At 37.5% G+C, this 72,089-nt stretch overlaps 3 protein-coding genes across 3 annotated transcripts; 1 reads left to right on the top strand and 2 right to left on the bottom strand.

Moving 5' to 3' along the window:
- Positions 1 to 27,036: 27,036 nt before the first annotated feature.
- Positions 27,037 to 31,171, bottom strand: LOC145784037 (proton-coupled folate transporter-like). The gene is made up of 6 exons (XM_082595794.1): positions 31,064 to 31,171; positions 30,048 to 30,148; positions 28,831 to 28,992; positions 28,081 to 28,206; positions 27,366 to 27,691; positions 27,037 to 27,119 (listed from the first exon to the last, which is right to left on the bottom strand). The coding sequence occupies exons 1-6, from the start codon at positions 31,169 to 31,171 to the stop codon at positions 27,037 to 27,039; spliced, it is 906 nt and encodes a 301-aa protein (XP_082451920.1).
- Positions 31,172 to 37,289: 6,118 nt separating this feature from the next.
- On the top strand, positions 37,290 to 49,695 carry LOC145784036 (proton-coupled folate transporter-like). The gene is made up of 11 exons (XM_082595793.1): positions 37,290 to 37,322; positions 38,747 to 38,847; positions 41,456 to 41,617; positions 42,118 to 42,243; positions 42,893 to 43,242; positions 44,460 to 44,591; positions 45,452 to 45,624; positions 46,233 to 46,395; positions 46,961 to 47,044; positions 47,856 to 48,012; positions 48,616 to 49,695. The coding sequence occupies exons 1-11, from the start codon at positions 37,290 to 37,292 to the stop codon at positions 48,683 to 48,685; spliced, it is 1,551 nt and encodes a 516-aa protein (XP_082451919.1). The 3' UTR covers positions 48,686 to 49,695.
- Positions 49,696 to 50,000: 305 nt separating this feature from the next.
- On the bottom strand, positions 50,001 to 59,753 carry LOC145783903 (proton-coupled folate transporter-like). Its single transcript, XM_082595664.1, has 9 exons — positions 59,630 to 59,753; positions 58,321 to 58,446; positions 57,304 to 57,647; positions 55,963 to 56,094; positions 55,210 to 55,382; positions 54,290 to 54,452; positions 53,541 to 53,624; positions 53,133 to 53,289; positions 50,001 to 52,097 (listed from the first exon to the last, which is right to left on the bottom strand). The coding sequence occupies exons 1-9, from the start codon at positions 59,692 to 59,694 to the stop codon at positions 52,028 to 52,030; spliced, it is 1,314 nt and encodes a 437-aa protein (XP_082451790.1). The 5' UTR covers positions 59,695 to 59,753; the 3' UTR covers positions 50,001 to 52,027.
- Positions 59,754 to 72,089: the final 12,336 nt, after the last annotated feature.

The raw sequence follows: 72,089 nt of genomic DNA, 5'->3' as shown, positions 1-72,089 counted from the left end.
ATAAAATAAGTCCACACGTCAGGCCAATAGCTGCCAAAAATAGCTCGGTCCGAATACGGTTAGGTTAAGTCAATGTTGGTGCAAACAATTTTTTTTTTACTGTCAGGTCAGTTAGCAGCTTGCAATGAACGTCGGACTTTTCCGCTCAACCTATGCGGAATGTCCTCTTCTATTCCTCCTGTGAATGTGGTGCTGAGGAACTCACTGCAGACTACTTCGTTAACGTCTGTGGCCTACCATCTTCAAGCCACTTAACGGAGGAAGGTCTGGGCGTCTTCGATGATGAAACCAAAGACTGGCTTCTCTCTAGTAGCCTTCCAGTGTAGTCTGGAATCATCATGAATCTGGGATGAAAAAAGGTTACCCCTAGGCAGTGCCGGTCTTAGGGTATTTCGGGCCCTGTGCGGAATATGATTTGAGGGCCCCAATGACAATGATCCAACTCAGTAACGTAGCTGGGGAGGCCTATTTTGAAAGGGGAGGGGGTGGTTTGACGGTCGGCGGCGAAGCCTGACACCCAGCGGCGGGGGGTCTGGGGGGCCCTCCCCAGAAAATTTTGAAATATTACTTTGAATTTGGGGCATTCTGAGAGCATGTTCAAAATTTGGGTATGAATATTATCCTACTGTAAAATGGTGCTGTCCGGTGGCATAGCAAAAGAATAAGATCATGCATTCTTGGGCGTTTTTTGGAAATAAAGCTATGTTGAGTCTAGATGCAACCTATTTCGTCCCCTGAAAAATTCGTACCCCGATTTCGTACCCTGAAATCGGAGTTAACAAAATCAAATTTCGTCCCCTGAAAAGATCGAGAGAAATTTGAAATGTTTGCGGCAACTCCGATCAGCAACTTCGGCCATGTTGTTTTTTTTTTGATCTTTTCAGGGGACGAAATAGGTTGCACCCATTGAGTCTTTCTTGTTGCTAATTCCTTTGTTGAATTCACTTGTTGAATTTTTCCATTGGAAATGACAAAACTACTGCATTTTCTGAGTAAATTGCGGGCCCCCTAATTTGCGGGCCCTGTGCGATCGCACGGTTTGCACACCCCAAAGACCGGCACTGCCCCTAGGCCACAGAGGCTTACACGACAAAGAAGAAGAGAAAAGCTGCTTCAAAAACCTGATAAAAATAGCCTACTATAAATGAATCAAACAAAAAAGGTTTTGCTTCATTTTCAAATGTTATCACGAATTTTATATAGGCCTATATTAGCTAAGACAGAAGAATTGTAGGCTACTATTTTGCATAGACTGAAGAAGAAGTTTCGCTTGACTTAAAAAATGAGACGAAAGACTATACAACTGCCTGTTCTCCAGCACCATCTTGGTAGATGGTAGGTAGGCCAGGAAAACGTCGCCAATGCATTGTACAGTATGTTGAGGGCAGGCTCTAATGATTACCGAGACAACTTGAGCTGATAGAATGAGACTCTGGTAAAATTTTAATCGTTTACACTTATAGGTTGTTATCAGGTGATCGACAAACCAAACTTAAAAATGAAGCACCTTTATAAATTGGTATTGATTTTTTGTGCATGTTTTCCTCCCTTAAAGAAATGTGACAAGCTTGTGTGCCGGTCCTACCGTTCAGGAATGGACAACAAACTCTTGGAAGATGAGTGTAGCGGACAAACTATTACCACGACGGAAGTCATTCCATGTCAAAAGAGTGAAAATAATGGAGCAGAAGCAAAAAAGATTAAAGCAGTTGTGGAAAACTTGAGTATGTAGTTGATCACTGAGACCACATAAGACGATTTTTGGGATTTGCATAATTATACAAAACAGTATAAGAATACAAAAAAGTAGCCTAAACCGTTTGCTGGGAAGTGAAAAGAAAAAGTTTTTGCTTCGAACTCCCGACGTAGTGCTGCATGATCACTGTATAATTCTTTAATTAAACACCAAGTGCATGACCAAGCAAATATTCTTATTTCTAAGAGCAATTAACTCTTGTCTTTACACGTGATAGCATACAAAATGAAACACTTTTCTTTCCAAAAGAATTCTAATAAAGTTGTATCTTTTTATTCATTAAAGTTTGATTTAATTAAACACCATTTTAACATCGGAAACTATTTTCAGCTAACGAAATCTTTACTCTGAAGCAACAAGTAAAGTTACTGCGAGGTAATAGTTTTTACTGAAGTTTAACGTATGAAATTTCTGAAAGTTTTATATCAATTATTCATAAAATTTAGATTTAATTAGACACCATTTTAATACCATTTAGACACCATTTTAATACGCAAGTTGTTTTCAGAAAACGACACGTTGACTCTGAAGCACCAAGTAAAGTCCATGCGAGGTAAGCTGGTGGTTTTATGAAATGCAATATTACATTCGTCAATTCGAAATAAGATGGAGGTTTTGTTAAAGAATATTTACTTCAACTGCAATTTAAGCTACATGAAATATCAGTTGACATAGTTGATTAATTGTAGTAATCTTTATCCTCGGATTTGGAAAATTATTATGCAAGCTTATTCCTGACAGTTTTGCATATTGTAGCCTTTAGATTTCCATGCAATCCCGGATCGCGAGATTGACAAAATAAAGGCCCCGCTTGTTGAAGTTACTTGTTTACAATATTCTATTCACTATAGATGCCGCTAAATAGAGATGCTGCATTGCAGCTCCTATGCTTGAGCAAAATGTGTTGCTAAAGCCCACGCCCCGAGAGTCGAACCAACGCCACTTGATCTTTCCGTTTCTTTGTTCAAATGGTCTTAACTCTTAACCAACCGACTTATCGAGATCTATTTTTGCAATAGAGGCTACCGGTACACATTTCATTGACATGTTTTCGTTTATCAACCGTTGCATACACTCCTCAAATCGCTTTATATCAGACCTGATGATGTCATCTGAGTGTTTTTATCGTTTTATCGTCTAAATACTTTCAACTCTTATTATGTTATGTTATGTTATGTTATATTATGTTATGTTATGTTATGTTATAGTTATGCTGACGATTCCTAATGGAAGAAAACCGGTTCCATAACATAAATTTATCTTATTGAAATACTATTGTGTGTGTTAGTCTGGTCAAATGTTTTAAGGTTCAGACCAAGGAAAAAAAGCTATTGATTTATTTTCTTAGTGATATTGCTTTCTGTATTAGGTAGATCGCCCATTTGAGGAAGTGTCATAGTACCAGATCACCTTTTTCAGTTGGTTTTTCCCATTTTTGATACTTTCAACTCTTCCAACGCTCATTGTATGTAAATTTGTAACGGTAGATATTTAGTGAACTCTGAAACTGGCGACATCGAAAGTGGCTCTCAGTGACTTTTGTGCATTTGCAGTGTGTGTATTATTTCGTTGTTTTGCTTTGGATATGGACACTGGACAGCTTTGTCTGACGCAAATAACTAATAATTGACATTGGCTATTCTAACTTGTTTCACAATGTAGATATTAACGATCTGTTTTAGCCTGATGCTGCGATCGAGTTTGCAGCATCAGGCTAAGCAGTTCGTTAATATCTACATTGCTTTTTTTTTTCTGAATCTTTATCCTCGGACTGACAAAGCCTTGATAGGTTATTCCTGGTAGTTTCGCATACTTGTAAAGGCGTTTGACGCAGGGCCGGTTACCAAGATTGACAGAGTGAAGTTTAAGTGTTTTTGCCGGGGAATTACTCCATTCACTAGGTGCCGCTGAATGGAGAGCAGTCCTGAAATGCATTGCTCAAGCGCACACCACGAGAGCCGAACCAGCGCCGCGTGATCTTGAGCCATCACACGATGTAAAGTAAGCTGCAATCATACTGCTAAACGCGAAACTCAATCTATTGCATTCTAACTTTTAGGCCTACTTGTGCTTTAGAGCAACTTGCTGCAGAATTGAAAAAGATTACACAACGCTACAGTAAGAACACTAGGCCTACAAATCTTTAGATTAATACTATCATCATTACTTCTGACTTTTTTCAAAGTTGCATGTGTTTTTGCAAAGCTGCAAGTCATGTGGTTTGGTTGGCCCAATGATTATTTTGAAGGAGTTTTTACAATACAAAAATTAAATTGTGAAATTAAAGAAAACCAATGTGAATTTGATCATCATTATTCGTTATGAATGCTCATTATTCGTTATAAATGCATGTAACCTATGTGTGACTGTAGGCTAATCGGTTTTGTTGATGCAATAATCCGTCAATCTAATCTTAGTTTTAAACAAGTTGGTAACATGGGTAAGCTCGATTATTTGTAGCACTATTGGCTCCTCCCAGTAATACGAATCGTAGGCTCCTCCCAGCCTACGACTCTTGCCATTTATATTTCTAGGAACCTGACACATGATTGCTTTTCAGACAAACAAGTGATGGATATAAAAGCACAAATAGAAAAGTTGCGCGAAGGTATTGGTAAATTGTTCCAATGTTTTGTAGAATTTTTACTTTTTAGCAACATTGCATGCTGTGAAATGTGATCAAATCTAAGATTTGAAGATTTCAAAATAGCTGGTAGGCCGTTTTTCTGACTCATGAATAAGTTGTAGACTGTCATCATAGTCGTGGGAGATGAAGGAGCATGGGGGCGGTCGCTTTCCCGCTGAAAAAAAAAAACAAGTCGCGCATTTGGGCAAAAGTGTCCAATTTAGGCAAATCAATCTTACCATGATGTTTCGACATCTCACCAGGTTATAACCTTTACATAATTGTTATGATTTATGAGATACATTGATATTTTCCCACGAATGTAAAATGTATTATTATCGATTCTGAGAACTATTGCATGTAGTATTATTGCATTTGGGCAGAACGATAAGTTTTGATTCACCATTTACAAAAGTAAGTATAAAAGAGCATAAATGGCTAGCAGAGGTAGCCTAAGCTTATTCACTAGCATGTACGGTGTAGGCTACATTTCTTTATGGGTAGGATTCAAAAGCCTGCGGGGTAGGCTACTGGTAACCTTATGAGGTTTTTGTTTTAGCATCGAACCCCTGTTTAGGTTTTTGATTTTTTGTCCATATCCTACTAATGCTGTTATTTGTAAGAATATTTAGGCAAAAATATCAGTTATTAACGTAACGACGGTAGCCTACTGAAAAATATTAACAATGATTTCCTTGTAATATTAAGCATCACATACTAAAAGTAGTTTTGTTCAAAGAAGCAAGAAAGATTCAATTCGAAGGTTTATTTACGATAATTGGGACACAGACAGGCCTATAAAATAGATTAAAATTAAGTCAGCGTTGTTTACCTAAGTTGAACATTTTATTAGGCCTACCTGTGTTTTTGTACACTGCCAAGTTGGTAGCTGTGGAGTTAATAAACCAGGAGTTGGGAACCATGGCTCGTGAGCCATAAATGGCTCTTTGTGATAACATCTGGCTCACAAAAAGTTTTATTTTAAATTTTCATTACGATGTAAAGCTGAAATTACGCTCAGAATGCATCAAATTAAATGTATTTTTTCAAGATTTTCTAGAAGCGATCCCCCAGCTGTTTTTCTGATCCTAAGTAAACACATGGCTTTACTTTTACAACTCATCACCTGCCACTACATGTTATTTGTATTAAGTGTTAAAGCATTATATAATTTTTACAGAAATACATTTCCAAAAGTGTAGCTTTCTTGACTCTTTTCTAAATGAACTCTTACGTAAAAAGATTCATAACCCCTGTATTAGACTATACACAACCTCAAAGATTGTAAGTAATTTTGCGTTTTTGAAAGTTAAAGTAGGCTAATGTTTGCAAAGATAAAATATGGGAAAATATTGTTTGCCCCCTCAAAATGTTTTACTCTCCTACGGCCATGACTATCATGACCAGGGATGTCCAACCTGTGGCCCGCGGGCCGCACTGCTGCCCGCCTGAGATTTTTGTGCAGCCCGCTAATCATTTTCATTCCAAGTAGTATTTTGAACTTTGAATCTTAGCCTAATTAAAATGTAGGCCTACCAGTCAGTTTTTAGGGGCGTGATAATAGTATGGTATGGGAGCAACAGGATTATATATAAAGTCCGATGGCTCAGTAGAGCAGCCACCTTAAAAAGATTTCAATTATTGTTACCCGAAATAAAACAGTTCATGGAGCAAAAGTAACAAAATGTAAACTTGATAGAAAACGAAGAATGGTTAAATGATTTGTCTTTCTTAGTTGACCTCACAGAAATGCTATAGCTGAGCTCAATTTGCATTTACAAGGGAAAGGTCAGTTGTGTAGTTCAATGTTCGAGTGAATAAGTAGCTTTACCAGAAAATTAAAACTTTTCATAGCACAACTGAAAGCTGGCGCAATTATATATTTTCGCAGTTTATCTGAAAGAGCTCAAGACTGTTCTGTAAACTATGAAAAGTAGCCTATGCTAAGTTATGAGAATTACTGGTTTGCTTGTAGAATTGAAGATTTGCTTGAAGAATTTACAGTCAGATTTTCTGACTTCAAAAAGTTTGAAATTGAATTAAAATTATTCAGTGACCCAGTTTCATTTCAGTGTGATAATGCACCACCCGAATTCCAACTTGAACTGATTGAACTGCAAAGTCGAGAAAGTTTGAAAGTTTTCCACAGAAAACATACTCTTCCTTTATTTTATAAAGAATTACATTCATGTAATGAATTTAATTAATTAGTTAGTTTGTCCAGAAAATTATTATACATGTGGGGCAGCACATATTGTTGCGAGCAGTTATTTTCACCCATGAAAAACTGCCAGAAAGAAACAGACTGACCGGCAAACATCCTAAGAATCAGGACAATGCCCTTTAATGCAAATGTTGATAACATCTTAGCTGGAAAACAATGTCAAAAATATTGTAGAAATAAATTTTTGTTTTTTTCTATGTGTGTGTTATTTGTTCCTATTTTCAAAGATGAAATTAATTGTTTTTAATTGTTACTTTATGTACCCATTTTTCTTGAAATTTAATAGATTCTGCGGCCCATTGAATTATTTCAAGTGACTATGCGGCCCACTATAATAAAAGGTTGAACATCCCTAATCATGACCAACAAACGATAAACTTAAGGTATTATAATGCTTTTCTCTGATAGGTATTTATTGCCAACTTTTGCCAAAATTTTCGACAAAATTTTATATAAACGGATGATGAATTTTATTGACAAATATAATATTATAACTCCAGCTCAACATGGTTTTCGTGAAAATGATTCAACAAGCTTTGCATTAACAAAAATATATGATGATTTACTTTCTAACTTGAATGATCACAAATGCACATGCTCGGTTTTTGTTGATTTAAGTAAAGCTTTCGATACAGTTGATCATGGCATACTTTAAAAAAAAAACTTCACCATTATGGCTTTCGTGGCAAGTTTTTAAACGTTTTAACATCTTATCTAACAAATAGAATGCAAAGTACAAAAATTAACGGTAAGAATTCTAATTTCAATGTTGTTAAATGTGGTGTCCCACAGGGGTCAACCCTTGGTCCCTTGCTTTTCTTCTTTGTGTGAATGATCTTCTGAATGCATCTTCTTTTTCAACTACACTTTTTGCTAATGACTCAAACTTTCATATGTCAGATAAATGCCTGTCATCTCTACAAAAAAATGTCAATAGAGAAATAGGAAAAATTGATGTGTGCATGAAATCCAATAAACTTTCATTAAATTATAGTAAAACTACTTATATGATCCTCTGCAACAAAAAAAATGCAGCAGAAAATTTTAGTCTGTCCATCAGTGGCCGATCCATCGAAAGAAAGAAAAGTATAAACTATCTAGGTGTAACTTTGGATGAGCGATTGACGTGGGATAGTCATATTATTAATCTTAGAAAGCAGCTTGCAAAGGTCTGCGGCATAGCAGTTAAGCTGAAATACATTGCCCCTTTAACAATATTACAAACTTTATATTATGCTTTGTTTCAATCCAAGATCCAGTACTCGACTATAAATTGGGGAAGAGCAAACTCTACATTGCTTACTCCACTTCAAGTGTTACAAAACAAGTTCATCCGATCCTGCTTATTTTTGCCGAGGTCAACAAATACAACTGTTCTTTATCACCAATTTAATGTGCTCAGAATTGACGATATTATTAAATTAGAGACTGCAAAATTTATGTACAAATATGTGCACAAAATGCTGCCCCGGGCCTTTGCTGGCTGCTTTATTTTGTAAACGAAATTCACCATCATAAAACCCGTCAGAACCAAAAGAATGATTCATATTTGCCTTCTGCAACGTCAAACTCTGGTAAGATGATGTTATGTTTTAATGGAGTGAAACTATGGAATCAAATACCAAAAGAAATACAAGAAAAGTCTTATAATGCTTTTAAATTTAAATATAAATGTTTATTAAAGAATTTGTACTATGATCACTCCTGAAACATATCATCTGCTTATTTCTTTGCACATTTTTTTTAGTGCTGGTATTGTGCTATATGTGTTAATGTTCTTAATTTTGGGTCTTTTGTTTAAATTTTTGGGTGGCAGCTGACTTGGGTGACAGCCTTTAAGGAACAGCCTTTAAGGAACATGACTTCGGTGACAGCCTTTAAGGAATGTACAGTTTACCGATTTGCATCACATACGCAAAGAACAACCACATTTAAATAATTTTTGAACACTTTTTAATCATTTGAAATTTTCTGTGAAAGTGGTGCATTGGTCCCACACCTGTGGGACCAATACACCACACCAAGGGACCTATGCACCAGTTACTCAAAAGAGAAAAAATCAATCAAAACAAATCTAGTGCACCTCCCCATGACCCACATTTGATTTTCACTTTTTTAAAACACTTTTTTTGTAAATTTACAACAAAAGTTATGTATAAAAAGCAACTATTTTCGCCTCTCTTTTGGGATATTTTCTGGTCACGGGGCACACCTTTAATGCACAATCAACTATCATAAAACGACATATCAATAGAAAAATTTAAGATTCCGGATAGACGTTTGGTCTGTGCCACAGGTGAAGGTGGTAGCAGCACACAAACAAAGTCTTTATAAGCTACAGCCGCTAAGTCTTCTTGTTGGGGATACACAAAACAGTTTTTAACTTTTTCTGACCTTTTCAAAAACTTCACCTCATAGTCATTATCAAAATCAGCCCCAGAAATAACTTTAGCTATAAAGTTGTTTGGCGATGCATATACCCACACAACGGCAAAGGCCTCAATTTCAATTGTGGTAGGAACAGTCCTATTTATTTCTGGCCCCGTATTTTCCTTAGATTCTGAGGGAAAAGCCTCAGAAATAACGCCATCTGACTACAATGGCATTTCAATATCACTCTCAGCGCTCGATAAAGTGTTGGACTTTAAATGTAGGCATTTTCTATGAAACAACATGATAATTTCAATAGTGCGACCTGTGCACCAGTGGTGCATAGGTCCCGGCAAGCACTGGTGCATAGGTACCTTCTCGGCCATTTTTTAAATTTTTGCATGGCACAAGAAAATCTGTGAAGTCCGATTTGAATAACCTAGTCAATTTTGTAAAGTATGTTCAAGGTAAGCATAATCACCTAACTAGCTTGCAACTTTCTTGCAACGTAACCACGATGAGATAAGACACACTGAAGAAGAATGCAAATAGTTACTTTTAGCCTCACATTTTACATTTGCTGCGCCAGCTGCAAAATCTCGAAGCACCTCGTCATGAAACTTCGTATTTCCAGATTTGACTAAAACTCGACTCCAAAAACGTAATCACATCTTAAAAAGAATTTGAAGGGGTGGAAATATATGGCGCTGGTGCATTGGTCCCTCTGGTGCATTGGTCCCACATCTCCCCCAGTAAACTATCAAACAACATCTGGTTTTTGCAAACAGACGTGAATTGTACAGTATGTCATTGGTACAGTGGTGGAAATGGCTTCGATTACAAACTAACACCAAATCCCCAAGTCTGGTGGAAAAGCCAAAGAACCTGCAAGAATTTTGGTGGAAGATTAGCCGTGGTCGGAATTCAAAACAACTTAACAAGGTAAGAAATAAACAAAAGGCAAAAGGCTTCTTTTTTCGTTGTCGTAGGTCACTTGATTCCAAGCATTGACTGCCTCTTGTATGAAAAGTTCTCAATATTCTAGGTCTTTTGCTTTGTGTAGGCTATTAGGCCTACCTTGGTGTTATTTTTGTTGGTTGCAATACGTTAATCGTTGTCTGTCTTGAGCAGGGCCGTTGAAAGGATTTGTTGGGCCCGATACCAATTTAGTTTCGGGCCCCCTTCATTGACAATGTTATGAATATAAAGATTGTGTACAAACTTTTATTGATGTGCTGTTAAAATGAGGATGACACATGCCGTTCAAAAAAAAATTAAGAGGAATATCATTAATATCTTGTAGGCCTACAATCTTAAAATTTCCCAAGCGCAAAACTTACTATCTCTATCTAGTGGGTTGCTTTTTTGAACTTTTATTTGTCAAATGGAGCTAGAGTATTACTTCCCGATTCCATTAATGTTTCACTGGTCATTCTAGGCTCACCAGAAGAGAATTTACAGCAAAGTTAGTGCAGACAGTCAGAAAGTTTTCAATTTGATTTGGGAAAGGCTTTTGGGCCTCGGTCAATCATTCGCTGATTGCTGAAATCTAAAAAGCGGAATTGGTTTAATTTTTAGCGCAGAAATTGGGATAGCAATCTTCTTACCTGTGCCATTTCAGTTTTTGAGTTTAAACAAATATTAGCCTGTTTACTTTGAAATTCGTGTTTCGGGTTATTTCACTAAATATTTGTGGTTAGGAAAATCACTATTATATGGTAGACTAAACAGTAAACACTAGTAATTTATCCTGAAAAGCAGACTATTGTTTAAAAACCACAATTTGCTTCTTCGAAGCGTAGGCCTATACCAGTACTGCATATGAAATTGGTTGCCTGACCATTGATCAACCATTTCTAAGAGGGATCACTGATATTGTGCTAGTTCCTAACACAAGAGAAAGATATTTTGTTATAGTTTCGGGAGAGAGTTTGGTTTTTTGTACCAAAGACAGGCAAGACACTCCAAAGGTACCACCTAGACCCCTCTGTTAACGCCCCTGGTCTTGAGCTACAACTACAGCTTAATCTAGAAACCTTTGAAACTTTGGATTAAGTCCACATTCAGGCTTGCCTTTAAGTGTCTTGCCGCACAGCCGCATGCTGATGAGCGGTGTCGAACCAGCGTCCTTTTGAATGCTGTCCCAAGGCTCACCACTCGGCTATGCAAATGACAATTTGGGAATAGTTATCTTTTTTCCGGTATTTTTGCAGCACATTTTGCCATATAAAAGTAGCCTATAGGCCTACATCTTGTCCAGTAATAACGGTTAGCGGTGCGAAAAAGCATTGCTCTGATAGCCTATTCGTTCACATTTTTTTACATTTAAGTTACAGCTGGTTTATTTTAAAAAGTAAGAATTAGCCGGAATAGATCATAAGAAGCAAAGACATTTTGAGAACATATTCATTTCGCAGCCTTTTGACATAAAAAAACGAACTTTTTTATCATACCTCACATGCAATAGGCTATGAACTATTTTATTATTGCACAAGGCTTAAAATTTAAATTGTCACTTTCCAATGTGCACATCATACTTTTGAAAATTATTTCCATGTTTTCGGAGGATAGAGCAACAATATGTTTATATAAATGTAGGCTACTAAACGTAAGTTATGTTTAGCGATAAAATTTATTCTATTTTTAATCTTTTTCTATTGGTTTCAGGAAAATTTTGCAGGGGTTGAAGGTCTATACCACTCACGTTTGGGTTGGGTTAAATGATAGAGATACAGAAGGTACTTTCCGTTGGATTGATGGAACCACAAACGGTACCAGAGCAACTTCAAAAAACACCTCCTGGGGTAAAGATGAACCCAATAATGACCGCAAAAGTGAAGACTGTGTCGAAGTGTTACCACGAGAGTCGTACAAATTAAACGATCTGAATTGCAATTCTAAATTACTTGGCTTGTGTGAAAGAGCAAGAAATATTTGAAACTTGAAAATATTTCGGAAGTGTCCAACAAGTAGCCTACTCAGTACTCGCTTCACCTTCCTATCTTGGATGGTTCACTGCTAAGAGCAAGTCTCCACGTATAGTATTATTACGTTTGCATTTTTTTACATCACGCTAAATACTTCGTTGCTACTTGGTTATGGCTATGTTCAATGAAGTCTGTCATAATTTGTGCATGGTTTTCTTGTTTCCACATATGATCCTACGACGCCTTGCAACCAGCAACGTCGACAGGGAAGGCAAGAGAGTAGGCTACATTATGACCATCAGGGTCTGGAATGACTTTGGGGGCCCCATCCAAGGGGCTCGGGAAGCTAAGGAAACTACCGCTTATTACTCGGATATCGTGGGTTTGTTTTAAAAGTATCTTGATTTGGGGCCAAGCAATTTCATCTGTAGCAGGTCCAAACTATTCTCTAATCGGCCCTGCAGTGTCCGTGCATTTACATAATCTGTTTTGGAAACCCGTAACGTGCTAGTATATAATGACTCGTGTCTTGCTGTCGAGGATTCTTTGTTCCGCCACGCAAATACAAGTGCTATGACAAGCAGGTTAAATCTAAACTATCAAGTTGTGTAAAGCAGGCTAGGCAGATACAACAGGCCCTACCTGCAACAAAAAAAAGCTGGCTTGAAAAATAATGTTCTACTAATGGCCTACCGCTAGAGTAAAATATTGTAGTGTAGTCCATTTTGTATCGGACTCGTAACGATTAATATCACGATCAAACAAACAGAAGTAGACACTCAACCACGTTCAAGGCGTTTATAAAAAAGTTTGCGCTACTCTATTTTAGATACAACGCAAAAAACAAAACAGATATTCAACTTCGTTCCCAGCAGGTATAGCCTAGTTGGTGAATTCACCTTGTTATTGGGCAAGTAACAATGTTTTACAAACTATTTTGAGAATGACAGCTTGCAATCTTTAACATTTTTACAGCAAAACAAAACCGAAGCTGAAATAGAAACAAAATTTTGTAGCAATTATTGTAGGTTATGCAACACGCACGAGAATATGTTGGACAAAAACTTGGTAACTATTACGTTGTGAACAATTGTTCTGTTGTTCAATTATTATTGTGATACATAGTTGTACTTGTGATACCTCGTAGAGTTTAGGATAAAAACACAAAAATAAAATTCTATGGTCAGTTTTTGATCCGTTAAAGCCCGTTTCATTCAAAAAGAGTAAAAGTGGTACATATCAGTCTATTTCAACCATCAATCAAATAACGTTGTCTAAATATTTAGTAAAGTGACTAAGAAACCGCTTATAAAAATGAAGCAAAGCAATACATTTTGGCAGCAGTTGAGCATCTTTGTCCGTATGGTTTTCTTTTCATTCTTGCTTCATTATACACCTGACAAAAACATTGTTAAACGTTTAGCCTACACCAAAATTGGCTCAAATTCGTCGTGCAATGATCATTGAACGCTATTTTCTGTAAATTAAAAAAAAACAAAAACGCATCGACGCAGCACAGCAAAAACACCAATAAATCAGACAATTGCTATTCACGGGTTTTAAACGGGGAAAATTTTTGTTCCTGTGGCTAAATTTGTTCTGTTGAAAAGGAGAGATCTTCCTGGCGTCAGCACTACCTGACTACTCACTATAGAAAAGCGAGCTGCAGAGAAACATAAATTTGTTCTGTCAATGCGGAAAATTTACTAAAACTGAAGACAAGTCAGACTATACAGTAGGCTACAATAAATGCCTAAATTTATTCTGAAAAATGCTGATGGTATAAATTTATTTTTTCACTGTCTGCAAAGAAATGATCGAAGTACATAGGTTAACCCAGCTAGAAAGCTACGTATATTACACGTTGATTTTTGGTTGATTTTAGGTAGTATGGTATCTTAGGTAGAATTCAGGTGTTATTAAGGAGTTTGTGTACACCAACAAAAATTCACTTGTTTAAAAAACATTTTTTTAGAGACATATTTTAGCTATCATTTAGTATGACTAGTGTGTAAATATGATTCTAGAAGTTTTATCAGGGATTATTTTGTGAATATAACTCTTGCAAAAATAATACGTGTTTTCCACGTATATTACACGTGTTCAAAATCCTATGATTATTTGACTAATTTTTAAGGTAGATAAGGTAAAATCACATCCAGAAGAGGGCATACAAAAGAGAAAAAATGTTTACCCCAGCAGAAGGATGTTTTACCGGAATTTTTTGTATGTTGATTATATGTTGTTTCCACGTGTATTGCACGTTTCCATCTGTTGAAAAGTAACACGTGTTTTCCACGTATATTAAACGTGTTGAAGTTCTTTCGTTCATTTGAGCAATTTTTAATCTGTGTTAGGTAAAACTACCTCCCAAGGACGGTATAAACAGAAAGAATTCTCCACTCAAGTGGATTGGTGTCAACCACGCTCCTCCGCAGTTTTTAGGATATAAGTTAGATTATGTGTTTTTGTAGGTGTCTTTACACGTTTTTATTACGTTATGTAAAAAGGAAACTTTATGACATTTTTTAGTCGCAAATTAATGTGATCTTTTAACGATAGTTCTCAGTGTAAATTTAAGTGGTCTCGCTTACTGATATTAAACAATTACTTACTAAGGTTTGGTACGGTAGCCACTTTAACAAGTCGAAATTCTGCTACTAAAAATGACTAGAATGAAACCGCCAACCAACCATAAGCTCCGGTTTAAGTGACGTAAAAATGGCGAAAAGAAGATGATAGAAAGCAAATTAAGTGATGGATTTTTTGTCAGCTGGTTGGCTTAGGGGTTAAGGTTAGGGCTAGAAAGTAGTCATTTCATTGACGCGGGTTCGATTCCCACCACTGCTATTTCTCTTTTTCTTCTCTAATTCCAAATAAAGTTCAAAACAAGCATTAACTCTCCGAATGAGTGCTAGAAGGGTCACAATTGGACAGTAGCCTCTTATAACAATATGTGTTATACAAATGTGTTAAATAAATACAAATGTGTTAAATTGTTGATTTCAGATACGGTACGCGGAAATTAGGTAAAATGTGGGTGTAAAAACACGTAAAATTCACCACCAAATATACGTGTAATACACGTGAAATAGTGTCGACACTTCTACGTGTATTATACGTGAAAATTAACGTATAATACACGACCCAAGGAACGTAGAATCTACGTGTCAGATACGAGGAAATTAGGTGTAATGTGGGTGTAAAACACGTAAAATCCACCACCAAATATACGTGTAATACACGTGAAATAGTGTCGACACTTATACGTGTATTATACGTGAAAATTAACGTATAATACACGACCCAAGGAACGTAGAATCTACGTGTCAGATACGAGGAAATTAGGTGTAATGCGGGTGTAAAACACGTAAAATCCACCACCAAATATACGTGTAATACACGTGAAATAGTGTCGACACATATGCGTGTATTATACGTGAAAATTAACGTATAATACACGACCCAAGGAACGTAGAATCTACGTGTCAGATACGAGGAAATTAAGTGTAATGCGGGTGTAAAACACGTAAAATCCACCACCAAATATACGTGTAATACACGTGAAATAGTGTCGACACATATGCGTGTATTATACGTGAAAATTAACGTATAATACACGACCCAAGGTACATAGAATCTACGTGTCAGATACGAGGAAATTAGGTGTAATGCGGGTGTAAAACACGTAAAATCCACCATCAAATATACGTAGAAAACACGTGTATTAGTGTTGACAGATACGAGGAAATTAGGTGTAATGCGGGCGTAAAACACGTAAAATCCACCACCAAATATACGTGTAATACACGTGAAATAGTGTCGACACATATGCGTGTATTATACGTGAAAATTAACGTATAATACACGACCCAAGGTACGTAGAATCTACGTGTAATACACGTGAAATTTCTAGCTGGGAAGAACCAATGGTTTGTTACTACTATCTCACTGATGTAACCACAGAGTTCTTTTTTAGGTTATGTTTTTGCTCATGCAGTTTACAATGCGTACGGTAGGTCAATATATCGGATTATGCAGAATGGCATTCAAAACTTCTCTATATTTGCCTTGTTTCAAACACGAAACTCTTTCCTTTCAGAACGTTTTTATCATTTGTAGCTTACCGTATTTACTTGATTGTAAGCCGCGGCTTATAAAGTTTTTTTTTTCCATCATGTTTGCGGCTTAAATTCAAGGGCGGCTTACAATCAAAGGCGGCTTACATTTTTTCTTTTTTCTTTTTGCCTTTTTCCTTGTCGACTTTACCATAGATGTTTTGCCGTACTGCGTTGTCTGATGCCGACAATTGTGAAGTTGTGACGTGCATTTTAAATTGTCACATGCATTTATGACGTGATTCGAAAGAAAAAAAGGAGTTGTCAGTTTTTATTAAGGTCAGGGTTGCCAACCTTGCGGTTTTCAAAATTATATTGTAAAATTATAAGATCATATAACAGTATTTGCGGCTTACATTCAAGGGCGGCTTACATTAAATTTTTAACACCATCACATGCGGCTTACAATCAAGGACGGCTTACAATCAAGCGCGACTTACAATCAAGTAAATACGGCATAATTTGAATGATCAAAATGGTATGACATTCTAGTGCAGTAGGAGTACCAAACGTAAACTGGTTTGTAGACCTTAATATTTGGAAGATCTTTTCACATTTTACATATATTATCACCAATTTCACATATTATTATTATTATCATAGTAAACAACAAAACTTGAAACATCAAAAGCCATGGCAACTCTTAAAGATTTTTTCCAAGGATATCTAAAGAAGGGGATGCGAAGGCTCACAGCGAATGCCTTGTTCTTATGACACTACCAGGGCGGTATAGTTTGTAGCGCGTAAAACATGCAGTTTTTTTCACAATTGCAGAAAGTTTTGTTGTGTAGCTGGTACAATGAGCTAAAGAAGACAGTTAGTAAATGTTACATAGAGCATATTATTAAAGAATACTTGTTTGGAAAGACAGTTGAAAAGTTACCAGTTAGCTGATTTTCCTAACAAAGTCTTTGCAGTAGGCCAGATGTAAAGCAAATAAACGGGTAGTTGAATTAACAAGTCACCATGAGCATGCAGTGAGTATCCAGGCCTGATGCCAATAGCGCAATGCAAGTTATCATAACAAAAGTTATTAAACTACTACCGGTGCTAATTGTCATTTTATGGTAAACAGAGATTATTTACGATAAACAGAAGCCCTTCTATTGTCAGACGTATTAAAAGCCTTCATATCCCCTTCTCTAGATATCCCTGATTTTTTCACATATTTTACTGTTGGCACGAGAAATTTTTCTGGAATTTTTTTCGTTTTTGCAAGCGCATTCTAAATATTACCGCAATATATACTTAATTAAATAAATTTTGATTTGTAACATGAAGTGGCCGGAAAGTGGCAATTGAAAGTAAAGATACGGTAACTTACGAAATCAAGACTAATGGAACAACCGCAACAGAGGCAGCAACAAGCCAGGCAAATCCATGGTATATTTCAACAGTTGCAGGATAAAGAGTGAGAAAAGTGATGGAGGCAAGTAAGCATATTATCGTTTCACTAAAAGAAAGAAGTGCAAAAGCTGCCCCTAAAAAAATAAGGTAAACCTTAACACTTTGCTCCTCAAAGGGAGGCCATATTTGGCCCCCCCCCTCATATTTCCTTTGATTATTTAAAACACAGTAACGCCATGCACTTGGTCTTTCTTGACTTTTCCTAAAATTGCCAGGCGGATCTGATGATATTAAATTTGATGCTAACAGTTGTGTAGTTTTCTTGTAAATTCAAGATTTTGGTGAATTTTTGCTATTTCTAGCTAACTTCCAGCAAAGCGTGAAATGGATTACATTGCGATAACAAGCCATAAGCTCATAATTGCTTCGTGCATCGATATGCGCGAGCAGAGAGAAACATCCTCTTGTTTTCCTTTGTTTGGTTTGACCTCAATAATACAAAGCGCGTTATTTCTTATGCTACAAAAGAAAGGCCAGTGATCACAAAACTGTTAATTAGAAAAAATAATAGCAAACGTTTTTTGCGTTATCAGCTCTACAAAGAAGAATAGCAATCCACGATCAAAATAGTAGGCTATGTAGGCCACAAACTATTCAAAACAGTTGTTTCAAGCAGATAATATTCATTGACGAATAAAAAACGTTACAATAAGAAATCTTGGGTAAAGGCACGAAAACCTGGTTTCGAAATAAACGTTCTATGGAAATACTCTCATTGACAAGCATTGCAATTGCGGAAATGTATGACTGCAAATGCTTTTGGGAGAAGCCGGAGAAATAGCGTTTTTGCAAACAGAAATTGTGAGATACACTCAAAATTATGAGATAGGCTCCATTTACACGTAGCAGCTAACTCGATGGCGTCCCTTCCCTGCTTTATGTCGCCTACTTGTTCTTATGTCCTGTATTTTTGTTTCACCGTGCACTGTGTGTTGTTCCAAAGAGCGCAAAAGAAAGATGATAATGCCTTATCTACATTACAAACTATTTTGTAATGTAGACAAGGCATAAAGTTAGGCGTTACATTAGACAAAAAACAAATCAGTTTTCTTGATCATTGATTCAACATCTGAATACGTTGCGCCAATGTACAGTATAAGAGGCCGGCTATTGTGAAGACCCGCTATTTATAAACGATCCGATTATACCAAAAGTGAGACAAACTAGTGGATCAAAGAATGAATAAACAATGCTGAGAAAACTAAATCTAAGTGACGAACAATACCGATGTCTTCATTTATCTTGGAAAAATGCTGCCTAAACTTATCAACAAAAAATACAGTAAATAACGGCAAGGATCCCGAAAGCAGAATTTGCTCGACTTTGGCATGGATTTAGTCAGACATCTACAGTAATAATTCCACACATACAATAACGGGCTCTCAACGGCTGTAAGATACATAATAATCAACCTGGTTCTGGGCGGTTTGTGTAACAGCTTAGGGGAAGACACTACTTGAAATGATGCACCACACAAAAGATTTTCAATGAAGACTGAGTCTAAAAACCGATGTGGATTGTGCTTCACAATGACTTCAAGTTTAGGACAGAAAAGGCACAAAAATATCACGACAAAAATAAAGACCTCGTGGGAAATTTTCGAGAATCATAACACGATGCAAATACCATAAACGCGTAGTTTGCATGCTGCTCTAAGCTGGCCGGCAACCACAAAGGTAGACAAATAATAATAATGTTATGGATTTATTTATTGTCGCTCTACAACAGCTAAGGTCTTTTAGCGACAGGGCTCATTTTTCAATTTATATCAGGTTTACAATGTTATTACATTATTACCCGACTCATTCTCACTGCGCTATGCAGGATAGAACACAATCGGTACCGTTTTTAAAGTCTTCGGTTTGACCCGATCTGGAATCGATCTCAGATCTACCAGCACCAGAGCCGAAGGCGAAACCACTCGGCCACTGAGCTGGTACAAAGGTAGACAATACAGGATACAGGAATTCGATAACAGCGCAATAAACATTATAAATACGTAAACCGACAATTTTCTTTTACAAACATTTTTCGTCTAATAGTAAATTTTCCCCCAACAATTTTTTGTGAAGCGCTTGCAAACCACGGTTTCGTAAAATAATTCATCATTATTATTTTTTACTTCTCGGATATTGTAAAACGTCATCAGCAAAATCACAAAAAAAAAAAAAAAGAATTTCATTACGTCAATGTAGTAGGCCTAAGAATTTTTTATAGAATTGTAGCCACGTTGTTTCAACAAAGAAGCCATTTTTTGGCAATATAAAGTTATAGAAAATAATTTGCAATCATGCAAATGTTTGGAAAGAATCTAGGAAGTCTTCTCACAATCTGGCACAAAATGATTATGTTTATTGTATCTCTGCAATATTTTTTACGACAAACTTTGAAGCTTCGTTATAATCATTTTTATCTTTGAAGTCAAAAGTTAATTTTTTTTTTGGCCAGAAACATAATCGCTGCCTTGCTGATGTTGTCGCCTTTACGCGTATTTTTTGTGCTTCAAACAATAAGGACCCTGTCAGCAATCCTGTCCTTTTATATTGATTCAACATTTGTAAACGTTAAATTTATGTAGATTTGCTGACTGTGGGTTATTTCACATTTCCTTTGTTTACGCATGTTCCTCAATTCGCTGTTGCATTGTTTCGACGCTGGAGGACTAAAAATGTTATTTCAAATTGATTGACACAATCTTCAATAAAAAGTGAGCTTCGAACTTAGCTTTGTTGATGTAAATGCTGTATTTTTTGTGGATGTAATTTATGAGTCATGTTTATAAACACCCGTAAGCGAAATGACATATGATGTAGCCTGCATGATATTTGTGTTGCGACTTGACACAAATCCACAATTTCAAAAGCACCTAATTTGAACTTAGAAATTTCAGATAATTTCAACAACTAGTTCAATTGTCTTCTCTCTACTAAAAATATTCATGCTACAAACTCAATTGTAGACCTAAAATACACAAACGAAGATGTAAACAGCTATTCAAGCAGGCTAAGGTGTTACTTATGAGAAATTTGGTTCCATAAAACCAGAAGCTAGCCATGAGTTTCGGAATGCATTAGTTTAGGATAAAAATGTAAGACAACAAACGCAGTTTTGATTTTTTTCAAATTCGTGTAACAATGTTACTCTGATTGTAACTATTTTAGAATCAGTGAGTAGCTTACAATAAGATTTGCTCGCAAGTCGTAAGTAAATCTTTATCAATGCAATGATTCGGCACACCGCACACACACTTCGTGCCTTCGATCGAGCTCATTGTTTTTCAGAACTTTGCATGAAATCGGATTAGCACGGTAATTAAATAGCGGCAAGATAAATCAAAATTGTCGTTTTTGGGTACCTTTGCAAAAATTGAAATATCAAGTTTAACATATAAAATTTTAAAATAATGACTTTTCAAACTTATAGACAAATGATTTGCTTTCACACCAGTGCAACTTCTGTTGAAATAGCATCAGCGGATAACACGTAACAGCTGATTGAATTTGATCCAAAAACGACCCCCCCTTGAGCAGTTAACTTCCAAAAAAACGTTGAAAAGCAAAGGGTTAAATAACGAGACGACAAAATTAAGCATAGGTGGGCAAAGTTACTTTCAAAAGTAACTGAGTTACAGTTACAGTTACTTGGCCAAAATAGTAACTGAGTTACCGTTACAGTTATCGATTTTAAAAAGTAACTAGTTACCGTTACTAGTTACAGTTACTAGTTACTTTCAGTTACTCACAAATCTGAACATAAAATTCTGCACCTGGCCAGCTCTGCATGCAAGTCCAGTTTAACCGCAATGTTTGATATATTGTGTTACAGCCATCCATGCTAACATAACAGCACAAATACAAAACCAACAAGGTTTTATTTAAAAAAAATACTCAGTGGCTTATATGTTTATTTCCTTTGAGAAATACGAGCATTTCAAAGTGCTCGTCACTTAGGCCTGCCCTTTTGGGCTTTAAAATGTCCTTCCTTGCCCAATCGTCGTCGTCGTGTGAGCCTCTGGGGCCGAGAGTCTATCCTTTTACCGCCCCAGATTCACAATGTTCCCGGACTACACTGGAAGGCTACTAGAGAGCAGTCAGTCTTTGGTTTCATCATTCATGACACGCAAACCTTCCACTCCGTTAGGTGGCTTGAAGATGTTACAGTCATTGATGATGTCCGCCCCGATAGTTCAATTGGTTAGCGCGTCACTTCTGGAACGAAGAAGCTTCAAGATCAAGCGACACTGGTTCGACTCTCAGGGCATGCGCTTGAGCAACGCACGTTGAGGACTGCTCTCTATTTAGTGGCATTTAATAGATGGAATATATAGACACTATAAGACACACCTACTGAAGCTTAAGAAAAAATTATCTGCTCGCAATAACCTTTTGCAAAAGCTGGGAAACTCAAACTGGGGAGCAGATGAGCACACACTGAAGCAAACAGCACTGGCTCTCTGTTATTTGACCGCTGAATACTGCGCTCCAGTATGGGCTAGGTCAAGCCACACCAAAGTAATTGACTCCGAATTAAACCAAGCATGTAGAATCATAACTGGCACACTCCGTCCAACACCAATCGCCGACCTTTATAACTTAGCAACTATAGCTCCACCTCATATCCGAAGAGAAGTCGCTACAAAAAAGGAAAGAGTAAAACAAATATCCGACCAACGCCACCCTCTCTATGAACACAAACTTATTCCAGCAAGACTCAAGTCACGCAAAAGCTTCATCAAAGTCGGCCCATTGGAACACACAAGCGCGACAGCTGCACGACTAGAAATGTGGACCTCTGAGCCCGATAGGACACAACATCCTGCCATCCCAAGTCCTTCCGAAAGTCTACAACAAACTCCCACCCTTGAGAGAAGAGAGTGGTGCTGCCTAAACAGAGCCCGCTGCGGAGTCGGGAGAAATAAAAGCAATCTTTTCCGATGGAAGATGACTCCTGACCCAATGTGTGATTGCGGCCTAGACAATCAGACGATGAAGCACATCCTCACCAACTGCCCCCTTAGCCCTTCATGTGATGACAACGACCTCAAAAACATCACAAACAATGCTCTTACCTGGCTCCGACACTGGCGTGACAAGCTATGAATGAATAGATGGAATAATTTCCCGCCAACAAGACTTCAACAATCGGAAACTTCACTCTGTCAATCTCGGTGACCGGGCCTGCGTCAGTGATTGAAAGCCTTTAGTCTACAAGTATGCGAAACTGCCAAGATTAAGTTCTGCAAGAAGCTTTCCCAGTTCGAGGATAAAGATTTAATCAATCAATGATGTGGTCTGCGGTCTGTTCCTCGGCACCACATTCACAGGAGGAGGAAGAGGCCATTTCCCATTGGTGCATGGTTGAGCGGAAAAGCCCGACGCCCGTACGGAGACGGTTGAGGCGCACCCATGCCTGTCTTGGTAGTGTCAGGTCAATAGAGAGTGTGTCGGCGTCGGGGATGAACGAATAAAGTCTGGTGATGAACAAGTGCTGCAATGAAAACAATATTTCTACTGCAGCACTTGACGGAATGGGAGTGTTATGTTTTTAAAACAGTTTTTTCATCGGTCCAATTGTGAATCTGGATCCGCTTAACTTGTTCTCAGGGTCCGCTTCCAAATACTCCTGTAACAGATTCAACGCGCATTGCTTTCTTTTCTAAGTTTTTGCGTAAAAGTGGTGCAAAAAGTCCTCCGTGGCTCTACCTACCACCATCCACTTCAGTGTTGCTGCTACTCCCCTCTTCAGCAGAGCAGTTTGCTTCTTCAAGTGCTTGAAGCATGTTCTGTTTTATTTTGGTCTTCCATTCAGCATTGTCGCTTAATGATCAGGCATTAAACACGGATAAGTCTAAATTGTGGGTGGAATGCAGTCGCTGTCCTCGAACCAATGACCAAATCTGGTTTGTATTGCTTCCACAAGAACGTCCATCAACGGCAAGCAAACAGCAATGCTGTTGCTCTGGTTTTAATGTCAGACAATCTTTTTAGAGGCATTGCAAGCGTTACACTAAATGCAATAAATTTCAACTTCTTAAAGGAAACTAACTAACTAACTGACTATAAGCATCAACAAATTGCTTTTAATCGCTGCGTGTTTCTTGATGCTTATAGTCATTAGTCAGTTACCTTCAAGAAGTTGAAATTTACTGCATTTTTATAAATATTTTCAGGTTCCTGATGAGGGCTTAAGTTAAACCGAAAATGTTTGACTGTTAAACTCATTTGTAAATATGTACAGTAAAATATATTATTATAATGCTCAACCCTGTTGTATTGTTGTGTCTTGCCTGTCTTTGGTACATATTGATTAATCGCCAAAAACAATTAATTTAGCCACATCAGTTATCAAAAATTGCCAAAAAAGAGCCAAATCATAAATATGAAGCTAAACGTCTTAAAAAATCGCCAGATTTCTGGACTTTGGCGATAAATTCGCCAATATGGCAACCCTTCTCCACCAAACCACAAAACAAAAGTAGAACCGCGCATGCGCATTGCGCAGTGCTGCGCCGCTACCTGTGTGAGAAAAATGCATTATTGCGCAAAACGCAGCAAACACGCACTAAACAAGACACAAACACGTGCAGAGAAATAAACGGCAGTTAAAAACTAAAATTTCAATACAAAAGTAACTTGTAACTGTAACTGTTGAAAAAGTGCTAAAATAGGAACTAGTTACCGCGTTTCGTTACTTTTGGAAAATAGTAACGAAGTTACCGTTACAGTTACTCAAAAAGTAACTAGTTACAGTAACTAGTTACTTTTGTAACTAGTTACTGCCCACCTCTGAAATTAAGTGACAATGGTTCAACTTTCAACAAAGTAGCGACTGCAGCCCAGAACGGCAAATCAAGTAACCTGTTGGTTCGACGCGGGTGTAGCCTACATTTGAACAAAGCACTTTGAACACAGCACTTCAGTCAGCGTCATCTTGTGCATGAAATAATCAAAATGTAAAAACAATTCAACACGCGGAAACTCTGCTCTGTCAATTTCTATGACTGGGCCTGTGTAAATGGTTCACATACAACTACCACAATTAAATTTTAAAAGATACTTCTTCAGGTTGAAGATAAAGATTCTTATAATCAATACACGCCGTTGGTAACATGCAACAATCAACACGGGCAGTTCACTGCCATCAAAAGTGTCAATCACTACATCTCAGGCCACGAAATGTTGTTGCAGAAAATAAACTCTGCAAAGACACTAACCTTGTTCAAACTGAGACACCATTCCACTCACTTGGGCTTGTATAAATGGTTTGGCAGCGTTACCAAACGCCATTACCGCCGTTGCTAGAATTAGAAACAATGCAATTACATGAGATTATTTGTAGATTTATTGGAGTTTCAGTCTGACTATAATTTCGTAAGTTGTTTATGGAGTAGGTGATCCATATGCTTTGTTTAACTTACTGTCTTCATTTCTTTGTCATAGCCAGGGTTATGGTCGGTGGTTGAAGATTTAGATTAAGTGATTGAGAAGGCAAAAAAGCTATTATTAGTGTTCACTTTCTCTTAGTTTTTAAAACTAGTAATAAAAGGAGCAACCACATGCTATTAGTACATTCCAAAACGGTATTAAACAGACGTTGTTTCAAACGTGGCACACAGATTCTGACCATTCTGCAGGTCAACCGACAACACATTTTTTTGTGTACCTTTTTTGAGCTTGTGTTATAACTCACCAATGAAAACAATGTATGGTTTGGTAGCAAATGACATCACAACTGCGCTGATGGTAAATCCAGAAAACCCAATGAGTATAATTGCATTATTAGACAGGTACAAATAGCGTTGATAGAACGTAACAAGGAACGGGGTAAACGCAAGAAAAACGAACTTCAAGCCCTGAAACAACAAAACATACCGAAAATCCTCTGCAGGACTCAATTCTCTCATAAGATTACACAAATACAAAACACTCGGGGTAGTTAGGGTTCCGAGCATAGCTGCGTGTGTGGTTACGCAAAATATTCAAAAATTTAAGAAATAGACGGTGATAGGCTATCTGATAAATTGGGTATTTGTGGGGGGAAAACAGTCAAACAACTAGACAATTTACAGCTGTATTCTTGAATCTTAACAACTATACCGATCTACCCTCAGGAGGTTGAAAGGATAACTTAGGCACTGTACCGATGAGGTTCTACGGCTCCAACCAAGACACTTCAAAACAAAACGCAGGATATGCAAGGAATATTCGGAAGTTTCTTCAAGTTCCGGGCCCCTAGAATCATCTCGGGCCGGATCTAAAGGTACCCCCTAGCTAGACGGTGCACGGTCGATTGGTCGACAGACATTTGGTCGACAGGACAATTGGTCGACAAGACAGTTGGTCGACAGGACGTTAGGTCGACAGGTTAGGGTTAAGTGCGTAGGGTTAGGGTTAGAGTTAGAGTTAGGTTAGAGTTAAGGTTAGTTGACTAACCCTAACCCTAAAATGAATCGTTCTGTCGACCTAACGTCCTGCCGACCAACTGTCTTGTCGACCAATTGTCTGTCGACCAATTGTCCTGTCGACCAACTGACCGGGTACCAGGCTATCCTAGCCAGGATATTGTATTGAAAAATGTAGCCAGAGTAACCTCATGCTAAAAGAGCTTTATAAAAATCTTTAAAATCACAAAAAATATATGAGACAGTTCACCAGGCATTTCATTTAAAAACATGGTAGCCTTTCTATGCTCTTTTGATGGAGAATAAGCTGGTCACAGAGAGTTGCAATCATAATTTACATTTAATATTAAAAAGCCTTTGTTGGAACTATAGATTGTCCAGGGTCTGAATCAAATAAGCCATATAAGGTCGCAAGCAAAAAATCCATAAAACTCACCAATTGTATTCCATTGAGGGCAGGCGTGAAACAGAGTGGTGAGGATACATTGTAAATGGTTTGAAATTCGTAAGTACCGACGAAGACAAACAAGTAGATATCGTATGAACATAAATAAATCCATATTTTCCACACACGTCCGGCATAGCGCCCTCCGCCATGGCAGCAGATTCTTCCTGGTTTGCAAAGATGATGTGTGTGAATAATAAATATTCGTTTTAGAAGCCGTCTGAGTTTGAAACAAAGCTTACCTGACAAAATCACATCGCTTGTGACTTCATCTCTAGGTCCATGACACTTTTGGCAGTAACTAAATTCACTGCTGTACACGTTCCAAATAGACCGCAATAGATCAGAGAAGGAATAATGTTGATTTTCTAAACTTTGGTCTAAAAAAAAAACTTATTTAAGTAAAGTATTGTATGAGTTGAATTATTATTAAAATATTATTAGACAAAGATTTTGCTTCCGCAAACAATAAGGTCGAAATAAAGAGATTTTACATGAATTTCCGACATGCCTAGTAGGCCTATAGCTCTCCATCAAGTAACATTTATAAGCCGATAGAACAATTTGCAGACAACGGCATTGCCATCAAACGGAAACTTCATGACACAAACCGTTAGTGAAAGATTGAGTTTCGCTTTTAACAGCATGATCGTTGCATACTTCATAGCCTGTAAATAAACCTGAATAGCCTGATGCTTCGAGTTCGCTGTAGTAATAGCGAAGAGCACGAGCTTTCGAAACACTGTTCAGTGTTCCCTATAGTCATGTGCTATGACGAATGGTGTTGAAGTCAGTGATTGATTCGTTCTTCAATGCGGCTCTTTTGCTTGGCTTGAGGCTGCTGTCTGTTGAGTTTATGTGTTGTTATGCGTTATTGCTGTGAAATTTTGTTGAATCGGTTGATTAAAAGATTAGATGGCGTAGTTCTTCCTTTGGGCACGGTTGTTGATCTTTGGATTTTGTCTAACAGCGTTAGTCGTTCAACATTTTATGAAGCCTGTAAAACTGTCTGGATTTAGCATGAGAAGTGTATGCCTATACACGAAATATTAGTAGCCTATAGTATGAAACAAACATTTTTTTGCATCTACCTGACATGCAGGTGTGTTCACAGGTTCCATCTATCATCATGGCATTTGCAGAGAGCAAACCACAATTATCCTTGGCTTGATGAAACCCAGCTTCGTGGGAGTTCTGTAGGCAAGAACGTTCCGTGTTTTCTCTCAAGATCCTTTCATTGTTTTCTTCTTTAATTTTTGAAGAGTCGGGGAGGCAAAGGACCAAAAATAAAGCTACTAAATTCAAACAGACAGTGAATGAGATTGGGAGAAAGAATCCTCGCGCATCCAACCAGTATCCAGTGATAAAACCAGCCAAACCTCCTCCTAATCCTACAGCGGTGTCTAGAATCACGAATCTGAAAAAATAAACAAAGTTTGGATAAAATGATTACGCTTTGAGTATTTGAGATGCTATGTGCATTGTTGCCTGTCAAGTATCGCATGTAAAAGCATGTCGGCTGCCAGAAACATTGTATATACATACAAGTGACATTATGTTGAATTACTTTATGCCATTTGGTTCCATGATATTTTTGTGATGAAGTTGCACGAAGGTGTGAAGACATGCAAGGAAGTGAAGCAGCCTACAATCAATTATTGTTATTGATATCGTAAACCATATAGTTTACCATCTCACAAGATCAACACGAAGTTAGCATTACACAAACAAAGAGGAGAACGTTTTTGCGTATTGGTTTACAAAATTTTATCAACTCTTACAATCTGTGAACAAAGAATACCAAACCGTTTTCCTCTTTCTCCAGGCACTGTGATGTCACTAATATAAGCGTTTCCTTGCGTCATAAGGGTCGTGTAATATCCAGTCACACCGCTCACCAGATTTGAAGCAAAAAGAGTCTGGATTGACCAACTAGGACAAAAAGTAAACAAGTAATTAACTTGTAGCGATCAAGAAAATGAAATATCTTCTGACAGAGGTCAAACCCACAACAATGCTTGATATGAACGACTCGGTTACATGTCTTGTAATACAAACGAAATTATTGTCACACGAGTCAGTTCAATCATCAACAGCTAAAAATCGATTTCGATCAGCTAGCAGGTAAATCACTTTGAGCTAAGATTATTCAAATAGAATAATATTTGATAAGCTTAACTGAAGTTGATCTAGCTGCTAGCTGATCGAAATCGATTTTTAGCTGTTGATGATTGAACTGACTCGTATGAAAATAAATTCGTTTAAATTAACTTGTAGGGTTATTATCCAAAATCTCACATTTTGTCAATTAGCGACGGCTGACTTGTTTGTAAACTAAGCATTTGGGTGTCCTATTTCATGGTCATTGTGTTGCCTATTGATAAGAATGCAGGTGTTCAATTTTATCTCAATATCTCAAATTTTAAGGGTGAATCACATCACAAGTAATCCAAGACATGTTAGGCGAGAGAAAGAATGCAATAAAAAGCAAAAAGTTACATTCCTTTAATGCAAACTTATCATCAAACACGTATTTTCTGCTTCGTTAAATCTTACTCAAACCACGATGCCGACCCAAATAGTCCTCCTCCTACAACAGCTCCCACCAAACACACTCCCATGGCTGTTTTTCTTCCTACCCAATCACTCCACGAGGTTACCAATATGCTAGCAACACTAGCTGGAATAAGTACTGAAATGTTAAGGAGAAGGTCCCATCTGTGGAATCAAGATGAGCGGTTACTGAAAACCATGCGCAATAAATTTCACTGATCTTGCTCAAAATTAGAAAAATTCAAAAGACGCTTCATTCTAAATAAAGCCCTTGAGATTTAATGAAAACCATGTGATTTTAGTTTGAATTATGATCAAAAGACATTCATGCATGTAACTTTCTGATACAATAGCAATATTCACATTATTGTAATTACTGTAGCCTATTTGTTGGTGTAAATTTGCATTAGTTTCCTATTAGTCAGCAGTTGTGAGCTGAGCAAATAACAACCGAGCTAGCAACATTTCAGCAAGTGGCTAAAATTGGCAAATGATGAAACCAAGGAAGTAAAAACTGAGCAAGCCGAAACTTGGTGTGTCCTAAGTCCGATGCTAGCTGAAAATCTAATTTGCTGACTTGAACAGTAGCTGAAATTTAATTAAGCTGGAATTTAGGCTACAGTAGTCTACTTACTGAGTTGAAGCACTTGCTGAGTGGTCGCATACCGTGTGGTCCGACGATCGTATTATATTTTGTATTAATTAGGTCCTGGTCGAATAACTAAACTTGAGGTTTAAACGATGTTTACCGCAACAAAATTAGAAATTTATGATTGACTTATTGCAGTGATGTCATATCTGTTTAGAGATTGGCTAAGAGATTTAACACTCACAGAAATATGTGTTAAATCTGGCAACGTTAGCCGGCTTTGTGTGCTTACGGAACGAGAAGACAAACTCTCTTGAACCGAAGCTTTATTGTCCCTTACAAGCCAAATAAACTTGAAATTTCCCATCGATCTATGTTGCTTCAATTCACGTGAAGTTATTTTTACCAGACAATGAAAGATGAGAAAGTGATTTAGGCTATATCAAATTGTTAGAAGTCTGCAAATTGCGACAAATTTGATCGGGCCTTCAAATATCCATAGTTGCAACTATCGATATTTCAAGTCAACTCATTGCAATGCTAAGTCAGCCTTTTTTCAAGCTTGTAAGAATTTGGGCTACCCGCCAAGTGGGCCCATTTGCCCCTTTAACTATGACCTGGTAATACTTACTTTGCCGTTTCTGTGGACACCTGAATGTCAACTGCGCTGGTGTTGTTCACTCCACAAGAAAAGTTGTGTATCCTTGTAGCGTTGTGGGCATCTGCTACTTTCTGAAAACCAAATTACTTTCATCAGTTACAAAATAGTAATTCAGTTGGCAAAAGTAGTCACAGTGTAACGTCTCCAGACGTTAAATTATGGTTAAAAATACTTTGTCTGCTGGGCTGGTTGTTAGTGGCGCTAACACTTCCCATTCGGCCCCGATAGCTCAATTGGTTAGCGCGTCACTTCTGGAACGAAGAAACTTCAAGATCAAGCGGCGCTGGTTCGACTCTCGGGGTGTGCGCTTGAGCAACGCACGTTAAGGACTGCTCTGCATTCAGCGGCATCTAATGGATGGAATAGTTCCCCGGCAACAAGACTTCAACAATCGGAAGCTTCACTCTGTCAATCTCGGTGACCGGGCCTGCGTCAGTGATCCGAAGCCTCTACAAGTATGCGAAACTGCCAGGATTAAGCTCTGCAAGAAGCTTTCCCAGTCCGAGGATAAAGATTCAAGCAATCAAAAGCAATCAATCAGTCAGTAAATGAAAATGAGTTCAAATTCAACGTCTGCACTTAAATCAATAAAAAGACTCATTTACTGCGTGGGATCGTTGCTTTGCGTAACGTAGAAATAACAAATGAATGAAGTTTATTGAATGTGAAAGCACTTTTGAAAAAAAAAGATTATTTTGTTTCAAAAAAAGCTATCAAACAAGCTTTATCTTCTAAACTAAATTTTTGCCCGGTCTTCAATGAGGGAGTAAAATGAATAGACTATTTTTTTTTTTAATATGAAGGCACATACGACCCTAGACGGAGTAGCTGATTGTTACCTGATCAAATTCGCTTTTTTCAAATACTGTAGGTGTTAATCCAACATAACGTTAATCCAAGTAAGTTTTAAATAATTGCAGCATAAAAACTTCATATTTATTGTCGATTTTGGTAATACAATAAAAATATAATAAACAAAAACTCACTTGATGGACGTACTGGCTTTTCAGTGGGATGATAGAAAACGCAGCGTAGGAAGCAAAAAACACGATTAAGTATATGAGCGATAAGCGGCAATCAACTAATGTGTCCATTTAATTAACGCGTCGGGGATTAAGACTTTCCTGAAAATTGGATACAGTTTGTGGCTTATAAGGAAACTACAAAAGCGAAACGTATTAATCTTTAAATAACTTAAAATTTAACTTGTTTTGGTCATCATCATCATCAATTCATCATTAAGTTCCTTCCTCTCGTCAAGAGTTGGAGGCAATGAAGCGCCAAATCTCTCTGTTGTGAGATTTTTCTACTGCAGTTTTGTAATTAAGTCTTGAATTTGGGTCATAGATGATTGTTTTAGTCGGTTATTATTGTTGATTGCTTTATTGAATATGGGGTTTTTATTTCTAATGTATAAAACTATCAGTTGTCTTGTTTTGAGTAAGCTATTGGCGCAAAACCTCTGTTTCATATTTATTAGACCAGTGATGAAGATTATTCAGATCAAATCTTTTCGACTAACTTACAATAACTATGACTGTTGAGTCGGGGAAAAACATCCGACTCCGGCTCCTCGGTTTATAATTGGCCGACTCTGGACACGCCACAATCCCTCCAACTCCACGACTCCGACTCCACAGTCCTGACAAAAACCATTGGGCTACTGAGTCGAGTTACTTTTGCAGTGGTTATGCGATGAATGACGAAAATGTTTTCACTTTGTTGGTCAGAAATGAAATCAAAGTTGAGTTGAATCGAGGAGTCTATAAATTGTTTCAATGCTTCATCGTTCGCTCTTTAGTCTACGTGCTTCTACGCTCTAATTAATCTGATGAACATGAAAGTCACTGCTAGAAAACCAGTTCACTAAGTTTCTCAAAATTGAGTTTTTCGGTTACGAAAAGAAGACTGATACACACTGGTTGCGCGATAAAATAAATAAACAAATGGTCCACATGTTCAGGTCTATAAGATTTGTGCTTATATTATCATGTATAAAGTTCAATTGTAGGCCTACTCAAGTAGCCAACTTTGTACCAACTTGTTTCTGTTTAATGCATAATGCTCAAGCCTAATATCAAATACCACTGCTAGTCTGCTACTTCTTTGTCTTATTTTCTTTTCACGCATCAAATCGACTGCAAAAGAAAGCTTTTTTCATCTATATTCCAAAACGTTTTCCAGGGATAGCTGGTTTTCAATAAAACGATGGGTTTAAAGTCCATCTGTGTGTTTTGCCTTTGCGCACACAAATGGCTGATAACACGTGGTGACAGATTAGAAGTGCTAACTCGGAGGCACACACGTACAAACTACGTTGCGAATAAAATTGTGAAACGTAGTTTTTCTCGGCAGTCGAGTGTAGCAGGAACTCAGCAATAGACACGTGTTTCGGCCATTAGGCTGAGTTCATCAATACCGCACCACTAGTACCTACATTAAAAGAGCGAGTTTTGCCAATACCAAACATTCAAACATAGCCAGGAATTAGCAACAAGAAAACATAGAGACTTAGCTTTATTTTCGAAAAATGCCGAAGAAAACATGATCTTATCCTTTTGCTATGCCACCGGACAGCACCATTTTACAGGAATATTCATACCCACATGTTTGTTGAAAATGCTCTCAGAATGCACCAAATTCAAAGTAATTTTTCAAAATTTTCTGGGGGAGGCCCTCCAGACTCCCCGCCGCTGGGTGTCGTCTCAGGTGAACACACCGACGGGCTTTGCCCGCCAGCCGTCAAAACCCCCGTCCTTTAAAATTTCTGGCTACGCCACTGGCAACTTCTGTTTGTCACATTTATCAAAGCGTATGCTTGTGGACATTTCCGACGTCACAGGCAAATGTTGCGAGTTGTCAGAAACCTGATTTAATAATTTTTTTCCCGCGAAATTTCTTTCAGCCGGTTTACATCCAACCTTCTGGTTAGACAAAATACCCAATCTGCTGCAGCGACCTGCAGTTTAAAAATACACAGCCAGGAGTGGAAAACCCAAGTTGTTGTGAAGCAGAGTTTTCCAAACTGTGTGCCGCCTTACATTATGGCATGTCGCAGTTCCAAACTTCCAAATGACTTAAGTGTGTCGCAAAAATCATAAAAAATATATAAGAAAAGCCAACTGAAAATAGAAACTTGTTTGTTCAAACTATTAGATGCAGAACTTTTTAATTTTTGATCGATATAGGCTACAGTTAACTCCTTTGTAATCTAATCGCAATTGCCTTATCTTTACTGAAGCGTTTGTAAACATAACAATCAAATAAAAACCAATTAAAACTTTAATCTTTCCTTTAATTTTCAAAATTCTGATCATCTAGTTTAAGCAAAGTCAATAGACTGTGAAGCGTTTTGTAAACATAACAATCAAATAACAACCAATTAAAACTTTACTTTGCGTATTGCGTATTCCTTGGATATAGGCTACTGCGTTTTGAATGCGTTTTTTCTTAGTGTCTTGATTTGGAACCAGAGAATCTCGTTGGTACCGGGCCGAAGTTATCTTCTCAACGGAATACAACTTCTGGAATTGTTTTTGCAACTAAATTTTTGCAATAATCCTGCCAAATTGTTTTAGTCTGGTGCTAATGAGCCATTGCTGCCTCTACGGTATTACAACTCTATGCGGGAGGACTTGCAAGCTGATTTTTTAAAAATCTCACATATTTTTTGTTTGGTGTTTAAAATTCGTTTCAAGGTTTGCACATGTTTATCTACCTACAGTCTTCATGCTGAAACGGGTTTTTAGCATGTTCTGGTGGAAAGGGAAGCTCCTAGAGCAAAAATTGTAGCTTCCTCTAAAGTAGTTTATAGGATCCGCAAGTGTGGGTCCTGGTCCTGCGAGGCTGCGACCATATGTGAAGTGTCCGATAACCTTCTTGAAAAAATCGTGTAGTATTTTCGATTTTCTATTATCTTATTCGTTTCATGTGGTGCTGTTGTCATGCTATGAGCTTTTATGGTGAAAGAAATCAGGGGCAGCTCGCTAGTGTGTGCTGCGGTGCTGCAGCACTCCCACAAAGTTTTCACGAAAAGTTTCTCAAATATCTTAGCGTTTCTTAGTGACGGTACATTACGGGACGCGCAACTCCGTTGTTACTTCAACATTAGAAGGGTCAATTGCCAATTTGACATTTTTTTTACGCTTTACTGCTGGCTTGCTTTCAACTAAAAACCTTAAATTACTTTAAAACCAACTTCACTCTTCTTATATAACCCATAAAAAGTAAAATATTTTGTAAATTACAAAAAAACGTAACCCTTCTAGTGTTGCGGATAAGCCAAAAGCGGATGAAGTTTCGCATCCCTATGATCTACAATCCCTAGCGTTTCTTCTGCCCAAAGTGTAGTTTATGTTCTCTGTTCACAGAATTGCTGACTGTGTAGATTATATTCAGTTCAGTTTGTTTTTATTTCTGACCACCACAACGAGAAAAAGCAATATAGGTGACAAACATCTGCGTGCTGTGAAATATTTTGCACAAGGTTACAATAAAATAAACACTCAATTGTGACGTCAAAGAGCCGCATGTTTTCGAATTGCCAATACAATCAATCAATCAATCATTTTATTTTTCGTCATTAACGCCTCTGGGACGAAAAAGATACTAACTACAAATATCGATATAAACCTACCAGCACGTTAACGAACGGGAAAAGGTGGCAAAACCTTGAAAGGTTTAAAACGTGCCTGAATGAAAAATTATGTAGTAGGCTATATATCAGTAGTTAGCACGGCCACAAAACCCCAAAAAAAAAAAATAGCAAAAAATAAAACAAAAACAGAGAGAAGCACACATGTAGTAATAAATGAGAGCCTAATGAAAAGTGTTGTGGATTGAATACAAATGAACAACAAACGCTTGTGCTGTGTAGACATTTTTATTTCCGCCCATTGTCTTCGCAAAGTTATGGTATCCCAAATGGAATGGCAAGTGTTATGTTGTGAAATTTCACGACGATGGTTGCTGCAATGCTGCAGGCAATTACGATTTGTGAGGGAGATTTGACGTTTTAATGAAAGCTTGGAATAGCTTTAAGAAAAAAGTAAAGCTGATATTCTTATTATTATACAGTTATATTCTTATTATTAAACAATTATATTCTTATTAATAAACAGTTGATATTCTTATTATTAAACAGCGCCTGCGGCGAACAACTGTCTATTACAGCGAGGATTGCAGGATTTTATGAGCAAAGCCTCGTGGATTTTAGTATCAACTTGTCTTTTTGTTAGTGCCGAATTCGTGTGTTTTCTTTATTATTTTCGTTCTCTACATATTTACGCCAGCAAATGAAAATCGTCTAGCGGGCAACAAATGAAAATCCGTTTCTTTCCACGAAGGACCTTTCCGCGTGCCAAAACTTTTAAGCTCGAAGGCCACGGTTTGCACACCTCTGCACTTGCCTATACCCGAAATGCATAAGCTGCATTTGGTTGGTCACCAATTTTAAGTGTAAATTCCAAACACATTATTCAAAGAAAAAGGGAAGTATCCACGGGGGCGGCTTGGGGAAGTAATTTCCCCCGATTTTTTTTCGCTTAAAAATGGGTTTTTGTGCTATCAAGCTCTTTACTTCAATAGTAAAATATTTGTCTTCCAACAGTTGCTTTTGACCCCCTAAATTTTTCTTTCTAGCTACGTCACTGAGAAGAGGTAAATATCATGTTTTCAAAAAAATCTAAGTAGGGTTATAAGTTATTGCAAGTAAGCTCGCCAACAGGCGATACCGTCATTTCATATCAAACGTTATTGTCGATATTTTCAAAAGAGAAACAAACAAACAAACATTTTCTTCATGAGGGTTTGGCAACTTCGAAGCAAAACGCTTTTCCGGTTCGTGACGATAAATAGGCCAATATGAAAGCTATAGAGCAGTAACTGCAAAGCATATTGCTTAATAATGTGTGTTTTAGATGGTGTTGCAGCATACGTTACATCCATCGCAGATAAGGGTTGCTCACAACGTCTTTACAGAGCAGACAGTTTCACAGCAGTCATGCAGAGGCGCAGAGAGCACATACATTTGAATCCATTTCTCCAACGCTTTTTTTGTCATATCCAGACTTACGTCTGGTGGTTGAAGATTTATATTAAGTGGACTGCAAGGAAAGGAAGCCAATCTTGTTGTCCACCTTCAGGCATGCCTTCAAGTATCTTATCAAAGACACAGCCGCGTACTCTTGAATGGTGTCGAACAGGCGCCCTTTCGAGTGCCGTTCCAGAGCTCTCACCACTCAAGCGCAGAGGTCTCAGAACATCAAGTATCAATTCAGTATTTTATTTTTAAAAATGCATGGAAAATCAGCAGAGCCCTATTTATGGCACATGCATTTCCCTCTACAACTGTAGAGCATCGGTAGTGCCTTATTCAAATAGAATCCATAAATAGTTTGGAGCGGCATGCAACACGTCATTATAAAAACGATAAAGCCAGTGAAATGTAATCACACTCGCGGCTACACTAGTATTAAAACTAGCTTACACCAACTCTTGATTGACTGGTCAGTACGTAGTACGTAGATTGCAGGTTCAGTCGTGTGTTTTAAGAATGGATAGGCTTTCTGATTATACTGTTTTGTTTTTACGTATAACAGTGAGGATTTATCACTTAATAGTATTATGATTTTGTAATCATAATTATTATTATGTCGTCACAGCCACAGCAATAATACCACACTGAAATCGAAGAGTACAGTGGTCCAAAAATCTCGCCTGTTGCAGACAGACGGCACAGAATCAAACTCAGTTCATTTTTTTTATGTACTTCTAATAGCTTCAAAAAAAAGGTCTACAAAAAACAATAAATCAAGAGCGTGAACACCTGCTTGAGACTGCAATAGAGTATTTTGACTAAAAATTGGTACTGGAGTAAGCTACCATAGTTCAGGTATTTTTATTTTTGACAGTGACAACGAAAACAAAACATGTCAATTCAGCAGAGGTCAAAAAAAGGTAGAAGCAACAAAACGCGAACGTTAAAATGTGGATGAATCCAAAATCTTCTTCAACGTGGTCGTAATGCCATCAAAATCTTTTTAACAATACTTTTCCATATTTAAACACTCGTACTGTTTTTATACAGACCAGGCGTTGCAGTACATTGTTATAGATACAAGGTTATTTTTATAACAATAAGCAATGGCATTCATGCTCCACACCTGGTTAATTTATGTAATTGTTTTTATTTCTGCTTTTGTCACATACGGGATGGCACTTCTGAATAGTCAGTACATTTTTATGGTAAGGACATTTTTGTGCGGTTATTTTAAAATTTAACATTGCTTTTACAGTAGGCCTAGTTCAATTTATTAGCAGGGGACGATCAGTAGGCTTCTGTTAGCCTACTGAACATAAAGAAGCATCAAGATTAGTCGATCGGTCTGGGCTACTCATTGTAGGCTTTAAAATGTTCTCCCGCTTAAGACAACAACTTCTGCACGACATAACCGGGATTGGTGTGTTCGATTTACACTTTTTAAAGTTAAGGAAGCTGACATAGTTTCAAGCTTGTGTGTCCTTTGTGCAGAAAAAGTGAAACTTAATTGTTACTTTGTGCAGCTGTGTTTGTTTACTGTGCTGCATATGATGACATTTCCCCGGAAATTAAGTTTTATTCTGTTTTTAAGCCTACAACTTATAAGCAATTCGTCGATCTATAGGAGTAGTTTCATAACTTTTTTTGGATGACGATCTCTTATATTGATTTTAAATATCTTGCAACCCCCCTCCCCCAGCAATTCGTCGATCTATAGAAGTATTTTCTCAACTTTTTTTGCATGACAATCTCTTATGTTGATTTTAAATATCTTGCAAGCAACCCCCTCCCCAATACCAACTAGTTTTTCTAAACAGAAAAATTAAAAAGTCGATGGTCGCGATAAACAAAGTCGATGGTCCCGAGTCCGACCCCCACAAAACCTTTGAGCCACACCTTGGGAGTCGCGACCCGCAGATTGTGAACCACTGATCTATAGGGTAGCCTACCTGTACGAAACTAAAACTCCTCCTTACAAAGCTATATCCTTAAATCAAGGCCATTTGACGATTTCTTGAAAATATATATCAAGTGGTTGAATTAACAATATAAAAAAACATAGCTATCTCCAATTTGCCTTTCACCATTAGCTACCCTCAGCTAAAGTAGGCTATGCTACGTTTGGGCCCTACGTTTGGGCCGTTTGACCATTCATGAAAATTCAGATCTAAAGTTTACGTACTTCTGATGGTTTGGAAGAAGCTAATTGGAAGATGTAGGCGAAGCTATCACTGTGATAAGCACTTGCTAAAGACCTGTTAGGTTATTTTACGTTTAGTTTTGTTAAGATCAAACTCTATTGGTAGAATAGTTAGAGCCTGCTCGACAGCAAAATCCGTCATTTTACACTGATTCGTGATTGATTCAACATCTGCAGACGTTGAATCAATGCGCAAATAACGGATTTTGTTGTCTAGGTGGTTACTGCTAAGCGTACAAGACTAAACTAAAGACTGTTTTGTTCGTTATTGAGTTCCACCAGTCTGGTCTTTCCTGGAAACTGGAGGAATCACAGAACAAAATTAAGCGACGTGCGCGTGTACTGATGTGTGATGTGTGCGTGTACTCTATGTTTGTGTGCTGTTATTGTGGCCGGATCAAAACAAACGAATTTGCTTGACTTTTACAGAAAGTGGCCCAGTCGTACAACACAACTGGACAAGGTCAAACCAGTTGCTATGGCAACATTTCTACAGAAGTGGACGTCCTGGTAGCGAGAGATTCCTCGAGGTAATGATGATCTCCTTAGTAAAAAAAGTTCTACTAGATGTCAGTTTGGGTCTGTAGCATAGTCGAGATAAAATATTTGTGAACGCCACCTCCCACCTGAAATGTGTCAGAAAATTAAACTAGCAATAATAATAATATTCATAATAACAAAAGATGTTATTAATATTGTATTGATTTAATTATTATGACGTCACGCATAGCTCAAAACGTATGGGGAAGGCAAAAGATACCTCTTTCGCTATGCTACTGCTTTGCATCCAATGACAGCATTGAATTAAGTTTAGCAGTATTGTAATGTCATTAAAATAAACCTCTAGTTCAATAAGACATTGATAAAAGCAGTGGCGGCTCGTGGTCTCAAAACATGGGGAGGCTGCATCAACCAGTAGGCTAATCTAATATAAATAATTATAAACCTGTACCGGACTGAGTTATAAATGCACTGAGTTAAGGTTAGTAACACAGTAAAATGTTCTTTTAATTGGCTGTCGTTTAATGTTTTTATCATTTAAAGTAAACTTTTGATAATGGCTTGAATTTGGTCAAGTTTAGGTGGTCACCAGATGGAGCTAGTACTATTTTGGGACTTGGTATTAACTTAGTTGGTTAGATCTATGCTTGTGCTTTCCAACGATAGCAAATTTGTTGAAATTGAACAACAAATGAATAAATGGGAGACAATTTCCTTCAGGTGTTTTTCAGTGCATTTCCACCCCGTACTTCCTCCTTTATAATAGTCCATTCCAACCTGTGTGGCGTATTAATACGTCTTCATCCCAAAAGGACGAATTGTGAAAGAGCACCAATAATTACAGTAATTGGCTTTACTTCACATCAAAACTAGTCTGTCTCAGTGACTTCTCAAAACACAGATCAAGTAAAGTAACCTACAATCCCTTCACCTAATCACCGATAGCTTCCACACGCTTACCCTAAAGATTTACGAGAACCAAAGTTGGAATCCCTGACCAGGGTCTGTTCTATTTGCAGTCCCTACATCGCTTGTTCAGTGACGCTAGAAAACTTTTTTCTGAAAAACCTACGTCATAAAAAAAAGAACAAGCAACACCGGACCTGCAGAATTTGCAGACCCAGAGTTGCCAATTAATTTTTGTAACACAAATGTTTTTTTTTTACAAAAAAATTAATATTAAGAGTTTTTTTAATTCTTCAAGCAAAATAAATTAAAAAAAACATGGCAAAACTATCTATATGTAATATAATTCACATATGCACAAAAATGTTGGGGGGGGCTGCAGTCCCGCAGTCCCTTATGACGAGCCGCCACTGGATAAAAGTACTTTCATGGTGATGTGTTTCTTGCTTTTAATGCTTCACTAAGGTACCAAGCTAATCTAGATTTGGAAAAGCTTACATTTTTTTGTTTAATTTCCGTTGGCCCGTTGTTATCGTAGGTATTTTTATCCAATGAAAATGCAGTTGCGAAATCGCCTGTTTAAATGTGAGTATGCGGTTAAACTGCGCGTGCCAACAAAAGTTATGTCTCACTGCAAGATACTGAAGACTACAGTAGCCTAGCCTACAACGCTTTTGGCCAATTCCCAATTTTTACAGGCTCAGTTTTTTGGTGGTTATTAATAGCAAGAAAAATGAGTATTTCTTAGTTCGTATCAAGTCACGCAACTTATGGAGGTTTTCAAAGCACTGACCTTTACCAAAAATTTATCATCTAATTCAATGCTTGATTTGATCTTAGGGAAATATTTTAGCAATGTTAGCCAATAATTGAAAATATTATATGCGAATATTTTAAAGGCCATCTACGGTAGGCTATTAGGAGTCATACTGTTTGCTGCATTGCGCATTTCGTCCTTGAAAAACATGAACCAACATGTACGGCAGCATCTTTAAAAAAACAAAATGACCATCAAGACTTAAGAAAACCAAACTTTAAAGCTACAAACATTAACTTAGGAACAACCTGAATCAAGGTTGATCACTACGCTGTTGGCAAGAAGTAACTACCCACCGATTGCATTTTTTCATACATAGCTCAGTGAGGATAAGTAGGCCTAGTTAGTTTTTGAATCTTTATCCTCAGACTGACAAAGCTTTGATTGGTTATTGCTGGTAGTTTTGCATACTTGTAGAGGCTTTAGACGCAGGGCCGGGCCCGGTTACCAAGATTGGCAGAGTGAAGTTTTCCGATTGTTGAAGTGTTGTTGCCGGGGAATTATTCCATTCACTTGGTGCCGCTGAATGGAGAGCAGTCCTGAAATGCGTTGCTCAAGCGCACACCCCGAGAGCCGAACTTGCGCCGCGTGATCTTGAGCTGGGCGCGTAACCACTGAGCTAACGGGGCGGACTCGCTAGTCGCTAAGGGGGTAATAGTGTGATGACATTTCAAATCTGATAGAGCATTAAAATGCGTCTTGTCGCTAAAAGGCCTTACCAGTTACAAAGTGACAATAGATAAACTTTAAATTATTATGATGACGCCGCTTTCTTATTTTATATATCTCATGTGATATCTGATGCGACACTTGCTTACTAGTCTATATTTCTCTATATGGTAAGTCTGGCACTCCCACATAGCGTCACATGATATGTGATTACTCACTAACATCACGCTTTATTTCAAACATAGATATACTCTCATGCTGACGATCTGTGTCTATGTTCCCGGTTGCATAGTTGGCTTCCTTATAATTTCTTGGTCAGACAAAGTTGGACGTAAAACTGCTATAACAGTTCCTGCTGTCGGCATCGTACTTGCAAGCCTGTCCTTTACTCTGACTGTTTTGTTCGAGTGAGTATCGGTTGCAATAAACAGTACGCTAATTGGTAAAATCCAAATTGAAAAAATCCATACAGAAAAAATCCTTACAGAAACTATTGTCCCGACTGGAAAATATCCACACAGAAAATATTAATCTTCAGCTTCAGTAGATATTTTCCGAGTAGATATTTCCCAGTCGGCAGATTTTCCCGTAAGGATTTTTCGCAGTCGGGATATTTTCTCTATGGATTTTTTCCGTATGTAATTTTACCTAGAGACCATAAGCGATACGCGAAAACCCATAAGCGATCATCTACTATTCAGCCACTGCTGGAGTAAACACTGATCACAAAAACCAATAAACTCACAATCCCCTGGCTGTTGTGTCTGGTTCAAACAACATAACCTTCTGCCGCCTCGAACGAAGAAAAGAAACAAAAAAACAATTCTACTTTGTGTCACCTTTTAACTGATAACGTGAAATAAAAAGTTGTCATTGCATGTTGCTATTGTCATCTTTTTCTTCACAGCTGGCCTTTAGAAACTCTTTACATAAGCAGCATTATCAACGGTCTAACAGGAACCTATTCGACCATATCTTTGCAAGGAAATGCCTTTCTGAGCGATATAGTTGATAATAAAAGGCGTGGACAATTGTAAGTAGTCTATATGCTTGTATTCACTTCGTCTTGTACAACGTGTGTTTTTTACTTGTTATTTTCGTTGCATTCAGCTCTGCTATTATTCTATCCGTCCCAATTAGCGATTTTGTAGTTATCAAAGTTTTTGGAAAAATGTTTTATAACCCTATTATTGTCGCATAGCCTACAGTAGGCTACATAACTGATATTTTGTTTTACCGAGTCTGTTGTCGTATATCATGACCGATACCTTTTATCAGTTCTTGAATATGTTTCTCTTCATTCTTCTGACTTTAATTCCAGGATGGATGGTTGTCGATGTCCTTATTTTTTGGTTTAATTATGCCACGCATTCTCTTCTTTCCAACCAACAACTTCTACACAGTACCGTTGACAGGGAAGTCCTGGGGGTACAACATGTAGACTCAAGCCCGGGATAAATTTAGGGGCCCTTAACCTTTCCAAGGGGCCCTGGAACTTAACGAAACCACGTTATATTCGTTGGAGCGTTTTTTCTCAGAAGTGTCTTAATTTGAGACCCGAGGATCTTATTGGGACCAGACACAAATGATCCTCTCAACGGCCTCGCTTCCGCACATTCGCTTGTAAAGTCATTTCATCTTATTTTAGGTTTTCCATCTTCCTCTAATCGTTTCTGTTTCAGGTTTGTAATCTTAGATTGTTGTGTTGGCATTGGCGGAGGAATAGCTGGATTTGTTGGCGGAATCTGGCTAAAAGCGGAAGGGTACGTTCCACCTCTTACTGCCTGTGTTATCCTCTCAGCATTGCTCTTGATTTTTATATTTTTCCTTCCTGATTCTACAAAAATTAAACAAGAAAATAATACAACAAAAGAAGAAGATGCAGAATCTCTTTTACGTGGTGAATCCACTGAGCTGATATTGGAACAAGAAAGAAATGGAAATGATCTACAGATAAACGAAGATTCGCTGCTGATCACGAAAGATTTAGATTCCCGTCTGTATGGGTCATGTGACAGTCCTACGACATCAGGTTAGGGATGGTTGTTAAAACATGTTACGTTTGTTTCCAGGCAGCCAATTAATCTGATTGTTCCTGCCTATACAGCAAAACAGGCTTTTATAAAAGCACGGCAATCTCCAAAGTTCAGCAGTAACCTTCTGCTCTATCACTAAAAATTTGTTTGTTTTTTTTTTCGCTGAGAAGCAGGCTATGCCCTTTGACCACTGCACAATATGACGAAAATTCTTATAATGTTTTATGATTCAGTCAAGATTGTTTATGCTTGTCAATCAACTTGTAGCCTATCTGTTACACTAGCGTGTAACATGATAATAGCAATTCTATACTCTAATAACAATCTTGTTGCATCTCTCCATAGCTTTAACCTATACCGTTTTGTAATACAGTGGAAGATATGTGGGATCTTTTAAGATCTTTGGGACCTCTAAAGGCACCCCAATGGGACCTTTAAACAATTTTTTTACAAATATTAAAATCCTTGAGAATTTACTAAAAGTTAAAGTAGAAAAAAGATATCCAAGGTAATGTTTAGCATTGTTACGTTATTTGTTGTGGGAATGTGTTTTGAAATTGCTTGAGAAATAAACTTTTCAGCCTTGAAAAGTCTGGTTCAAAAGTTTCACAACTCCCCCACGATCTAGTTCATCACAATTATTTTAAAGCCTTTTTTGGCGGCCTGTGCAATAACTCACATTAATACGAATTGGTACCGATGATTTTTGCGCCAGACTTTATTAGAATTGCCCATGATTTGTTCCATTGGTGATAGTGCTACGTCTGCAGACGTTGAATGAATGTACAAAAACATCGGTTTTTAGCTGAGATAAGCACTGTTTACCACGGCAATTGCAATCTCCGTTTACTACAATAAAACAGCAGTGGCCAAGTGGTTAGCGCGTTGGGCTCGCAGTCGAGAGCCTGCGTGTTCGACTCCAGCCACCCGCACTTGCTGTTGTTTCTCTGAGGAAGAAACTTTACGATAATTACTTCTACCCAGTGATCGATTTCGAGTAATGGGTAGTACCAAATTTAAGTCATAAGTAGAGTAGACAACCGGAAACAGACATTGCCGTAGGCTGCAGCGTGGATCAGGTGTACGTCGCAATGCGTGCACCGATGCATAGCGCTCAAGTCCGCTTTCCCGCAATGCAGGATAAAGATATGAAAAACAAACAAACAAACAAAAACAGGGATAAAATGCAAGATACTTTACTCGATATTTTCAGAAGAGATCATTCCTTCGAAAAAGTCCCCATTCTTTGAGCTTGTGAAGACGGTATGGCATGTGTACAGCAGCGAATACAGTCATTGTGAGAAGTGCCATGACACAAAAGATGGAAATGCAAAACCATTTGTTGGTACGTTCATTTGCATGGTTTCGAAAACTAATAACTTAGTTTACTGATTTTATAAACATTATTTTGAAAATATTTTTGTCATCATGTTAGAACTTATTGTTTTAAGCTTCTTTAGTCCGAGAGCAAAATCTGGTAAACAATTGTCTTAACCCGTGTATACTACGCTTGTGACTGCAGCCAATAGTTTTATCACCAAAGGATCCTATAATTACAATACGTGGCAGGCAAAATGGTGACTTCAGGCATAGAAGCGTTACACAGAGTATTTAGACGAAGCAAGGCTGTAGCTTGCAGTAGGCCTACAGTAGTAGCAATATGGATCATAATGAAATGCAAAAAATCTCTGAGAACAACAGCAAATAAAAGTTGTGAAACTCTTGATTTTTGTACATAAGAAGAAGCCTAATATGTTAAAAATAAAACTTAAAACAAAAGATGAAAATAGCTTACTTTTAAAACATTTATGAAAATAAGGCTGTAGATTTTGCCCTCTGAGTTCTTCTATATAAAATAACCTTTATTTCTCACATTTTGAACTAGCAGTTCGAAATGTAAAGCGTTCAACTGATTTCTACAAGACTAAGCTTGTGAAAAACCAAACTACTTTCAACGGAAAACGATATCGAGATTTCGATTTTTCTCGGAAAACAAAACAAAAGGATTGAGATAACGGATTGACACAGCCGACAATTATTATTACGGAACTTTGGTTGATACACCCTTATAAAAAAAAATATTGTTTTTATTGATTTTGAGTTTTTGACGTATAATTATCAATATCATAATAGTATAAGACGTATAATTGTTACGTAGTGATACTAGCTTGCTCTAATTTACGTTGTAATAATTATTACGTATAGACCGTTGTTGTCATGGTGGCGGATTCTATCCGGGACGTATTTGGAGACTGTGGGTTTACCTCATAAGCGGAAATTTGATTTTGTTTGTGCTTGTTGGTACTGGACAGTTTCAAATGACCTTTAACCTTTCCTATCCACTGTGCTTCACACCTGAGCTGATGGGTGCCCAGATGGTGAGTTATCTCAAGTGACCAAGAAAAAATTGAAAATAAATTTACATGTAGTTTGTAAAAATCAAAATTTCGATGAAATATTGTGAGGTGAAATTAATTTAACAAACCTTAACTTAACAAAAGAGAAGTTCAGCTAACTGCAACCTGTTTCATGGGAGCAAGAAATAAATTAAATAAATAAAGAAGTTTTGCACCAATAAAGATCTAGTTTGATTTATTTGGTACAATACTTTTTTATTTGTTTTTTTGCCAGCCATGAAACACGTTACAGTTAGTTAAACTTTTCGTTGTTAAATCACGGCTTGTTAACTTTCTTTTAAGTCAAACTAGATCTTTACTGAAAATGTCAAAACCAGGAAAATTCAATGTCTCGGTCACGTCACAAGAAAGCCCAAACTGTAACATTTTTTCTAAAAATAGAGTTATCTAAACTTGGTGAGTTAAATTTGATAAACACGTTTGTAAACACATGCTTTGTCAAGACTGCATTCCAGCTACAATACATTTTTTTTGCATTGCAAAGTAGCCTAAATAGAAAACGACACCATGCTCTAAGTACACCATTTCTTGAAGTACAGTTGAACGATTACGTGTTGCATTTATTACAGGGTTTAAAGTTTTGTCTCCTTGCTATGGCACCATTTGTAGTGATGGTTTTTCAAAGATTATTTTCCATGTCTAACAACACCATCATAATCACCGGGTTCGTTGGCTTTTTCATAAGCAGTGTCACGATGGCATTTGCTACTACCCCCGCCACAACGTTCATTGGTGAGCCAGTAAAAGTTACCATTTTCTTCCCAGACAGCCACTTCATCTGGTCCAGATTTGGTCAGATCCATGTGCGATCTGGTAAAGATCTGGCCAAGATAAACTAGTTGTCTGGGTTATTTGTGCTTAAAAATGGGTGTTACTGAGATTCAAGTAGGCCTAGGCTATAACTTGCAGACAATTACTATTTGCTGCAATAGCGCATGCCTATTTTGACAAATGTGCTTTAAAAATACTATTGTTAAAAACAGTTACTACGTAATTACAAAGTTTGTGTTGGTAGGCTGTAGCCTAGTAGCCTATGCCCTAACCTAATGCATTGTTGTACTTTTGTATACTTTGTTCATGCAAATGTATAAACTTTACAAATTAAAAAGTTTGGTTTCTACTTTTATTTCCAGCTCAATCATTAAATACTCTTGTTTGTAACTGCTATAATCTATTTCTGGAACAAGAAATTGGCCATACCTTAGATAGGCTACAAAGCTTTTTCTTTAAGACTTTTACACCAAATGGTTCCTGAAAATCAGAAACTTAAACATTGATTTTTCACACGAATTTTTAGCAACTGCTGTTTTGTTGATTGTCTTTCCGAGTCATTCGTTTATGAAAGCTCAGATATCGAACTTGGTCTCTCAGCATGAACAAGGTAAGCAATTGTTGATATGTAGCCTATTTATTTGTACTACAGCAGCCTATATACTGTAGCATGTTCGCATTTAAAATAGTTTTGATTTTCGCCAGTTTGTTATGGTTAATATATTTCCAAGTAGGCTATAGGCTATTTATCAGAACTTTGTCTCACTGTAGTGCTCAATTTGAGAATTTCATTGTACAGAAGTCCCCGCTTAATAAGCTCAAAGTTAATAGGCCTACTAGCTTATTAAATCCAATTTGGTCCGATCTGGATTTACTCTTTCATTCCTGTCATAAAATAATCCGCTTTATAAGCCCAAAACCCCGCTTAAAAAGTCCAATTTTTGAATACATTTGCTTGAACTTGTGCAAAAAGAGTCACAATTTATTGTTTTTCGTCTTACTTTCGACGATTTCAGCCTCAATTCTTAATTCAACTGTTTCGTTTCAAACCGTTAAACCTGGATCACATTCCATCGGATTGCACAAAGCATGACTCGTTGCTGACACAACCTGCAGAAAACGCAATTTTCTGGGAGAACCGATCGTTGAGTACAGTTGTTAACAGACTTAACAACTTTTTACCCGTAGTTAATTATGCGTATTGTATAGGAAAAGCAAAAACTCATCCCCGTCTAACAGGCCATCCCGCTTAAGAATCCTAAAATCGTCCGGTACCAAAGTGGATTTTACAAGCGGGGACTACTGTAGTGAGATTTGGTATATTTATAATTCCACAAATGGCGATAAGCCTAATAAATGTCAGCTAGAAAGAGATCAGTTTTCTACTGTGACGGTGTTTTACTTTTGCTAATGTTTTGCAGGTGCAGTTTTTGCTCTCGTGTCGTTTGGTGATGCAATTGCTCTCCTGATCTCATCCGTTACTTTTCTTACTCTTTATCCTGCAACTGTTGATATATTCAATGGATTCGCGTGGCTCTTTTCAGCCCTTGTGGTGGTCTTTCCAATTTTTGCAATCTCGTAAGTTTTTGATCAATTTAGTTTGTCTCCTCTCTATGATGTCGTCTGCTCCGATACATCAGTTGGTTAGCGCCTTACTTTACGAAAGAAGAAACTTCAAGATCAAGCGTCGTTGGTTCGACTCTCGGGGTGTGCGCTTGAGCAACCCATTTCAAGGACACTTTTCCATTCAGAGGCAACTAGGTGATGAAATAATAATTCACAAACAACAAGACTTCAACAAGCAAAAACCTCACTCTGTCAAATTCGGTAACCTGCCCTCAGTAAAAAGCTTTTAGAAGTGCATGAAACAGTCAGGATTAAGTTCTCAAAAAAGCTATCTCAGGATATGAATTGAATATTTCGCTATTAATCAATTAATTATGACAAAGCTAAGGGGAAAAAACTGTGAAAGCACCATTGCTATGGACACATGAAGCCAAGTTTGTGGGACGTGGGTCCTGATTATAGGAACATTATGCTACGGTTAGCCTGGAAGCTGGTGAGGTTAATAGAGGAAGACTTCGGATAGTTCATGATCTACAGTAATCCCTGCACACTGATTTTTGCTTGTTGCTTAGTTTATCACTTGGGACAACTTTGTAAATAACTAAAATATTTCAGAGTTGTTGCAGTAAAAGATCGGGAGAGACAAAGACTGGAGATTGGAGTGAGGGATTCCATAATCACTTGATAACTCTATGCGCTTACCAAGCACGCTTAGAATGCAATAAAACAATGTTTATTGTTAACGACATCCACTCATCTGCTACGTTTAACTCCGGAGAAATGCATGCCTCGTGTATACTGTATAGATATAATCAAAACGACGCTGTTGCGTCCAAGAAGGCAGCTTTAGCGAGAAATGCCTACAGCCCTTCTGAGCGGTATGGAATAGTCTATTATCACAAAAATATTTCGTTTCTTAGCTTTTTCGTTTCAATGTTTTTTGTCGATTTTTTTTGTTTATGTGATACGAATATGACATATGGAATATTAATATGCTCCCAAAACACTTATTTAGCAAGTGACAAGGGATATTTTAATTGAACGGATATCATTATCAATTATTTTTCGCGCATTGTGATATGGCCGTTAGTACAGTACAGTGCATTACGAATTATAGATGCATTACAACAGCAATCGGGTGCAGCTCAGGGACATGTAAGTCATCGGGTCAGTTGGTCCCAATTAGTTTAGCATGCCATCAAGTCTTTTTTTAAGCCACAGCCGTGCGCTCTGGAGCGGTATCGAACCAACGTTCCCCTGAGCCACAAGCGTTCTCACCACTCGCTGCTGAATTAACCGACGCAAGTTACTATAATGCAACGCAAAGCGCCGGTACCATTAAAGATCGTGCACATAACTATAGCACTTGTAACGCCAGTTCTCGTCTGATGCAATTAAAATGTTCCATAATTGTTTATCAGTGTGTGAGACCAAAATTCATGAAACGGTGTGAACTGTCTGCATTTACTGAGTATGTTACGTTTTTTCCTGCATCCAGTGTATCGGGACAGCATTTTTACAAACTCTGTGTTGTTACTCTTACCTTTCCATTACTATCGGTGTTTTGCTGCCAGATTCTTACAGCCAACTACATCAGACTAATTCCAGTGCCCTTGATCAGCTTAAGTTTGAATTGAAAGCACGTTTTTAACAATATTCACATGCAATGCTGCTGTTACTCAGTTTTGTTGACGAGGCCCCAAAATAGTTCAGTTTCGTTTTAGTTTGAATGAATGTTATATCCAATAACCTTAAATAAAGTGACTTGACTTCCAATAAGTTTCTTGTCACTCGTCTAATTAGCGTACACTCATCCTCTGCTTTATACAGATTTCCTATAGGCCTATAGCGTAATGGAATTCCTATAATACAGTTGGTGATGTGTAGGGGACGTCGAATTGCCAGGGGCATCCGCTCATACTTAGCTGTAGCTGCTACAGCAACATCCAGAGTACCAGCATGTTAGTGGGGATGATCTGAGAATGATACCTTGGTTTTCTGCGAGTATGAGTTTATTGCAAGGAAAAAGAAACTTCCAGGTCGGAAACGCTGCAGCCAAATAATGCCTTGATTACAAACAGAATGAATTGAACTGAATCGAAATCATGATTCAAAACATAAAATTAAACTACGACTATAACTGAATTGACACCGTGACATTCAAGAAAAGAATCGGTGGTGAATTGACTGAAAATAACGCACCACCCTATGATTGAGAAAAACCATTCCGTATTGATTTTTGTTTCACGCTAGATGGTTGATTTAAGGGAAACTCAGTGTGATTAGAATGCTCGAAGCAATGCAGCATGCGGAAGATGCACAACGCTAAAAAGACGTAAAACTACGTATATGTGTATCAAACTGCCGATTGCAAGAGAACGGACAATTACTGTTAGCGTTTCAAACCCTAATAATCGGCATAAATTCTTAACGAAATGCCCAAATTCTAGCCAGCGTTTCAAATTTCTAACAAACACAGGTTTCACAACGGCAAAAAAGCAAGGAAACAGAAGAAAAAAAACCGTAGGCGCTGCAAATGCATTTGAGGTTTTTTCTATGATGTGCGTCAATCTTATTATAAACTATAGCAAACACGTCATAGCCTACTGTAGAAATGACTGCGTCTGCATAAGAAAAAGTTTTAATACCTATCCCACAAAAATAACTCAGGCATGTTTTAATCAATCAAATAATAACGAAGCTGTGCGGTAACCTGTTTTATGGCATTGTAGGTTATTAGTGGCACCGAACTTTCAATAAGCTTAGATCTAGCTTTATAGCGAGGGTCTTAAACTCAAATTGCTCTGAGGGCTAAATTAGCACTTGCAAATTATCCCGAGGGCCGCAATTGGCTTACGCAACGAACCTGTTTGTGCTTCTGTTCGTTTTCGCTATTTCTTTTTGCTGTTTTTGGAGTTTTTTTGGCCGTGTTAGCTACAGACATATACTTATCACATAAACTACTATTCAGGCATGTCTTAAACCTTTCCCGTTCAGTGACGTACTGGTGTTTCGACTATTGTACCTACTTGGCTTTTTTTTGTTTCGGACACGTTAATGACGAAAAATAAAATAAAGGAATCAAAAAAGGTATGGTAAGAATACACCAAGAACAACGTTAGATCGCAAGAAAAAGTAGTAAGAACAAAGAGATGGAATAACACAGGTAAGAATATTGCACGAACGAAAAAAAACGCAAACGAAAAAGAAAAACAAAAAGAACGCAAACGAAACGACGGACTTGGGGAATAAGAATCTTGCAATCAACATTCAAAAGCGCGGAAAAAACTAAACCGTTGAAGAACTGACTTCAGCTAATGCCAAGGGAACTATTGCAGTAACGCAAAAAGTGAATACACAATGTAATTGTGATGTAACAATACGAATTTCTCCATAAAAATGGGGCGACAATAGTGCTAAAAAGTCGTGAGAAGTTTGATGGGAATGTTCAAATATTTTGAGCAATTTTAAAGTGCATTTTATCTTTCTAAATCTACAGCAAAAATATGTACTGCAATTAATTATTCCAAAGTTTAAAAATGCATCGCGAGCCGCACCAAAAGTCCCCGCGTGATTGAGACCCTTGTCTTATAGGCTGCTATATTACATTGAAATACGGTGAGCGTTTTCTACATGCTAGTTGTTGCTAGAACAAGACCAATCGCTTTGCGATTAAAATACTGTACATGACGTAAAAGTAACATCAAGTAAAAAAATCGATGAACTTGTGGTAAGACAAGGCCATAGGATGTTTATAATTATTATTAAAACATCACCAACACCTGCGAACGCTTAAACTTACAAACTTTATTAAAAACCTTCAGTAATATTATATTGCACTGCGGAAGAAACAAGAAAAGGAATCCATCTTCTTCAAGATGGCATAGTTATCGCAACACTCAAAACTCTGGACCCGAACAGCTAAACCGTCAGTTTACATTGATTCAACGTTTGCAATCGTTCAATCAATATACGGATTTTGCCGAGTGGTAGTTGCTTGTCAGCTTGTCCATAGCCAAGAGAATCATCATGTGATAATTTCTGTTCTGTCGTTTATTTGTTCCGTGTTCCTTTGTCGATCTTTGACCATGACAACTCTAAACAACATCAAAAATATTGTCTGAGAAAAACAAGATCCAAAAAAGTTTCATTTTCAGTTTGTTTTATTTTGTACTATTAAAATCGAAACCAATGCATTCCATAACATAACAGGTGTCTAGGAAAAGGTGCTGCTCTAGAGAGAAATGCCCACGGCCCTCCTGAGGGCTATGGTGTTCTGAACTGGAATGGGTAGAAGCGACAAAACGCAAATGTTAAGACGTGTTCGCGGATCGAATTAAAATACCAAGCAAAAGAGTGGCGCGTTAAAAAACAATTGAAAAGCAAAAAAACAACGCGGAAATATGTTCGCAAAAAGTATACAAAAACTAATATAGACAGCTTCTGATTTGGTCGGTTGCAACGTATGTGTTTGGTTGCTTCCAACTTTTTCTGGACTTATGCTACGTTGACATAAACGTATTCTTTTCGATGTAGTGGTCAGAAATAAAAACAACTGAACAATGTAAGCCTACGCGTTATCAAGAAGCTTGACCGTCGATCTGGGGAACACAACTCTTATTGATAGCCTACGCAGGCCCGGATTTAGGGGGGCAGAGGGTGCAGGTGCCCCGAGCCCCCCTTTTGAAGGCCCCCCCGATGTGAAAAAAATGTGATTTTGTGTTATTGTTTTTTTTCTTTCAGCCTATGAAGTTTCTGCAAAATGCTGTGCAGTGCTGGATTAATGCTACAGTAGACGTAGAGGTGGATTTTCGCGCCGTGGCGTAAAACTTTTTTTTGAGCTGGGGCCCCCGATCTAAAAGTGCCCGGGCTCCCCATCAGCTAAATCCGGCCCTGAGCCTACGTGCTAGTAAAGTTTTGAAGCATCGTCTGTACTCTAAAAAACTAGGCTTGACTTAAAGATTCGAGAGTACTTTTACTGAACAACAGAACTAACAACACAGAGGACATCAAACGCTTGGGTAAAATAAGATACTGCAAGTTGTTTTCTGCAAGTTTTAACGACAATATTTTTTACATAGTATGTTTAAGAGTTCAATAGCCTATAAGAAACAATCAATCAATAAGCTTACAACAATGGAATGACTGGCATTAACGCCAGAACAGAAGCAAACATCCAAGTGAATCCATGGTAGATCTCAATTGTTGCCGGATAAAGCGTGAGAAACGTAGCAGAAGCCAATAAATAGGTTATAGTCTCACTGAAAGATACAAGTGCGTATACTGATCCTGCAAAAATATGTATGTATTAATAAAATGTTATGTAGAAAAGGCCTCTGACAATAGCCTACACTTAATTATATCGACAAAATATTTTGTAAGAATTTTTTTTCTATACCACTTCATTGTAGTCGTTTTTGTATTAGCGTTCTTGGCAAAAGATCCAAGCTATATTTTTAATACTGTTGCTCACAATATTTTTCCTGTCCACTGGCCACATTATATTATGAAAGGAAGTGACGTAACCGCTGATATCTTACCTTGTTCGTTTTGAGAGACTAAGCTTGACATTTGAGCTTGTATAACAGGTTTTGCAGGAAAGGCAGGACCCATAATAACGGTTGCTACACATCAGCAGAAAATAATTAAAACGCAATACAAAGCTTTCTGTTTTGGTTATATTTTTCATCTATATTATTATTAGTCTCTGTGAAAAACAGGGCTAAGCAGTTCCAAATCTGAAGCATGTTTTGCATTTTTAAAAATGCTTTCACGAGTAAAAAACATTGCAAAATTACTCATAAATATATAAATTTCATTGCTTAAATCTTAATATTTTTCCTATAGAGTGAAATGTATTCATTGTACTTCTTGAAACTTTCCACAGACCACTTTGAGGATCCATAGATCCCAGGTTGAGAAACCACATTGTGTGTCCATAGACCCCAGGTTGGGAAACCACCTTGTGTGTCCATAGACCCCAGATTAGAAAGCTACCTTGTATATGGATCCAGAGACGTGAAGTTGGGCAACACTGCATTAAATAAAGTTGCCCTGTGCGGCACTACAATATGTGATGCTCATACAGTAGGGATAGACATCTAATAAGCAATAGGTGACAGGGACGTGCTTTAAACTACGGTACCTCAATAAGTCTACTTAGGAGGCCCAAAAGCTAACACAGATAGGTTATTGTCTACCGCTTCATTATTTCCACAGCTGGCTGTAGACGTGCATAAAATTACAAATACATGCGTTTTGATGCATAACTATATTCTTGATGACTTACCAATAAAAATTACGTAAGGCCGAGTGGCAAGTCCCATAGTGAGAGTGCTCAGAAGAAATGCAACGAATCCAGCAATAATGATGATGTTGTTAGACATGGAAAGCAACCGTTGATACATCATGACAATAAATGGCTCCGTAGCGATCAACAAGAACTTCAAACCCTGCAACAATAACTTGTTAGGGATCTCTACCTTGTGTTCTACTGTAAAGACAATTCGTATTAAAACAATGCAAAATATATTTAGGTATTGACAATACATAGCAGTACACACTACACAACATATAGCAATACACATAGCATTTCTTTACAGCACACATATTTGCAAAAGGTAAGGTGAAGAAATCATATTATTATTGTAAGCTGTTTGAGTTCTACGTATTGCATTATCTTCTTTTTGATTAACAGAAATTTAGAAAACTTTCAACAAGCAGATAACCGCACTGCTATTGCTACGAGCATATGCAAAATCTTGAAAGCCGATTTTGCAATTTTAAAAATTTTCTTAGCGTTTTAATAATACTGAGGATCAATTTTTGGGCTATTTTGACAAATCGGGCAAACCACATGCTGTACATTTTTGTAAATTTAAGAAAGAATTTAAAGTTTTTCGTACCGCTAACTGATGAACCATCGCTTTTCAAAACAAACCTTTTTCTTACTCGTAAAATGCGAACTTTTTTAATGTAGTCGCCTTATTTAAATTCAACAACAGTGAAATAAAATATAACTTTAAAGATACCAATATGCACGATAAAATCAAAGACATTCCAGTAAGAACATTAGAAAGAACCTATTTATTGTGTAGTTTTAGTTAACACAAGACGGGTCGCATAAATGGGCACAGCGGGTGCTGCTCTGGCCCACGGGTTATATGTTGTAGCCTACATCTGTGCTCTAACCGATCTTAAGCCACTCACCACTTGGGCGCCTACGAGTACAGGTGTGAAGCACAATGGGGGAGACAAGTTGTAAATGGTCTGAAACTCCGACGTACCAACAAAGACAAACATAAACAGTGCATCACTGATTAGATAAACCCACAGCTTCCAAATACGGCCTGGGTATAGTCCACCACCGTGACAGCAGCGATCTGTTCAGAGTAAAGAAAAATGCCTAAAAGTTAACACTGCACAATGCTGCAAAACACACAAAGCCAAGATTTTTAATAAAAAGTTTAATACAATAATGATATCTTGGCCTTCATTATGATAATGATAACATAAGTAAGCCTATATTGCGATTGACATGTGCAGCACCATAGAGTCTATGGGCATAGACAGTTACAGTAGTTGGAAACTGCGAAGAGAACTTCATATAGTCATTAATTCTCGTTATTGTGGCATGCCATGAAGTGCATAACAAACTTGATCTGTAACTGTCCGAACCGAAGTGTCGAACTGACGATTTTACTGGCGCTCTCACCACTCAACAACAAAATAAAAGCGTAGCCACACCCGTACAACACAAGAGATTTTTTTTGTTATGGCCAGGCTATTGGGAAAAATTCTTGAAATAATAGCTTAAGCTATTCGATTAACTGAATTTATTTCAGTTAATTGTAACTTTCAGGTTTATCCAGGCCATATCGTTGTGGGTCGGAGCGCCGATACTAAGAAATATGGTTTTGACTTCCACACAATTCGTGCTTTACATTGGTTGGAACTATTTACCTTCGGAATGTCTTCTATGTTCGTCTACAGGACCGAAACACTGCTCGCAGTGACTGTATTCGCTGCTGTAGACACTCCACACAGATTGCACTACTTCGAGTGACAAAGATTTTGTTGGAGAAATATATTCGTCTAAAAGTTACAAAAAATAATAAATTGTTCACGTATTATTACGTAATCAATTGACGCAGCACGTGACCGCGATACGATCCTAAAAATAGATTTTGTAAAGCGGAGAAGGCATTTATTTTATACCGGGTTTATCACGCTTTTCAATTTACAATTACTCATTTTCCGCTTTACGGAAGCCCATAAACGGAAATATAGAGTATTACGTAAACCGTAAGAGTAGTTCTTAACCGTACATAAGATGCAGTATTTCGTCCAACAAGACATGTGGAGTGTGGACATCATAAACCCAAACACTGAGACAGTACACTATTTGCAGCAGTTGGGAAATGTTGCCAAAATTTCTGCCTCATAACTAAGAAGAAGTTCACAAAGTTTCTTACAGACTATTTTGGAGATAGTCTACGTTTGCCCATTTTTTTTCCAATACTTTTCAACAAAATTGGGCCACACAAAAATATTGTGAAAACAAAGTAGGGGCTACTACAGTTGTCAGTGAGTGTTCTTAGAGTTAGAGGCTATGCAAATGGTGGTTGGTCTACAGCTTGCATGAAGTTATATGTGCCTGTTTTAAACCATTTATGTTTAAACTTTTTTGTTTTTTACTTCACAGTGTAGATTCAAACGATCTATTATAGCCTGATGCTGCGGGTTTTTTTTGGCAATATCAAATTACACTAGCTTTCGGAACACAGTTCCCTAGTCATGTGCTATGACGAATGGTGTTGAAGTCAGTGAGTGGTTCTTTAAAGTGGCTCTTTGGTTTAGCTTGACGCTGCCGGCTGTTGAGTTTCTGTGCTGTTAGGCGTTATTGCTGTGAGGTTTTGTTGGATCAGTTGATTAGTAGATTAGGTGACGTAGTTCTTCCCTTTCGGCGCGGTTGTTGATTTTAGGATTTTGTCTGCTAATGAATATTTAAAGAACCACTCACTGACTTCAACACCATTCGTCATAGCACATGACTAGGGAACTGTGTTCCGAAAGCTAGTGTAATTTGATATTGCCAAAAAGAACCCGCAGCATCAGGCTATAATAGATTGTTTGAATCTACACTGTGAAGTAAGCAACGATCATGCTGCTAAAAGCGAAACTCATTCAACTACTTTTTGTTTTGTTGATGCCAAATTTGTGCGTTCAAATACATTCTTTAAATCTATTGAGCCAGCAATGAGGTGTTAACTTAAACATAACGACTTCACAATCATGCCTAACCTGTCGTCACAGAACCATCACATGATCCATACCGACACGAACGTGGATATTCTGTGATCAGCTGCGATTCTTCCCTTACATCATTTCCGTTTGTATCGTTTTCCAAGATTGACTGCATTACTTCTTTATTGAGGAGAGATTTTTTCTCTTCTTTTCTTGTTTTATTATTTTCTTGTTTTATTTTTGTTGAATCAGGAAGGAAAAATATTAGAATTAAAACTACTAAAGAGAGGATTCCAGAAACAGCAACAGGTTGAAAATATCCTTCCGCTTTCAGCCAAATTCCACCAACAAACCCAGCTATTCCTCCGCCAACGCCAACGCAACAATCCAAGATTACAAATCTGGAGAATAAAATATACCAGTCAAAGAAAAATGTTAAAACTATTAGAAAAGTTTTAAGCATTAATTTCGGTAATCGATTCCTGTACTACCAATGTTTTTTTAAGTGTTTAAAAACATAAATTATTCAGAATAGTGTTTTCAACGAGCCATTCTCAATGTAAGACGTGTGGTTGATGGTAATCAATGCCACTCCATTGGATTTGTCGCTCAAAACCTGACAAGTGACATAAATAACAAGGCAGCCGACAACTGGTTTTTAAGTTAGCCTATCATGGTTCTCTTATTGAGAAATTATGCACAAGAGCTAAATCATAAATATATTTTATGTAGGCTACCCTACCTCGTCTCGGACATACTAAAGTACAGTGATATTGAATTCAGACTTAGTAACAATAAAAATCACTGGTAGCCTATGTATTAAGTTTTTTTTATGTCAACGTCAACACACTTTCTTAACAATGTTCTCATTGCAAATTTCTTAACCCGAAAGTATTTTACAGTATTATAATATTTACAAACATATACAATTAGGCCTATACATTCATCTCCATAATATCGAAGTGATATCTCTGCTGGAACGAAATCGTGACTTAAATGGTTCTGAAATCAGGTCTTCAATTTCTCTGACGTGACAGTAAGCCGACACACCAAATTACATTATAGTGAACTCACAGTTTACAGCGTTCTTCTGCTTGGACTATATCACTCAGAAAAGCATTTCCTTGTATAAGCAAAGTCATGTAATACCCAGAGAGTCCACTGACAAGATTGCATATGTATAAAGTGGCTAACGGCCATCTGAATATTGAAGTTGAAAATAACATATTTAAAAAATTCAAAAAGAGTTTCAATAAAATTGAGGTTTTGATGAAAGGAAAAAGCATCTGTCCGTTTACTGGTGTGATTACTTCATTTACCGTGGAAATCTTTAGTCTAGCTCTAGCAAACCTGGGAAGCACTTGTGTAGCTTCTTTGGAAGGGAAAAACCTGGAACATCACACAACTCAGGCGAAAGAGAAATAGAAAAAAGAAAACTAATCGGGACAAAATGATGGTTTGCGTAAATGAGAGAACTTGTATACCTGGGACTGGTATATAAGTCCCCCCCCCCCCCCCCCCCTTGGTAACTCATGACAAAGACTGGACTCAATGGACATGGCTCTTTCGCCTTAGTTGTGTGGTGTTCTAGGCGTTACCCTTTGGAAGGCAGCCTGCCTGATAATATTAAAGAAGGGCTGATTCTGCCATGCATGCGTTATCCATGCATTCTACTGACAATATGTGACACAAATCTAACGTAGATTTACAGTAATGCTACAAAACAAAAACAAACGGAAATGTCATATATATATCGTAAAAACCACGCAGGTCATTTGAAATTAGACAAGTGCTACACAGGACAGATGATGAATAACTTTCCGCGATAAAACAAGAAAAAGGGACATATTTAATCATTATTATTATTTATTTGCAACAGACAAGAATGTCCATATTTAATATTTAAATCATACAAAAAAAGAAAAATACAAAAACAAAAGGCATAAGCTACAATAGTGTACACGCAGCTGCGGCGCAAAAGTATTTGAAATGAAATTACAAGCTCAGTTTGTTCGTACAACCAACCAGTAAGATTTAATGTTAGCAAACGATGACTGTTGACATCCTTGTGCCATGGCAGTCATCAAGGCTTAGTAAGAGCAAGCATAGTTTTATTGTAATGAAGACAGTAGTTCGTTCAACGATAGAGTTTGACCACGATTCGCATCTTCCAACAAAAGAAAAAAAATATTTTGTACTGCTGCATCAAATGTTATAATGTTACACACGACTTGATGTTCACAAACATTATATTGTTTGGACAAATTGCGAATAATTCTAATCTAAAATCTGTTAAACATTAATAATGGTTTAGTATTTTAAGTCAAAAATTATTTACCAACAGACTATGAAAGTTCTTAATTTTATCAAACGAAATACTCACTCAAACCAAATCGTTAGAGCGAAGGACAAACTTGCAAGTATCATTCCAATGGCAGGAACTGCCATAGCAGTTTTTCTTCCAACTTTGTCTGACCATGAAGTAACAAGGAAGCCAACTATACAAGCAGGAATGAACAGGCAAATGTTCAGCATCAACGTCCATCTGCATTTTGCGAAAAAATTTTAGTAAGTAAGTTGAGTAAGTCGGCTGCGTGACCCATCTGCGAAAGAGTGAGCTCGACGCTCAAAATGACGTCAGTTCAACACCACCCGAGAGGTCTGTGTTGTGTTGTGTCTGACAAGATACTTGATGGAATTATTAAAAGTAGACAGAAAGGCTGAGGTCCTTGCCTTTGTGTCTGCTCAAGCAAAGTCTTCACCGCGCGTAAGTTGGGATGAGACAGTAAAACCAAAGAACACTTGGATACGTTTTGACAGCATCTTAAATAACAATTGATTTAACGTCTACCAATACAGCCTACAATATCACCGCCTAACCTTGAAGCTTCTTTAGACACCAATGCATCCACATCTGCAGATGCGTTGCTATAGCAACTACTATGTCTTTTTCCGGTTATGTTGTAAGAGTCAGCAACTCTCTAGGAAAAAAAAGTAGCAATATTACACAGTAGCCTAGGCTAGAATTCGGCCATAGTGAAGTCGGCTTTTATGACACTTTTTCGAAGGTCCCTCCAGGTGTCACTACAGGCGAGTTTTATTGTAATATGTTTAAAGCAACAGTAGATTACAAATTCAAAAAAACGCTATTACTCATACTAGAAAGTAATCATATGTTAATTTCTTGTTGAACAACATCAGAAAAACTGGTAAAAACTTACAAAGTAAATGTACTGGCTCTTTAGAGTAGCTAGGCAAAAAGTGGCAAGCGAGGCTATGAAGACTATCACGTAGATCAACCACGAACGGGATTTCAACAACATGTTTATCTGATCTACATGTATGTCTAAAAAAGAACCTGCAAAGTCTGTGGATCAAATATGTACAACAAACTTTAGTAACATGAACATTTAATTAAAATGATAATCAACAGCAAAAAATGTTTTAAATAACATATCTTATCTCTAATGCATTTGCAAAGTCAGAGGATCAAGCAAAAAAAATTAGCAATATGGAAACTTAATTAAAATGTGTAGGTTCCATACATTGTATATGCTTTTGCAATAGTCTACTTCCAAAGCAATTGGTCGCTCACTTGATTGAATAATAAAATATTGACAGTATTCAACAACCTACTCACATAAAGCTTTCGACAAAGTTTAACACCGGGAGTCTTGTACGATTGTGAAAAGTGTGACATTCTGATGCAAGCCTGATCAGACAATGGGGAAGCAATCTACTTCGTATCTCGAAACTCGTGTTTCGAAATTCCGATCAGCGATTTCAGCTTTCTTCTATTTTTCTCTCGATCTTTTCAGGGTACGAAATAGGTTGCACCCAGACAATGGCCCCCTTTCAGCTACGTTTACCTGCCGAAGCAGAAACCTAGTTCCTCCTTTAAAGTGCCCCTGACAGGTTGGATCCAAGTATAGTAACTTTTTAAAGCATTTCCTTGCGCAGAATCATACTTAGCAAACTTTTTAACCTTAACCTCGTAGCTCGACTGGTTAGGGCGTAATTTACATCAAACGACGGCTCCGCAGCGCCACCACAGGCGAAACTCCATATTTCACTGCTCTGGGACGACTTTGGTGGTATTACGTCATTGTAAGTCGGCGTTCTTAGCGACGGATGAAACATACGTCTCCTAGATGTGATTGCTGGATCACAGTTTAGTCGGAGTTGGTACAAGCGGTTGCTTTTTTCAAAGATCTGTTGTTTTTTACAGTTTAATAAAACTGTACTGGATACGTTCCTACAAAACCTAAAATATACTTGAAGTGAAAAATGAAGAAATTGTACGAATCATCATTCATATTTAATTCATCATCACTATTCATAATAAATAAAAGTTCTCTCTCTCTCTCTCATAATGTGCCCTCAGTACGTACATAGCAGAGTCTATACATGTAAAAGCCTAGTTTACCTGTACAAGGGTACGTTTTTGTAAACGTTGTTGTTTAGAAGTGCTGAAATCATCATCAGCAACTGGTTGCATCTTTGCTGTTATAGATGGTAGCCTATGGCAAATTCCTTCAAAATGTAAAGTTTGCTCAAGCCCATTTTTACTTGAGTGGTATTAACAAAATCATCTTCAGTGAAGTGAAGAGAACATATATGACTAGTTTTGTATGGCCCATCCTACTTTCGAACACTTGAAGAAAACTTCAGCCATTTTCTTGTCAGCACCTTGTTTTGTGGGAAAGCGTAAAAAGAAACCACACGGTCTTTGTCACTGACTCTGTCACATATTTATTTATTATTTATTTGCGTCAGACAAAGCTGTCCACATCGAAAACAAAACAACAAAATACTGTAATACACAAACTGAAAATGCACAAAGATCACAGAGAGCCACCTTGGATGCCGTCGGTTTAAAAGCTCACTAAATAGGCTATCTACTGTCACAAATTTGTATATAATGAGCGTTGGAAGAATTGAAAGCATTCAGAACGATAAAAACAATCAGATGACATCATGTCTGATATAAAGCGATTTGAGGAGTGTATGCAATCGGTTAATAAACGAAAACATGTTTTTTCCTCAATAAAGCATCAAACGTAGTTACATTATTCATTACTTGATATTCACGGGCACTGACCTAACGAGGCAAATTGTGCAATATTCTGAAAGAGTCATTGTAAGCAACACGTAATCGTTTTATACTAGAAGATCTAAACTTGTTCCACAACTGGGATAAGTAAAACGACATACAATAAGAACGAAATAAACTGTTTTTTACAGCGGGTGAGCATTTAGAAAAATTGAGATTTTGCATTATTTGCAGCACAGTACTGAGAGCGTACTTGCCTTGAAATATAATTTTCATCTGAGAACTATCAATAAATACACCCAGATATTTTACAGAGTCTGTGAACACAATTTCAGATTTACCTACATGTAGCAGAGGAGCACGTAAAAGATAAAAGTTTTTTGGGGAGAATAACATACCAAATGACTTTTTAGAATTGAAAGTAATTTCATGTTCAACAGCATACTTGTGGCAAACATCTAACAAATTTTGTAAGCCACACAAACTAGGCGAGATGCAGCAAATGTCATCAGGAAACATAATATGATTTAGACAAGAGTTGCCAACATAGCAACCAACTTTTGTTTTATTGAGATAAGAAAGCTGATCAATATATATATACGGCAAAAAGATAGGGGCTTAACACCCCACCTTGTCAGACTCCGCTGGACACAGTAAATGATTGGCACAGGTGACCTTCCCACCTCACTTGCATGGTTTTTTTACTATAAAGGCACAAAGGTCACCAGTATTCCAATAAGCGAACAAAATAGATAGGCAGTAGGCACGTTACGTGTGATAAGCGTTTTAAACAATAAATGATGATTGACTTTGTCGAAGGCTTTTGAAGCATCCAAAAAGACAGAATATACAGGAGTGTCATGACTGATATAAGAGGACACTGGTTGTTTTATTCAAAAACACTCATTTCAGTACTATGACCAGACTTAAACCCAAATTGATTGTCACTGGTATTCCAGAAAGGCAATAGATCATTCACATAAAACGTTCAAACAGTTTTGAGATTACTGTGGCTAGAGCAATAAGTCTATAGTTACCTGAATCTTGAATGTCACCATTCAAATTCTTTACAATCGGGACTAAGACAGTGTTCAAGCAAGAATTTGGTACAGTGCCATGACTAAGACACATATATATTAAAAAGTACACTAATATAAAAACAAATAATCAGCATAAACAATATGTTCAGCTGAAATTTTGTCAGCACCAGCCAGGGTTGTTGGTATTTTACCCGACCCAAAAAAACCCGGGTGGGTTTTTTCAATAAAACCCACTTAAAAAAACCCAAAAAAACCCATAAAAAAACCAGAGCATCATATTTGTCCAGTTTTTATAAGAAAATTAAAAAAATGAACAAAAACACTACAAAGCACTTAAAACAAACTTTAAATTAGGACTTAAGGATGTGATTGTGAAGTAAATTTCCAAGAATAAACTGAAAACGCAGTGGATATTGTACAGTACACAAAAATCAAGTAATGTCACTTTGTGTATACTACACTAAAACTCATTTATGCAAGAAGGCCTTATAGTTAAACTGGTGAAAGTACTACTCTACTGTAGTCTGTATATATGATGTGTAATGCAATTTAGGAGGCTATTTACCAATTACAGATTCTGGATTCTAACGCATGGCTCTTTCAGAGCATTTGCCTAAATGGCCACGCAATTGCTCATCCATTACTATATATAATGCATATATATATAAATGATAAAAAATATTTAAACATGATGGCATAAATGCTCCTTGCCTTCAAATCTAAAGCAAATGATGCAATAATGTGATTTCTACCACGGTAGCATCAACTTGGTATAGAAATCAGTGGATGATGCAACATCCAACTTGATCTTGAAATTAATGGATGATGCAACATTCAAGCAACAACAGCCCTAGTGGATTATTTTATTGAGTTATGCAAGCATGTACTGTGAGTGAAAGGCACTTCATTCGTAAAAAGTAGTTTTGAGGTGAAATAAGCATGAATTTACTCTTTTTTAAAAAACCCAATAAAACCCAAAAAAACCCGGGTTTTTTTAAAAAAACCCGGGCGGGTTGGGCTTTTTTAAAAAAACCCGGGTTTTTCTCAACCCTGGCACCAGCAGCGCGGTTTATGGCAGTTTGACAAGCAAGGAACCAATTGTGTCCATGTTGCAACAAAAGTTGTAATATTTATCCCTAGAAGAAATACATGAGTTAACAAATTCTTTTTCGGTGTTGGTTTTGCTAGAATTTAGCAAGGAGCTGTAATGATGTTTTCACATCTCAGTAATTGCTTCAGGACTTTTTGCTCCACCAACATTTACAGGAAGAGAACTCTTTTTGCAAGTAGACTTTTTTACTTTCTGCCAAAATGACTTATGTGAGCTGTCCAAGTTGAGTGCTGAGGCAAGCACATTTGCTCTATGTTGTTCAGAGGCATGATTACAACGGCGAAAGGCTTTTTTAAACTCCTTTCGTTTGCTCTGCATCAACTCATATAGTTAACTATTTCACTGTTTCCCATTTTTCACCTACATGATGTAACTTCCTCTGGCAGTAGCATGAGCTTGCTTAACATGATTATTCCAACCAGGAACAGAAAATATGTTACATTTCTTCTTTACACCAACAAAGATTTTATCAGAAGCTGCTTTGAGAGCATCAGTTATAATATTATAGAAAGAGTCTATTGAGGCAACATGAGAAGCATCTGAACAATGAGAATTATTGCATTTAATACTTTCAGTTGGCAAGGAAATTTAGGATAGATATTTTTAAATACAACAATACACATGAACAGCAATTTTTAAGCATTGCCTCAACCATAAATTAAAGGTAGCCTACTGTTTGTGAGATACTGTTGTTACACTGCAAATGGCTATAGCCAGATTAGGACAAATAAAAAAGTTACAAAATTGTAGCCCTATGAAACTGCAATTTCAATTGAATTGAGATGCTGTTTGATAAAAATAAACTCAACCTATTTGATCAAAACCTGGTAGTAATAGTAAGTTCACTTTTCTATTTCGGTTATTCTTAATTTGCACATGCTTTAGACCAACAGAGCCCCACACATTCACGTTTTGCAGTAGCCGTACTATACCTAACCAAGTCACCAGTCACCAGTCACCACAGATTGTATCCTTCCAGCTTACGGTGACGTCACAGCGATGTTGCCGTTTTTATTTTCGCAATAGAATGAGTGTCAGATTCGCCGATGTCAACGAAAGTTTGCAAGCGTGTAACTTAGTAGCCTGTTGATATTTTTTACAATTTTCTGGTCAGGGAAGTTTGTTAGTGTCACCTTTTTGATATCTTAGGTAAATTTCGCAAATTTATTTTTCTGTCAGAGGCACTTTAAGCTAGGGTTGCCATACCGTCCGGAAAATTCCGGACATGTCCGGAATTTAGGGTTAAATTTTGCGTCCGGGAGGAATTTTAAAAAAAGCTCAAATGTCCGGAATTTTATGATGGGCGTTTTGGGGAATTAAAATTGCGGGAATAATCCTGTAAATTAGGAGTGTCCTAGAAAATTGGCTCAGCCAGCTCATTTTACTGCATCTGCAATCGTACTGTGCACACTGCCAATCCAGAACATTGTTATTTCGTACCGTGTGCATTTTTTTTACTACGAGGTTGTACGGAATTATCATGCAACAGAGCGTTTTCCTTATCAATGATGTTTACCACTTAGAAGTCAGTGTTACCATTTTAGTCTTTTTAAAACCAAATCTGGTTTATTTTGCAACCGTTTGGTTTATTTTTTTTTCGATTTGGTTTATTATTTTTTTTATTTTTCTGTTTTTTTTGGTTTATAATTTGTTTTTTTAACATACATTACGTCAGGTATTCGGTTTGTTGCAGTGATTATTTCAGTCGAACAAATTTTTTAGGTTATTTCTGCTATGTCCGTGTTTCATGGACGTATTCAAGTAGTTGAGAGAGAAAACAATTCCGTTGCAGAAGTGCTAGAAAATTTGGAGCTGGTTCATAAGGTGCTTGTGGAAAGGAAGAATGAAAACTTTATGTCCTTGAAAGTTAAAAGGCTTTTAGTTGAAAAAAGAGAAGAGGGATATGAAGATGAATGTAACAATTTTCTTTCCGAAGTTGCAAACCTCTATGAGAGATGCTTGGAGTACCTGTGCTGTACAAATGGATGAAACCAATGGAAGAGTTTGCTTGTTTCAAATGGATGACCTTGAACGAGATACCAAGTTAGAAGGATGTAGAGCCTTGCCTGGAATATCTGATTGGTAAGGGGGTTGATGTGGACGATGTAAAGTAGGCTACTTTGACCAAATCTGTAACTTGAAGCAGTTTGTAAAAAGTTACCTACAAGACGAAGAATTTATTAAATCGCCAACGCATAAGAAATGGTGCAAATATTTCGATCAGTCTACGAACATCACATGCCACTCAGAAATTTTAAGGATTGTATAGTTTTTCTTTGCTGTTACATCCCACAATGCCAATGTAGAGAGACTCTTTTCACTGATACAAAGTCAGTGGACTAAAGAAAGAAACAAGTTGAGCGTTGCGACTATGAAAGGCATATTGACTTTTCAATATAATTTCAAAGATATGTGCTGTAGTGAATTTTTCTCATTTTTGAAATCACACAAGGCCTTATTGAAGAGAATTAGATCTTCAGAAAAATATGCATGGTCAGAAGAGTAAATTTGTAGTGACTTGACTTACAAGCGTGTCTTTATTATTTTTCACTCTGAAGTTGAGATTTTTTTCAGTGACGGTCCGTAGCTATATTTAGAGAGTGCTTACCCTGCCTGGTGTGAGATTCTGCTCGTGACAGAAGACAATACTTTTCATTTCGGTAGCTGGCGCTTTAGCATGAGCATCGTACAACGTTTGCAGCTTTAGCATTTCGGTAGCGCATATATATGGTCTCATGAAAATAGTCATGCACTGTCCGGAATTTTGCTTTTTCAAATATGGTAACCCTACTTTAAGCACAACGCTGCCATATTTACAATTTTCTTAATGTTTTAGTGCTAACTAAGCTCTAAATTTGAACTTCTGCTGGATTTTATAAATCTCCTTTCACTAAACATTTTAATTATTTCACAAATGTAGATGCAAACAAACTGATTCAGCCTAATGCTGCGGGTTTGCTGTGGTAATAGCGGTTTGCCACAAGCTTTCGGAACACAGTTCCCTCGTCATGTGCAATGACAATGACGAGTGGTGTTGGAGTCAGAGAATCGTTGTTTCATAAGAGCCCGCAAATAGCGACACTTTGAAGCCAAGTCATGTTGCAAAGCGCAACACAATGACCTTTGCAACACCTAAGGCTGTCATTGCATTCAATTTTAAGCAAGTTCTGCAAAGATGATTTGAACAGTATACCAGCAGTCAAACAAGAAATCAATAGTGATGATCTGACAAAAACTAAGGAAACTTTGTGACGCTGGCACTTTTATTTGCTTTATGGTCACAAAATGTTATTGCTTGTCAGCACTCAGGATAACAAAAGCCAGTCAAATAATTCAAGTTATAAAAACAAGAGCTGTTCAAAGCGGTGAGCACTTTAACATATTCTTCCGTGCAATACTTATCCCGTTTCCATGAATACAATAAGCTTAGCCTACCTCTGCAGTCTGCTTACCAATTACATTATTTTACAGTTCATTTTTGCAGATACCGAATCGAAGCTTAACATTCAGCCCAAAGTGCAATACCAAATACAAAAGCTTCCAAAATTGATAATGCTATATTTTACTTTCTAAGAAAAATGTTAATGTAACCTATTTCAAAATACAACCATGGCTATCTAAATATATGGCCTGATTTGTCACATTTTGCAGAAATTTCCAGATTTTTCTAACTTTGGGAGAATGTTTAAATATTTTTTTCTAAAAATTATATTTTTACGCTTTCTGTAATGTTTTTCCCAGATGACACAAAAGGTTTTAACATCCTCACATGTTGAAAAATAAAGAAAATTTGATTTTGAAGATTTTAGTCGGACTGTTACTTTTTCAATAACAGTTTGATTCAGCGTTTTTCAACTTACTTTTTCTCATTTGCTACTGCTTCTCCAAGGCAACAAAAAGCTTTTATATCATTAGAAGACAGCAAAAAGTAAAATAATCTCAGAAAATGTCAGTCAAACACTAGCATTAGCTGTAATCAAAATCTGCAAAATGTGACAAATCAGGCCGCATCTCTAGGTGGCCATGATACAACACTATACAAAGTTTTCAAACTGGTAAAATGTTGAAAACTCGTTGTAAAAATTGATTGTTGCAAATAACTGCACATTTTTGCCCAAATGATTTTATTAAAAACTGCATTAATAGAATATAAAGAAAAAAGCAAAAAAAAAACTTATAAGGTTACCAGCAGGCTTTTGAATCCTAGCCGTGAAGAAATGTAGCCTACATGCTAGAGAATAAGCTTACTTCTGCTCGCCATTTATGCTCTTTTACACTTAGTTTTTGCAAATGTTGAATCGAAACTAATCATTTTGCTCAAATTGCAATACGGCATGCAAAAATTTCCAAAATCGATGATAGTACATTTTACATTCATTGGAAAATATCAATGTAGCCTATCTCAAAAATTATTACAATTATGGAAAGTTTGTAAACTGGTGAGATGTCGAAACATCATGGTAAGATTGATATGCCTAAATAACTGGATATTTTTGCCCAAATCCGCAAAGTTTTTTTTTTTCAAGTGGGAGAGCGACCGCCTCCCCTTCTCCCATCTCCTACGGCTATGGCCTATTACCTTTCGTGTTTGGCAGACAATGACTAGAGCTGGGGTCATGCCGAAGATGTTCTAGAATCTAGAATCTATTGTAGAACAAGATATGGAAGTGTTATTTGACCTTAGCGTCAATTTTAAGCCAAAATTTGCTGTCCTCACATCCAACTGTTACTAAAAATCGTTTCTTAGTTTACTGGCGCTGGTCGAATATGATGTTGGCGTTTTGAACAAACCATCATTGGAGCAAACAATGCTCTCCAAAAAGCTATTAGAATACCGTAGCGTATCTCTAAAGTCCTTTTGAAAAAAATGTCATCGAGCATCTTTCGATCTGATTCCACCATACATTGTATGAGCGCAACAAACATACAAACACTTCCAGAGTTGCCTAAATCAATGCCGGTCTTAGGGTATTTCGGGCCCTGTGCGAAATATGCTTTGCGGGCCCCAATCACAATGATCCAATTCAGTAGCGTAGCTAGGTATTTTGAAAGGGGAAGGGGTTTTGACGGCGGGAGAACCCAGCGGCGGGGTGTCTGGGGGCCTCCCCCAGAAAGTTTTAAAAAATTACTTTGACTTTGGTTCATTCTAAGAGCATGTTCAACAAAAAATTGGGTGTGAATATTACTGTAAAATTGTGCTGTCTTTTTCCATTGGAAATGAAATGACAAAAATTACTGCATTTTCTGAGTAAATTGCAGACCCCCTAATTTGCGGGCACTGTGCGATAGCACGGTTTGCACACTCCAAAGACCGGCACTGCCTAAATGTAGAAATTTCTCTCTCGGCTCCTCATTGCTCATGTTTGTCATCTATTCTTGGCTACGCCCCTGCCTACATTACGGGTTATTGAATTTATTACTGTCTTTGATTTTACTACAGTTTTGCCCTCTTTCTATTTGAGACATTGGTATACATTATGCATGTATATGACCCAGGCATCAAATCAGACCTATTTACATTGTCAGAAGACGTTCATTCAATGCAAAAAAAAATAACTGGTTGGGGAGCAGCTGTAGCAATATCCGATTGCACCCAGCAAATAAAATCCACTCTTTTTAGGTTGATTCAACGTCTAATGGCGTGCAAAAAGAATAGATTGCGCGAACTGGGATAGGCTACTATTAGTTGTCACAACAGGTACGAGCAAGTAGATGCAGCAAGTAGCCTACACGCTGCCACTGGCCCACTGCACGTCTACTTTGTGCTTTAATCTCAGGCTATCGTGTGGAAAATTGCTGTCAGACGCTTGAATCTCTTTGTACAGTACTCGCCCCTAACAATTGCTTAAGTTAAAAGTAAGAACACTTCCAAGCTAATTTGACACACAAGCTGCGCATATTGTAGCGCTGTGTTAGACATGGTACTGCTATTTTGTGACATATCTGTGTTAGACATATCATTATCAATTTCAATAGTCTTATTGAAGGTATTAGCCTAGCCTACTATTAGCTGCGAAGAGATTTTTAGAAATAAAAAAATAACCTGCAAAATTATTCTAATGACAACGTACGCTAAGTCAACAAAACAAAATTGGCACTTTGTTGTTTTTAACAATTGACGACGCCCCTGTAGCGCAAAGCATCAGCTAATTTCAGTACACTTTTAGTCACTGAGCTATCACGCTGGCAGGCTGTTTTGATCGCTCTTTCAAACGAGTAACGACTCTGAGAAAAGCACAAAAGGAATAGCGGTGAAACGCGACACGCCATGACGTGTTGGTTGGTGCTCACGTCGCAGCGGCGTAACGTCTTCGGTGCTTTGCGTCAATTGTGCGACGTCGCGTATGCCTCCTGACTGACGCAGTTTCTTATTTTTTTTATGTTGCATTGTAATGAAGCTGCACTGCAACGATGGAAGCAAATATTGTTTCGTTCTATTAGTTTCGTTGTAGTCTAAATAATGTTAATGGATGTTGTTGTCGATAGTTCGCTCAAGGTACAGCGGTCAGCAAAATTTGTTCTCCCAAAAGTAAAAACTATTTTAATAAAAAGCAAACGGAAAGCACACCATGCCTTAATTTGGCCACCTCTCCCCTAGAACATAGATAAGTAACTGTATTCACGGTGTGTTTGCAAGGTCGGATCAATGTAGACCTAGACACAGGGCCGGATTAAGGGATTATGGGGCCCTGGGCTGAGCTGAAAGTGGGGGCCCTTATCAAGTGACATTTTTCGCTAAAAATTAATGGTGGAGTGGGGCTACGACACGAGCCCAGTTGCATGTATCTGTGGCACCGAATCTCAAAGAGCGGACCAGTGGCGAAGCCAGAAAAAAAATTTGGGGGGGCCAAATATTTGATGAATTGAAGAGAACAACAAAGTGTTTGATTTAAGCCATTGCCACTTGATGTGCAGTGGCGTATCCTGGTGGGTTGAAGCAATAAAAGTGGTAGGGGATTTAGAGCGTGCCGAAGGCACGCGTATTCTAGGGGGGTCCGGGGGCATGCTCCCCCGGAAAAATTTTAAAAAATTACACTCAAATAATGGATTATAGCGCTTTCTGAAAACACTTTTAGGGTAATGTTTGTATGAAATTTATTAGCAGATAAACAGCTATTAACTTATTAAAGATAGCTCTTACGCACAAACGGGAAATAACTGCGGCTTTAATGACCCCTTTCGCCCCCCTGGCTACGCCTATGCAGCGGATCACCTTCTTGTTTGCCCTCGGCTTGTGCAGTCACTTATACCAAAAGAACTTTGACACTGCACCGCACACCGCAAATTAGAAAATTTTCAAAAAATATTTTAACGCGTTACGGTATTTTTTAGAAAGTCAATTATGGCAAAAAGCACCCATGGCATATAACTGGTAACCTACCAGTACAGTTGTGCACTAACTGACTTGGCTGACCAGATCATATTGTCTTATCAGCAATGCATCTAAGTTCTAAGACATCATGCTTTTTCAAATAGAATGTTCATGGATCCAGTATCAGAACTTTTGAACACTTTTGTAAGCAGTAATGCAATTTTAATGTCATTGGCTGTATGAACTACACACTACACAGACAGACAAGATGTCAAGAGTAAAACGTATAGCCTGAACTCACTGGGCTAACTGTTATAGTAACTAATG

Source organism: Aplidium turbinatum, chromosome 15, assembly GCF_918807975.1.
Source record: "Aplidium turbinatum chromosome 15, kaAplTurb1.1, whole genome shotgun sequence".
Taxonomy (NCBI): domain Eukaryota; kingdom Metazoa; phylum Chordata; class Ascidiacea; order Aplousobranchia; family Polyclinidae; genus Aplidium; species Aplidium turbinatum.
This window is presented reverse-complemented; position numbering and strand designations above follow the sequence as displayed.

Excerpts from the sequence above, each read along its gene's own strand:
- LOC145784037 (XM_082595794.1), bottom strand. The coding sequence starts at position 31,171 with ATGGACACATTAGTTGATTGCCGCTTATCGCTCATATACTTAATCGTG. Across the intron at positions 28,207-28,830 it reads GGGTCGGCATCGTGGTTTGA|TTGGTCAATCCAGACTCTTT; the intron begins GTAAGATTTAAC and ends TTTTTGTCCTAG. Across the intron at positions 27,120-27,365 it reads TGAACACACCTGCATGTCAG|ACAGCAGCCTCAAGCCAAGC; the intron begins GTAGATGCAAAA and ends TAAACTCAACAG.
- LOC145784036 (XM_082595793.1), top strand. The coding sequence starts at position 37,290 with ATGGCACTTCTGAATAGTCAGTACATTTTTATG. Across the intron at positions 42,244-42,892 it reads AATAAAAGGCGTGGACAATT|GTTTGTAATCTTAGATTGTT; the intron begins GTAAGTAGTCTA and ends TTTCTGTTTCAG. Across the intron at positions 43,243-44,459 it reads TGACAGTCCTACGACATCAG|AAGAGATCATTCCTTCGAAA; the intron begins GTTAGGGATGGT and ends CGATATTTTCAG.
- LOC145783903 (XM_082595664.1), bottom strand. The coding sequence starts at position 59,694 with ATGGCAGTTCCTGCCATTGGAATGATACTTGCAAGTTTGTCCTTCGCT. Across the intron at positions 55,383-55,962 it reads ACATAGAAGACATTCCGAAG|ATCGCTGCTGTCACGGTGGT; the intron begins GTAAATAGTTCC and ends TACTCTGAACAG. Across the intron at positions 54,453-55,209 it reads TACTCGTAGGCGCCCAAGTG|GGTTTGAAGTTCTTGTTGAT; the intron begins GTGAGTGGCTTA and ends TTATTGTTGCAG.